We start from the raw sequence: 54,732 nt of genomic DNA on the forward strand, positions 1-54,732 counted from the left end.
TCCTTTTCTACTTTTCTATGAAGGAATCTGACACCATTTGTAACATGCATCTGTGTATTCCTTCTTTTGAACCTGTTTACTCAACAAAGAATTTCAAAGAAGGGCTTATGCTTGGAATTTTAACTTGGAGAGCATTCCTCAGATTCTTTAGGAAATTAATCATGAAGGACTGTTGGATCAGAGTATTTGCACTGCTATTTGTCTTAATTAGTATCCTAATGCTTTTTGCTATATTACACAAAATAAGACTTCTTAGTTGGTGGTAAACACCTGTAGGATTTGAAGAACTTGTTGATTTGTTTTCATATTGGTTATTTGTCCTGTGGACTAAATCTCTTACTTGTTAAATTACTCTATCCTGCCTGGAATTCATATACTAGGTGACTTATCTGGCTTTCTCCAAGTTCTTCTTACAATGGCCAGTGTTATTAAGAATAATTTTAGCCCCTGGGTTAATATTTTATTTTTCTCTTGTGTTTATTTTTCTTGTGACCCTCATTGCTGAGGTCAAGCCTTATCACACTCTTCTGTCCTTATCCTGCAAAAACTTTTTATTTCTATAAACCTGAGTGATTGTTGAATTTGTGCCAGAACAAATTATACCCAGCATGGAGCCTGCTTGGGATTCTCTCTCTCTCCCTCTCTCTCTCTCTCCTTCCTTGCTTGCTCTCTCTCTCTCTCAAAATAAATAAATTAAAAAAAATAAACTGATAAAAGAGTTTGAGCAAACGGACCCACTTACACTTTGTCCCTAGAAGGTTCTGGATTTTTGTGTGTGTGTGTGGCACAAGTATTTACTTCACTCTTCCTATTAAATGGAAAGGACATTACGGGGTTGTTGATTTTGCCTATGATGCCACCATTAGAAAGACTCTTCTCTCCACTGCTCTTGTACCAAATCTGAGATTCTTCTCATATCAATTAAAAAGACCATGGTGAAGCTGGGAAGGTTATATACAATAACTCAATTGTAGATAGAAAGGGTCTTGTTCATACCTTTTCCCAAGACTTTCTTTTCTTGGATTGGAATAATAGATTTGGAAAGGGCAGTATACAACTTATTCATAGTTATAGCCATCACCTTTAATGCTTCTGTTCAAGCATTTGAAATATCAACAAACTCAAGTTGATAGCAGGGCAAAAATTATCTTACAGAATATGAGGGCACTTGATATCTTAATGGAGCAACAGGAAGGTGCTCATGCCCTATTAGGAGAAAAACGTTGTTTCTATGTTAATTGATATGGTGAAGTAACATAAGAACTAAAATTTATAAAGGATAATATGGATCTATTAGCTGAAGTAGGACACAAGAAACTAGAGATTGGAGATTATTTTGATCTCTTTAGTTGTTTACCATCAGAAATAGGATTATGGTTAAGAATGATAAGAGAAACTCATTTATCACTCTCAATGTTAATTATATGTGTTACTATGTTAATCAAACACTTACTAAAAATTGAATCCTCTGCTGTAACTCACCCAAATGCAAAGCTTGTGTTTGCACAGATGACTATGTCAGATACTTTTCTTTTTATTATTATTATTATTATTATTTTTACAAATAGTTTATTGTCAAATTAGTTTCCACATAACACCCAGTGCTCATCCCCACGAGTGCCCTCCTCCATGCCCATCCCCCCCCCCCCCCCGCCATCCATCAGTCCTCAGTGTTTTTGTCAGCATTCAAGAGTCTCTCATGGTTTGCCTCTCTCCCTTTCCCCCACCATTTCCCCCCTTCTTCTCCCCCTTGTTCCTCAGTTAAGTTCCTCCTAATCCTTCTATATGTGCAAACATATGATATTTGTCCTTCTCTGCCTGACTTATTTCATCGGTATGAATTTTATAGACCAGAAAACTTGGAGGAATTAGTCACAGTACCTTCTCCCACATCCCACCTTTCTCCATCCCCCACTCTGCCCCTCTATCACAAAGGGATTAGATGGAAGAAGAAGAGGTAATGAAATTACTCAGGCCTTTTAGGGAGTAATATTACTCTCTTGATGTTTCTTCAGGAACCTAAGAGCAAAGGGGAAAAGATGTGAAAAGAGTTGACAGCGATGACTCCGTTTTTGTTCTTAGGATTTTATCTTGTTAAATACGAAATTGTACTGGTCTTGCTGATTTGCCAACAGTAAGGCTTTACTTCCTTAGATTTGTTCTTTAGATTTGTTCTATTGCACTAAGTATACTGAACCTTTAGGTACTTCCTAATTCAACATTCTTAACAATTTCCTAGATTAATGCCTGAGAAGTTTTTGGAATATTTTTATTGCTAATTACTCTTTTTATGCTTATCATCTTGCTAAGAAGTATCATCTAAAACCTCTATGGGCATCTCATTATGGTCACTGCATGGATTGATTCACTAGAAACTCCAAGTGGCTTACTAAAGCCGCAGATGAGGAAACTGCCTAGGAACCATTTTCTGACTGCCTTCATGTTTTCAATGTGGCCTGAGCCTAATGACAGTGTCCTTAAAGCATCCACCAAAGATTAAAAACTCCCCCCAACATGGGACATGATAGGTGTATCCAGCAATGTGGGCATAAGTAAATACATGATCGATTAGTGACGTTTTCAGAGATCTTAAACAAAAGAGGGAGATGTGAAGAGTGAAATGAGATGGAGTCATTTATATCAAGGTGGTTTTTTTGGAGTTTTTTTTTGCAATGAAACTGGGAGGCCATTAAGAAGGTGAACCTCTCCTCACCCTCACCCATGGAGCTATGTGCTTTTAAACTGGATCAAATCCCAAATATCCCAAGGGTTCAGCCCAAATACCTGCAATTTGCTACAATAATAGATTTTGCTTAGCAACCAATTATACTCAGTTACGTTTAGCTTTTTGCAACTAACACCAGTAAAAAGTTCTTTGCAAATAATGTATACAGGCATTCCTTTTTGCCTAGAGAAATGCTGACTTTTGCTGTCTAGTAGGATACTATTTGAATTACTTACCCAAGCTGTGTATGCTGAATTACAATTCTTTGATCCCAAATAAATGCTCTTAGTTATTGCCTCTGGACAACTTTAGATTGACAGTATAAGTTTGTAAAGCAGATCTCTGGAGCTTATTGATTTTATTTAGGTAATGCCTGTTGATTAACAATTCTTATTTTTCCCTCCCTTTGTTACTGATGACTACCGTTCTAATCTTCGACTTTATGAATTTGACTATTTTAGATATTTTATGTAAGTGGGATCATGGATTACTTGTTTTTCTGTGTCTAGCTTATTTCACTTAAAAGGAATCTTTAAGGTCCATCCATTTTGCTGTATGTTGCAGGTTGGATAGTATTCTACTATATATACCACATTGAGTTTATCCATTCATCAGCTGATGGACATTTAGTTTGATGGACATATGTTTCTACATATTAGTTATGAATAGCGCTGCAATGAATGTAAGAGGGCAGATATCTCTTTGAGATTCTGATTTCACTTTTTTAGGGAATATACCCAGACGTGGGATTACTGGACTAGAGGGTAGTTTTAGCTTACTTTTTTGAGAAACTGAGTAATTTTTAAATTTAAAATTGAAGGGAAGAAAGAGTAAGTGAGACAACAAAGAATGAGGAAAATATATTCTGACAGGGAAACAGCAGTTGGAAAAGACTAGACATGAACACAGAGGGGAAATGTCAGTTCAGATTCCTAAAGCATGGAGAGTAGTGGGATATGGAAAATAGTTGAAGCATATGACCTTTATGAAGTACTTTTTCAGGAAGAAATGTGGTAAACAGTTAATATCCTCCAATGTATATCTTTTTATCATAAATGATATAAAACCTTTATATATAGCTTTTCATATTCCGTTTGGAAACTTTTCTATGTTTCTAACATCATATATGTATCTAGCTGTTTTTATTACCTTGATTCCTTTCATGTCATTTTTGGCAAGGGTTTGTGTATTTTAGTGACATTTTATGTTGGCATTTCAATATATATGTCTACATATGGGAGGCTTTTTTTTTCTCTTTTACAATACCAAGATATTTGAAGTCTTCAAAATAGTTACCTATTTTTATCATCTTCCCTTTTATTTCATGTATTTTTTGAGAAAACCTTATATATAACATTTAAAGGTCTGGGTTATTATCAATTTGATAAAGTTATAAATCTTATAATATTTGTTTTCATATTTTAGGTATTTTTCCATAACTGTAAGGTTTATAACTTTCACAGAAAAATATTTATTTGAGTGCAAGTTAGGTATTTTGCTTTCTTTTAAATTGTTTCTATTTGACACTGAGGCTACATGAGAGTAAGTTTTTGCTGGTTTGTTCTCTCCTTTAATTTTCATGTTTAACATAGTACCTGACCTAAAGAAACTACCAAATTCATAATTGTGAAGTGAACCAAGCAATAATCCCTTGAAAGCTTTGGATTGGAAGAAGCAATGACAAGCATTATTAGTCTTTTGCTGAAAATGTAACGAATTTTCTCTTGATATTTTCTGGTGTGGAGACATACTTCTGTTTAATCTTTTGTGTTTTGTTTTTTGATTTTCCTAATTTGGAGGGAAAGCTAGGATTGAGATTTTTAAATGCTGCTAGCATGCCTGTTTGTGGAAGGATCTCAAAAGACGTTTGTGAGGAAGATGTTAGCTGAGCAGGATGAGTGTTTCGAATAAAATAACTTGACTAGAAAATTTGGGAAGTTCATTATATGTTTCTTTGGCTTCACATTCTGTTATTTCCTGGAAAATATCACAATTCTTTTGACTGAGTTATTGAAGGCTTGTTTGACTTGCTTGTTCCTCAGGGTATAAATAAAAGGGTTGAGAACTGGAGCTACAGAGGTAGTGAGCACTGTCACACCCTTGTTAATGGCCACTGATTCCTTTGCTGAAGGTTTGATGTAGATGAAGATGCAGCTGCCATAGGTGATGGAAACCACAATCATGTGGGAAGAACAGGTAGAAAAAGCTTTTTTCTTTTGGCGGGCAGAAGGCAATCCTAAAATTGTCTTGATGATATAAATGTAAGACAGAACTACACATATAAGTGTCATAAGAAAGGTCAGCACAGCACAGATTATAACAGTCTGTTCCATGAACCAAGTATTTGAACAAGAGATTTTCAGGAGGGGAGATGCATCACAGACAAAATGATCAATGATATTAGAATCACAAAATTCCAGATTTAGGCCTAGGCTAAGTGGGGGGATTATAATAAATAGACCAGCTACCCAACAACAACAAACAAGTCTTCTGCAGACTGTGCTACTCATGATGGTCGCATAATGCAGGGGTTTGCAGATGGCCACGTAGCGGTCATAGGACATGGCAGCCAAGAGAAAAAATTCGGTTACACCAAAGAGGTCGGTAAAAACCACCTGGCTGGCACAGGCATTGTACGTAATGACCCTGTCACCTGTTGCTATGTTATACAAGTACCTGGGAATACAAGCAGATGTGAATGCGATCTCCAAGAAGGAGAAATTTTGTAGGAAATAGTACATAGCTGTTTTAAGGTGGGAATCCAATAAGATGAGGGCGATGATAGTCAGGTTCCCAGTTACACTCAGCATATAGGTGAGAAAGAGAAAGATAAAAGTCAAAACCTGTAGCTGGGGGTCATCTGTCAGTCCCAGCAGAATGAATGTCATTACTGTGCTGTTTCTCATTGCTGATTCTTGACATCTGTTAAATCTGCAGGTAACATTGACACATTTTATTGTGGATTATTTTACCAATATGGGCTCTATCATATTCAGGCTTTTCTTATTTATTATCATTAAAAATATTTACAATTTAAAATACACTCTGTAAAGGACTACTTTTGACTCTATGGGTTTGTCATTTCATAGAAGAAAGATGTCTTTTGATTTTCAGAATTCTCTATTTGATGTATTTGCTTGACACATTGTTCCTTCATAACGTACTAATATATATCAGACAAGGTGGGTTTACTCTGTACGTTCTGTAGTCACTTAAAGTCTCTGTTCCAGCTCTATGGTTAAAGAATATTGCTTTCTGCTTTTGTTTATTGCATATATATTTTCTCCCATGAATATCTCTAAACTCTATCATGTGTGCATGTACACACACACACACACACACACTCACATGCATAATGTCTTCATTTCCTCCTGATACTTCCTCCTTGTAAGGTTTCTCAGTCCTTAAGTAATCACCTCTAATTTACAGTGGTGCAGAATATAGAATGTTGTAATGTGCAATGTACTTAGGCACAATATACATTTTTACTTTCATAAAATGCTCTGACTACAGATATGTTTTTCTGACTCTTATTTTTCAGTGTTTTCTTCATCTCTGTTCACTTTTTTCCATACTAATATTTCCTCTGTATTTTCATCAATTCTTATGTTTTGAAATATCTTTCAGGTGATCTTTACTAAATCTGTATCTTTATTTTGTGATAGTCCTTTCTGATTCTCAGATGCAACTTGCCATATCTATTTGGACATTTCACATGAACTTCAAATTCCTTATGTCACAAAAGAAACTTGTGATCTTTCTCTCTTCCCCTTCATCTTAATATGTTCTTTTCAGTAAGGATAATAGGCTACATTTGTTGAGCACAGTCCATGTGACAGGTATTTTGGTAAACATTTCTCATGAACCATCTGTTCTCTGTTTCAACTCACACAGTAACTTGTGTTTTTTCATTGGTTTTCAGAAGTTCATCGTTAGCCCTCTGGAGTTTCCTATAGGTCTGATGACCATGCTATCTTTATACCTCTTCACTGTATTCCGATGGAAAACTATGCTTGCAACTATTTTAACACTTAAGAGGAAAATACTAATTTGTGGCAATCATGACGTGTGTGTCTTTTTCATAATACAATTAACAAAGCCCCATATACATTGTCAACCAGCTAATAAACATTTCTAAATGAATTTATCTATAGCATGCTTTTCAGACATTTATGAAGCTATTTTCCTTTCTATTTGGACTTCTAATTCAAAACGCTTTAACATTAACCTTATTTAAACTTTGTTAGAAACTGTAGTTGAATTTTTTCTCTTTTTTATTTTTTACTTTTAAAGAGGATCAAATTTTTTTTATTATTACTTTCATAGCTGATAAAAGAGAAAGTGCCTTCTCCTCGCCCTATCTTCCAGTAAAATTCTTTTGATGTTTTTTTTTTTTTTTTTTTTTTTTGCCACTAAAAGCAAGATATTAAATCCAAGGGCATGAACTTTTTTGATTGAGGTTGAGTTAATGGCTCTTCCACAGATTGTTTTAAGGTAGTTCTTAAATCAGTAAGGGCTCAAATATTTTCATTTAAAAAAGTGTCCCTCAGCTTGAAATTTCCCAGCTACAGTGAATTATGAGAAGTTTCTCCTGGAGACTCCAATTTATTTGTATGTTGACTACTCGCTTTATTGTATAAACTAATGTATTGTTTTACTGATGTGAGACAGGGTCTGCTCTAAGGGGCAAAAGCAGTTAAGGCCTGAGGGTTATGGGACCCAACAAAAAGAAGAACTGAACTAGTCTTATGGGTGGCCTGAAGGAATACTCTAAGGGAACTGAGAGACATTCAACTATTATGTCAGATCAAATTGAAATATAGGTGAAATATTTCTGCTGCGCATCTCCTATCTTCCTCTACTTTCTAATTTCTCAGCAACTCATGCATCATGTTATTGAGAAAATGCACTCAGCCCTATCACCATTGGATATTATTCAATGCTCTAAAACAAGTGTGTGAGTTTTTTTTTCCTTCTAAGGTATCATAAGGTATAATAAAACAAGATTTAAACAGACTTAGTGAAATGTGTCTAACTGGTTCTTGTTTGCTTATTCTACTTTCAAAAGATAGTTTGACATGAGTTTAAAGATCTCTAGGAGTGCGTAGGTGGCTCCAGTTGATTAAGTGTCCCACTTCAGCTCCAGTCATGATCTAATGGTTTGTGAGTTCGACACCCATGTCAGGCTCTGTGCTGACAGCTCAGAGCCTGGAGCCTGCTTCAGATTCTGTGTCTCCTCTTTCTGCCCCTCCCCTGCTTGCATTCTGTCTCTCTCCCAAAAATAAATAAACATTAAAAAAATTAAAAAAAGATCTCTAATGAGGATGAAATTTAAGTTAATGTGTCATTCTTTGGGAGATTGAGGGTTATGCTATAATTATGCAAATATATATCTTCTAATTTTTGATATGAAGTTGATAATACAGGTAGCATTTCTGGATAGCTATCAAATTTTAATCATATTAAATGCCAGTATATTCTTGTGCATAAAAGTCTCTCATAAAATGACATTTATTTATTCAAAGAAACTACATTCTAAAAAAAAGTATGCTTTACTAAATACAGAAATTTATCACTCACATTTCCAATTTTTAAGAGATAAGTAAAACATGTTTTCTAGAGAATAAAAATCAAATGAAATAAAAGTAAGCATAATTAAAATGACCTTTTATCTCACTTACTATGATGACTGTGAATCGTAGTTTCTGTTGGCTGTTGAAACATGTGAAACTTTAAAACTTCTAAATGGAGGGGCGCCTGGGTGGCTCAGTCGGTTGAGCATCCTACTTCGGCTCAGGTCATGATCTCACAGTTTGTGGGTTCGAGTTCCGCGTCGGGCTCTGTGCTGACAGCTCAGAGCCTGGAGCCTGCTTCACGTTCTTTGTCTCTCTCTCTCTCTGACCCTCCCCTGCTCACACTGCCTCTCTCTCTCTCTCTCAGAAATAAATACATTAAAAAATTAAAAAAAAAACAAAAACAAAAACAAAAAAAACCAAACTTCTAAATGGAAAATGGTGTTTGGGATGAAGGTTTTTCTATGAACTTCTGGTCACTTTTGCTTATGAATCCACTGTCGTATTCACAACTCCAAGATGCAAAGGCCTCACTGAACTATCTATCTTCAACTAATTACATGGAATTCCTTGTTGTGCTATTATACCCATCCCCTCACAAAGGGGAAAAACAAACAAAAAATAATATAATACAAGGGCTGTGGAATGTCAGGAACCTTCTCCAGTATCAGGAAAGTTATAATTCTGATCTCTTAGGACTGTAAGCACATTTAGAGTATCTAGCATGACTTTTGCTTTATTTGATAAGAATGTAACTAAGTGAATAAACAATGAGTCCCTGATGACTGAAGAAGAGAGTTACTAATGAATCTTCTGAGTAATAAGATTGAAGTAAAAAAAGTACACTAACTGTGGGTTCTTCTGAGACAGTGTCCTCGGAGGCAGGAAGATCCAGCAGCAGATAAAGGCCAGTAGGACTCCAGAAAAATTTGGCTATAAAACACAACATTAGCTCCTTTTTATTGTCATGTCACATAAACTGAGAGATATCACATGGGCGGATCATTAAAAAAGCACATTTCTGATTTACTGGTCTGTTACATAAATTATATGTGGGAAATTATACTTAGATAAGAAAGTGGAAAATATATAAAATCATATAACCCATATTGTTTAAGTATAATATCAAAATTCCAGACTATCCCCACTGTATATATATCTATAGACATGTAGGTATCATTTAAAAATAAGCATTAATAATGTTATTTTTATATTTATATAAAATATATTTATATATTTATATAAATATTCTAAATTAATTACTATAATTAAGATACACATCCTTATAGTTGGATCATTTATTGTCATTAACTTATGTTCAATATCTCAATGTTCCATCACATCTTGAGATCAAATTACTATGAATCCACATACTTTAAAATTTGCCATGTTCTCATGGTCAATTATTTTATGACAAAGTAGGCAAGAGTATACAATAAGAAAAGGATATGTCTCTTCAATACATAGTGTTGGGAAAGCTGGACATAAAAGAATGCAACAAGATCCCATATCTTTTACCATAAACAAAAATCAACTTGTCATGGGCTACAGACTTGAATGTAAGTCCTGAAACCATAAAACTCCTAGAAGAACACATAGGAGCTATGCTCCTTGCTATTAGTTTTGGCAATGGTTTTTGGACTGAAAACAAAGCAAAGGCAACAAGGCAAAGGCAACAAAGAAAAATAAACAAGTAGGTTTATGTCAAATGAAAAAGCTTCTACACAGCATAGAAAACCACCAACAAAATGAAAAGGTAACCTACTGAATGGGAGAAAATATTTGGAAACCAAAAATCTGAGAAGGGGTTAGTATCCAATATATATAAAGGACTCATATAACTCAATAGCCAAAAAAAAAAAAAAAAAAAAGGAAACAAATTAAAAAAATGGGTGGAGTAGAATAGATATTTTTCTGAAGAAGATATACAAACGTCAGCAGGTACACGAAAAGATGTTCCTCACTAATAATCATGGAAATGCAAATCAAAACACAATGAGATATTACCTCACACCTGTTACAATGGGCCATTATCACAAAGACAGGAGATAACGACTGTAGCAAAATGTAGAGGAAAGGGAACCCTTGTGCACTGTTGGTGAGAATGTAACTTGGTGTAGCCAGTATGGAAATAGTATGGAGGTTCCTCAAGAATTTAAAATAGTACTTCCATAGGATCCAGCAATCCCAATTCAGGGTATGTATCCAAAGGAAATGAAACAGGATGTTGAAGAAATATGCAGTTGCATTTTCATTGCAGCATTATTCACAATAGTCAGGGTATGGAAAGAACCTATGTGGCTGTCAACGTATGAATGGATAAAGATGTGTATATATGTACAATGAAATATTATTTGTGGGATCCAGCCCTGTATCGAGCTCTGTGCTGATGGTGGAGCCTACTTCAAACTCTCTCTCTCTCTCTCTCTGCCTTTGCCTCTCTCCCCTGCTTGTATCCCTTTTCTCTCTAAAATTAAAAAAAAATAAATAAAATACTAATCACATTCTCCTAAACATTATTTGCTTTTACTATTAGTTTTGTCCCCTACAAAGTAGAAATAATAAGAGTGTCCTTTATATGCTATATAAAAAATGAAACCATATATATCTAAAACTTAGAAAAGTGCCTAGCTTATGATAACTATATGCTCCGTATTTCAGTGTCCTTGTTCACAGTAATTTCCTTTTGTTATTCACCCTCCATTATTCTTCACCACAGTGTAATCACATTTTTACCACCATTGAAACCATGAGTCTAATGAAACCATGTTTGCCAAAGTTTATCAAAGACCCCCGCTATTGAGATAAAACAGTAGAAGACTTCTCTGTAGAATGGAACCTAATGGAATTCTGATATGGGTGGGTGTCATTCAGAGAAATCAATTATTTCTCCTATTCCAGGACCACTCTGAAAATGCATATTGTTTTGATTAAAGTGGTGTTTCTTTTAATCTAGAACAGCATCTGTAAGTAACACGGTTCCCTATATATTCAATGCCTAAAATAATTTGGTGGCAAAAAACTCAAGTCAAATTTCCCACCTGAGGCTATATTATTCTTATTGTGGATAAAGATAAAACCTCCTGGGATATTGAATTTACTTATTTAATTTGCGATATTCTGAGTCTAACATTTTGAGTTTGTTTTGTTTTTGAAAAAGAAAATTTTTTTCTAGAGTTGTCTTATCATGAAAAGCACCATTCTGATTATATGCATTGTATTGACTTCTGAAAAAAGTGATAGTTGCCTTTTCCTTTTTGCCTTATCTGCCAATCAGAGGAACAGTAGTATGTTCCAGAGGAGTGCTGTATGTTCACTGATACTAGTTTGGCTTTTCTAATGCATCTCTTTAGTAGGGTGTTAAAACCAGAAGCCAGCGACTTTGAAATTCTAAATTTGTGGCATTATGTTGTCTAGATTTTTCACCCTCAACTAACACAAACTAAACACTATGCTAGCTTTTCAAATATTTTCAAAATTGAATCAGTGTTTCCCCAAATAAGTAGGTTTTCCTACAGTTTGTTTTGGCAGCTCTAATTTATTTAATGTGTGAAATGTTTTGCTAAGTTGCCTTATAATATATCTTCTATATTGTGATGGGGATAGTACCAGCTCTGATCATGTGCCTAAATTCCAGAGTTGAATCCCGGGAATGACTGTCACTATCATAGGCAAAGACCATGGACTTGCTCGTGGTTTGCTTGAGAGAGAGGATGCTCCAATAAATGTAGGTCTACTCCTGACATTTATAACACATCATCTTGAAATGCAGAGAGGCATCATTTCTACAGCCCACCCCTCTTCGTGAATCTTTTTCCCAATGTACAGACTTGTGCTTCTCTGGCAACCAATGCAGCCCAACTGACTTTGAGTTGTATTTAGTTATAGAATCATTCTACTTCCAGTCATTAAAACTCTACTGTCATAAGAACTCTGATATTACAATGCAAGTACCGAGTAATGAATTGATCTGAATTTTTTATTGACTGATTACTGTTTATTTTTAAACAGTTTTAAATTTTGATTTCTAATGAGATGATGCAATGTGAGTTGTCAAGTAATTTTTTCATTGAAGGGTGCTGCTCATGTCTCTTAAGTTATGCTTTTATATGACTTCCTATTTATTGATGCATAAAAATGATCACATCAATGAATATAAACTATGGCAAAATAATATATACTAAAATAACATTTAATTAATATCCATTTTAAGACTCACATCTCTCAGGTTTATAAGTCAGGGAAAATCCATTTCCCATAGACAAATATGACCAAATCTCACCAAAAGAGAATATAACTGAAAGGACTAAATTTATTATTATTATACATGTAGCAATCAATCATAGGCTTTCTTGGTGCTTATCTACATAGTTCTTACAGCTACAAATCTGAAAATTAATGTAATGTTGAAAACCTGCATGGGAGCTTCTGCTCACCACTTATTGAATCCATGCCCACAGTTCGATTCCTTGAATGACTTGAATTTTTATCTTCAACCAATTGCATAAACTTCCTCAAGATAGATGTACTGTAATAAGCCCAGGAAACATAGTTTTCTACTTTCCATTACTAAAACGAAATGTTAGTACAAAGGAACTTAAATTAGCTTTGGAAAAGCTGATGTTCTGAACTTTCTTTGCTACTGTATAGCAGTACCATTAACTTTTGTTATTGGTCTCGTATCCTGCAAACTTGCTGAACTTATTAGTTCCAGTAGTTTGTTGATTTTTTATATACAAGATCATGTCCTTTCTTCCTTTCCTGTCTTTTTTTCTTTTTTCTTTCTTCCTCTATGCCCTGGTAAAAACCTCTAGTACAATGTTGAATAGAAGTGGTGAAAGTAGACATCCTCTTATTGTTAGTGATCTTAGGGAGAATATATTCAATCTTTCCCCATTAAGTATGGGTTACCTCAATTTTTATCAAACTGAGGAAGTTCCCTTCTACTCCTAGTTTTTCGAGTGTCTTTATGGCGAAAGGGTGATGGATTTTGTCAAATGCTTTTACTGTGCCTCTTGAGATAATCATGTGATCTTTGTCCATTATTCTATGAATATAGTGTATTCATTGATTTTTGGATGTTAGATTAATTTTGTATTCTTGGGAGACATCTCTCTTTATCATACTTAGTGTATTATCTTTTAAAAGATGTTACTGAATTTGACTTGAAAGTATTTTGTGGAGGATATTCATGTCTATATTTATAATGAGTGTTTATTTATAAGTTGTATAGTTTTCTTTATATGTAATATGTATGTTTTGGGATCAGTATAGTACTGGCCTCATAGAATGAATTGGGAAGTGTTTTGTCTTTTGTTTTCTCTGGGAGTTTGTGAAACAGTCATGCTGATTATTCTTTAAACATTTGGTAAAATTCACCATGGAAGACATCCAGATCTCGGGTTTGCTTTATGGGAAATTATTTGATTACTAATTTAGTATCTTACTTATTGTAAATCTATTAAGATTTTCTATTTCTTCTTGAGTCAGATTTGATGGTTTGTGTCTTTTAAGAATTTGTCCATGTCATTGAAGTTACTTAACAGCAGTTAGTATTTTCTTATGTTTCTTTTTATTATAGTTCTTTTTAATATATTTATTATTTATTATCTACTTATTAAATTTACTGATATCCTGTATTTTCTTCCTGATTTTTATTTTGAGTCTTCTTTTTTTTTTATCTTGTTGAATGATATTTTCCAACACTGTTGATATTTGCAAATAACCAACTTTTGGTTTCATTGATTTTCTCTAATATATTTCTATTTTTCTATTCTTTACTTCATTTACTGCCTCTCTAATATTTTCTATTTCTTTCCTCTGCTTGTTGGGTTTAGAGAGTTTTTTTTTTTTTTTTTTTTTTACAGTTTCCTTTTTTTTATTATGGGTTTATTGAGATATGATCAACATATAGCACTGTATAAGTTTAAGGTGTACAGACTAATGACTTGACTCACACAATAAGTTTAGTTAACAGCTGATATCTCACATAGATACAAAAAAAAGAGAGAAAAAATGTTTTTTCCTTGTGATGAGAATTCTTAGGATTTACTCTCATAACAACTTTCAAATATACAGTACAGCAGTGTTAACTAAACTCATCATGTTCTACATTACATTCTAGTTACCATCTGTGTTATAACCAGATGTTTGTACATTTTGACCACCTTCATTTAATAGACCCTAACTATAAATCTGTCTGATCTATTGCACTTAGCATAAATATCCTTAAGCTCCATCCATGTTGCTTAATTTTTTTTATATATATTTTTTGTTTATTTCTAGGAGAGAGATACAGCGTGAGCAGGGGAGGGTCAGAGAGAGAGGGAGACACAGACTCTGAAACAGGCTCCAGGCTCTGAGCTGGCAGTCAGCACAGAGCCCGACGCGGGGCTCGAACCCACGAACTGCGAGATCATGACCTAAGCGAAAGTCGGACGCTTAACCGACTAAGCCACCCAGGCGCCCCACCCATGTTGTTTTCATGGCATGATTTCTTTCTATTTATGGCTGAATTATATTCCATTGTATACCGTGTAAAATTTGCACAAAGAGGTTTTCTTTTTTGCATTTTTAATTGAACTACAATTAAGGAAAAAAGTCTACAACTTAATTTATTCTTTGTTTGCCAATAGACATTGGATATTCTACCATTTCATAGATGAAGATCTATTTGGAAGAAATTTCTTTATTTACGGCAAAATAGACACATACCAAAACCTTCATATATAGTGGGATTATAGGGTAAATGATGTTTTTTGATTTTTTCCTTTGTCTCATTCTACCCATTCTTCTTTCTGATTGCTTTACTTAGTTTCTGCTTCAGATAACCTTCATTAAAATTTGTATTACTTTTAATATATTTCATGCTTTGTGATTATATAAAAATAAATTCATAAATATTTCTAGAATATGTAAATAATCTATAGATACACACAGACACAGGCATATATTTCCAACAGAGAATACTGACTGCCTTTTTATGGTTCTAATTATGTTTTATATTCTCTTAAGAGATTTAATGCTCTCTTTACATTTACACTGTACTTCTATGTTAAATTCATTCTATTGGAAATTATTTTTTTGACTGTTATGACCAAAATAATACTTGCTCATTGATTTCCTCTTGCTTATTGCTATTACAGTCTATTGATTTTTAAAATATTTTCCATTTATTTTTTCAACTAGAATACCAAGTTCCCTTACTAATTCCATTAGTTTCCTATGAGAGTTTCTTGAGTTTTCTGGATATGTAAGAATGTTCTCTGGATAAAAAACTGATATACCAAATTTCATCAATTTTAAGACATCATCAATTGTAAGACATTATATTATACTGTGTGTCACTATTGAAAAGAAAACTGTTGGCAATCAGCCTATGAACAATGGTAGATGCCATCCATTGTGTGAAATATCTCCATTTCAGAAAAGCAAATATGTGAAAAAGACTTTAAAATCAATCAAATGCAATAGTTATATTCATTCTTTCCCATCTTTATCATGATTATTTTGTTTTATTATATTATTGCAAGTCTAAGATCTCCTAAAATATATGGAGCATTTCTGAGTTTTACTCATCTCATTCGTTGGAGTTGGGTTATCAATGCTATTGGACTTTTCAAAGAACTGGCTTTTGAATTTTTTACACTTATTTAATTAATTTCATTTTCCACCCATAGCAAGTTACATTTTCCATTTAGTTAGTTTGTTTGTTTTTCAAATTCATTAGTATAAGTGTGAGTCTCTCACTTGGGGTTATTTATATATTTTTTAAAAATGGGTACATTTAAGATAACAGAATTGCTCCTAACAATAGCTTTTTCCATGCTCCAAATAGTTTGCAATGACATGTCTGCATGTCATTGCTTTTAGCTAGCAATTTATTAATTTGATGTAAATTCATTAATTTCCAAGGAATTTTATTTATGTGGATTTTCAATTATTTATATCTAAAAATGTTTATATTTCAGCTATTATGGCAGAACCTGGATTATAAAAACTTAATTAGATGTAAGCACAGTCTAATGGATACCCTGGGAAATGTTTTCCCCTTGACTCACAGTTCTATAAACAGTAGACAATATTTTTCAGAAGAAAAAAGTAATCTTACTGTGAAAATGGGCTTGGTTTTATAATTCAGACTTTCACTGAATGTGCAGCTATTGTGTCGTTCCAAGTGCTCTCATCACACCACACTAATCCTGAGATTTTAATCTGATGCCTTTGTGATCCATAATGAATGTCCTGCTGCCACCCTCCAGTCTGTGCTCACCTCACAAGTCATTTTGTAGGCTATTACTTTACTTTTGCTTGAATCTTCATTTCTGGCACCTTCTGTTTACAAATTTGCAATGATTTAAACTATAGATTCAAGAGAATAATTATTACATTGTATCCAGTATTTCTGAGTGCTCCATTTTATCACAGTATTTCTATGTTGGTCTGTTTTCTCAATATTAGAAGTGCTGTTATTCCTTTTCACATGTATTTTGAGTTCTGTGATTATTCATCCAGTTTATACATTTACATGTACATATACATTTACATGTGCCTAAAATTTACATGTGTTGAGATCGTATTACTTGATATATTGAAGACCCACAAAGAATTTTTTCTTATATTTTCCCAAGGAATACTTTTATTATGTATACTAATAACATTATCAAGTTATTTCCTTTTCAAAATGATAAAGAAATTGATAAGCAAAACTATCAAATATTTGTTTGAAAAATCAAAATACAAAAGTGGCATGAGCAGGGTTCAATGGAAAGGAAGTTAAAGAAGTGTTGAGAAAGTTAATGTAATTCAAGTATGCATTATTAAAAACATGCCTATAGACCTCAAAAAAATGTCTGTGGACATTTATTCTTGTTTTCGAGATGTTTTAATAATATTTTGTTTTACTTAGTTGAGAGCAAGGCAATTCTTTTGATTGAGTCCCTAAAGGCTTTCTTAACCTGGTCGTTTCTCAAGGTATAAATAAATGGGTTTAATGTAGGTGAAAAAGAAGAAATGAGCAGTGAAACCACTTTATTAATGGTTATTTCTTCCTTTGCTGTAGGATTCATATAGATGAAAATGCATGTGCCGTAGGTGATAGATACCACAATCATGTGGGAAGAACAGGTCGAAAAGGCCTTTTTCCTTTGTTGAACAGAAGGGAATCTAAAAATTGTCTTGATGATGTAAGCATATGACAGAACTACACAAGTAAGTGTCATATTCAAGGTCAGCACAGCACAGATGATAACTGTCCATTACACAAACCATGTATCTGAACATGAGATTTTCACTAAGGGAAATGCATCACAGGCAAAATGATCAATCATGTTAGAGTCACAAAATTTTAGATTTAAACCCAGACTAAGTGGTGGGATTATTACACATAAACCAGCCATCCAAGAACAGATGATGAGAATCCTGCAGACCTTGTTGCTCATGATGATCACATAATGCAACGGTTTGCATATGGCCACATAACGGTCATAGGACATGGCGGCCAGCAGAAAAAACTCTGATACTCCACAGAGGTCAGTAAAAAACACTTGGACGATACAAGCGTTATAGGTAATAACGTTGTCACCTGTCGCAATGCTATGCAAATACCTGGGAATAACAGCAGATGTGAATGAGGTCTCCAAGAAGGAGAAATTTTTTAAGAAGAAGTACATGGGTGTTTGAAGGTGGGGATCCACAAAAGTGAGTATGATGATTGTCAAATTTCCACTTACACTCAGTGTGTAGGTGAGAAATAGAAAGATAAAAATCAGAACTTGCAGCTTAGGGTCATCTGTCAGTCCTAGCAGAATGAATGTTGTTATTGTGCTGTTTCCCATCACTGGCTTCTGACTTGTCTCCAATCTGTATATGAGATTCAAATAAATTTTCTCATAGATTGTAGATTATTTTAACTGTTCTAAAATATAATATATTCACACTTTTATATTTATATCTCATTATGTTTATAATATAACTTAAACATGTAATGTCTATCCTGTGCTTAGGATTTTTCCATGTGACTAAGTAGATTACTGAGGGGTGTCATTTTATGTAACAAAAATGTCTTTTGGCTGTGCAGAATTCTTCCCTATTCAGAATCTAAGTGCCAGAATTTCACCCTCTATTGCACGTCTTTTCTTGACACTTTGGGTCTTTTTAAAAAAAAAACAAAAAACAATGCTAATCTGTACGGTAACTTGGGTTTACTATATAGACACTGCAGCAAAATTTGAGGGCCTTGTTCCAAAAGAGTTTTGGTTTTTGGTGGACTTTTAGGATAAGTGTGCTTAATTCTTATTAGCAGTCTTACACCATGCTGATCCATCCCCACTTCCTGCTACACAGCCAACCTATTTGTTTTTCTGAGTATGTGCATTACCTGTACTGAATTTGTGTTACTTTTACTACTGTAAAGTCATCACTTTTGTGATGACTGCCTTCTCTTCCTTCCCTCACCTTCCAGTCAATTAATTATTTTATCTTCATTGATGCTACACTACCAGGGACTCAAATGTTTCTAATATACAATCAGTATCTTAAACCTTGAGGTTTTCTGACATCGATTAATTGAAAACATTTTCCCCTTGCATATTGAGTTTATATGATTTATGAATGAATGCACTTTGCTGTTTAATTTACTATGTTCTCTTCTTACTGAAGTTGGAGCAGAATTGTTTGTGACAGAATGTTTCTGACAATTTACTTCATTCACAGTGATTCTAACATACAGAAACATCACTAACCAAGGATGATGGTTAACATAAAAGTTAGAATCCTTTTGGGAAATGTAGTCTCTCATTCAACAACTACCAAATATTTATGTCAAATGGAGATGCAGATGGAAAAGTTATATCTTTATATACTTGCAGCCCATCCACCTTCCTTTCATCTTTTCTCTGAATCTTTGAGATAATATGTACCACTGTGAAATCTTACTTGGCCCTCAAACTTTGAGCATTATTCAATTTTCAAAATATATCTGTTTCCCCAAGACATGACAATGTACTTTATGATAGAAGTTAATAAACAGATTCACACAAAGCATGACTAACTGATTTTGTTTATTCTAACTGATTTTGTTTATTCTCCCTTTCAAATAGGTGTTGAAAATGAGCACAGAACTCTACAATGAGTAGAGTGAATGAATTCACCGCCATGTCTGGGAGTGCATAAAAACTCCCTTTGCTTACTATCTTCAACAAGTTGGACAGACTTGGTACTGGGCTAAGTGCTGTTATAAGACTCCAAATATTTTCTTACTATCTCCATCACTGAAAAGAAAATAAATTAAGGGCTGAGGAACTCTCTCCACTGGTAGAGGAGATGAATTTTTAATCATCAGGGCAGAGAGAAATGCTTTTACCATGTCAAATGTGATTTCTCTTTTTAATTTGCAGAAAACGTTACCAAGTGAAAAAAAAGATGGTCCTTGGTGGCCTACAGTCAAGAGTCATTAATTTTCTGAGTAATGAAGTTTGGCAAAAGCACGAACACTGGCTTCAGTGGGGACTGTGTCCTGGGAGAGAGGAGACTGTTATGGCAGCATTTGACAAAGGTCAGGAGGACAACTGTATCGTTTAAATCACAGATACAGTTTAATCTTTCACATCCACTAAGGCATTTGGAAGGTTGTAACCCTTAATTACTTGAATGAAATCCTTTTTATATAAATGTTTTATTATCATTGGCTAATTTTAATCAGATAAGCCAAAGGAAACGTTTATACTTTACAATTATGTAAGGCTACTGCTTGCAGTATAGCTCTTATCCTTCCAGGGAATTTTTTCCAAATACCTTAACGGTATTATAAGTATTCTTTATGAACGCATAANGTCCTGGGAGAGAGGAGGCTGTTATGGCAGCATTTGACAAAGGTCAGGAGGACAACTGTATTGTTTAAATCACAGATACAGTTTAATCTTTCACATCCACTAAGGCATTTGGAAGGTTGTAACCCTTAATTACTTGAATGAAATCCTTTTTATATAAATGTTTTATTATCATTGGCTAATTTTAATCAGATAAGCCAAAGGAAACGTTTATACTTTACAATTATGTAAGGCTACTGCTTGCAGTATAGCTCTTATCCTTCCAGGGAATTTTTACCAAATACCTTAACGGTATTATAAGTATTCTTTATGAACGCATAAGGATTTTCCATCATATCTCATAATTGTATGCAAAATATATGCTTTTACGGTTGCACAGCCATTCAGAGGTACTTAATGCCACTGAATTTTACACTTCAAAAGACTCAAAATGGTAAATTTTATGTTATGTATATTTTACCACAATAAACAAATGCACCTTTACATATTTAAACATATATTAATTTATCACAGGATATGCATTTGTTTTTTCCAATTAGTCACTATTAATAATATTGCCTGTATGAATATTTTGGCAGTTTTAAACCACTGCCTGAATCATAGTACAGTGTTCTTTATTTTCCGTAGTTATCAACCACTCTGTCAAAACCATTTTGTACAAATACTTTTTCCATGTGTGAGAATGATTGGTAGAAGTGAAATTTCTAGATAAAAATTTTCCACTTTTAGAAAATTTGTATAATAAGTGCCATAAGATTAGTTCATATCAAACATATGCCAGCATGATTAGGTTTCAGTGGACATTATTTTTATTTTTATGCCTATTTGTATCTTGTTCTTCTAAATATCTTAAATATGAATTTTACAGTTATAATAAGTCTTTAAAAGTGTCATGCTAATGTTTGGCATATAGCTCATGGTTTTATACAATCAAATCTTTCAATTTTATTTGTTTTTAAAATTTTTTAACAGCAATACTGAGATATAATTGACATTGAGTAAACTGCATATATTTAAAGTGTACAGTCTGAGAAGTTTGGACATATGTATACTCTCAATAAAGTGCCACCATAGGGGCGCCTGGGTGGCTTAGTCGGTTAAGCGTCCGACTTTCGCTTAGGTCATGAGCTCTTGGTTCGTGGGTTCGAGCCCTGCGCCGGGCTCTGTGCTGACTGCCAGCTCGGAGCCTGGAGCCTGTTTCAGTCTGTGACTCCCTCTCACTCTGACCCTCCCCTGCTCACGCTGTCTCTCTCTCTCTCCTAGAAATAAATAAAAAAAAATATTTAAAAAAAATAAAGTGCCACCATAATCACAATAATAAAATTATCAATTTTCTCAAAGTTTCCTTTAGCCTCTTATATCCTTCAGTCCTGGCCCTCACCTGCCTCCCTGTCCCCGTCCCCTGCTGAATTTTACAGTGAACCATCTTTCATCTGGCTTATTTTACTCAGCATGATTTTTTGAGGTTCACCCACATTATTATTCGTTCCTTTTATTTCTGGCTAAAATCCCATCTGTGGCTATATCACAATTTGCTTACTATTCACCTGTTAAAAAAAGATACTTTGTTATATCAGTTTTAACGGACTTAAAAAGAAAGCTGCTATGAACATTAATGCACAAACCTCTCTTATGACATATACTTTCATTTCTGTTGGATAAACACCTAGGAGTGGAATGGCTGGGGCATGTGGAAGGGATATATTTAACTTTTTAAGAAACTTCCAACAGTTTTCCAAAGCAGTCACATATTTTGACAGTCCCACTAGTGGTGTAGGAATGTTTTATTGGTTTTCACTTTTTGGTATGATCAATTTTTATACTTTTAGACATTCTAGTAGGTGTAGTGGTATTCCACTGTGATTTTAAGTTTTGTATACCTAATAGCCAATGATGTTGAATATCTTTTGGTGCATTTAGTTGCCATCTGTGTACCTTCTTTGGTAAAGTATCTTTTTAAATCATTTACTCATTTTTTAAATTGGGCTGTGAGTTTTTTTATTATTGAATTTTGAGAGGTTTTTATTTAGTCTGGAAACACGTCCTTTATCAGATTAGTGATTCACAAATATTTTCTCCCAGTTTGTGGCTTATCTTAATGTCTTTTTAAGAGAAGAATTCTTAATTCTATTAAATGGTATTTCATTATTTCTTAAAATGTGTCATGCTTTACTATTTTATCTAAAAAATCTTTAACTAAACCAATAATAATGTCATTTTATGTTATTTTTTCTAAGAATATTATAGTTTGTTTTACATTTAGGTTTGTGATTCATTTTGAGTTAATTTTTATACATTTATTTGTAAATAGTACAACAGATATATCAAAATTTATTAAAAAATATATATGTTCTCCCAGTACCATTTATTGAAAAGGCCAACTTTTCTTTAATGAATTGTTTTTGCATTTCTCTTTTTTTTTAATTTTTAAAAATGATTTATCTATTTCTGAGAGAGAGAGAGACAGCATGAGCAGGGGAGGGTCAGAGAGAGAGGGAGACACAGAATCTGAAACAAGCTCCAGGCTCTGAGCTGGCTGTCAGCACAGAGGCCAACTCGGGGTTAGAACCCACGAACCGTGAGATCATGACCTGAGCCGAATTCGGAGGCTTAGCCGACTGAGCCACCCAGGTGCCCCTGTTTTTGCATTTCTATAAAAAAATCAGTTGACCATAAATGTAATGATTTACTTCTGACGTTGCAATTATTTTCCACTAGACTTTTTCTCTACCTTTCCACCAATATCTCCCTGTCTTGATTACTATAGATTTCTAATAAGTGTTAAATTAAGATTGGTCTATAAGTTTGTCCTTTTTCAGAGTTGAATTGATTATTCAAGGCCTTTTGAATTTTCATATGAATTTTATAACTGCTTGTCAATTTCTACAGGAAATTTTGCTTATATTTTAAGGTTGAATTAAATCTATAAATTAATTTAGAAATAGGTTAACTCTTAATAATATTCAGTTTTTGATTCATGAACGTAGCACATGTCTCCATTTATATGGTTCTTTTTAAACCTCTCAACAAATTCTTTGTTTTCAGTATACAGATCTTGCACATGATTTGGCCTAAATATTTTCTTAAAAAAATTTTTAATGTTTGTTTATTTTTGAGAGAGAGACAGAGTGAGAGGAGGAGAGGAGCAGAAAGGGAGGGAGACACAGAATCAGAATCAGGCTCCAAGCTCTGAGCTGTCAACACAGAGCCTGATGCGGGGCTCGGACTCATGGACCATGACATCATGACCTGAGCCGAAATCCCACACTCAACACACTGAGCCACCCAGGTGCCCCAATATTTCCTAGTTTTGGTGCCACTTTTTAGTGTTCAATTTCTGATTGTGGCTAGTATATAAAAATATATTTGAATTCTGTGTATGGATTTTTTTCTGGCAACATTTATAAGTTCACTTATCAGTTCTAACAACTTAGAATCCATAGACTTTTCTACATAGAAGATCAAGTTGCAGGGAAATAAAGGCAATTATTTTCTTCCTTTCAAACCTAGATTTTCTTTTCATTTTTGGAATTACTGCACTGATTATAACCTTTGTATAGTATTGAGTAGAAATAATAATGGTGGGCATTCCTGTCTTGTTCTTGATCTTAGGAGGGAAGCATTCAGTATTTCATTATTAAATGTGATATTGTAGTGTTTGTAGATGTCTTTTATCAAGTTGATAAACTTTCTTTTCTAGTTTGCAAAGAATTTTTAAAATTAGGAATGGATATTGAACTATTTCAAATGTATTCTGCATTGGTTGAGGTGGTCATATATATGTATGCATTTTATTTTTTAGTATCGTTACATCGTTGGTTATATTGATTGATTTTCAAAGGCTGAGTCAATCTTACATCCCTAGAATAAAATCCTTTGGAGTTTATATAAATCTATCTTATCTATATATCTATAGATAGATTCTAACTGCAAACATTTTATTTTACCATCTATGTGAAAGGAAAATATTGATTAGTCAGTTTCTTTACTTGTGATATATTTGTCTGGTTTTGTTATCAGGCTATTGTTGACTTCATAAAATAAGTTTGAAAATGTCCTCTACTTATTAATTTTCTGGAATAATTTGTGTAGAATTTGATTTATTTCTTCCTTAAATATTTGATACAGTTCACCAGTGAACTCATTTGGCTTGGATTTTATTTATAGAATGTTTTAAACCACCTTTTAAATTTCTACAATACATAGATGCCTCTTAGTCTTTTTTTTTTGGAGTGAATTTTATTTTTATCTGTTGTTTGTAAGTTAATTACAGCAAACCTGGAGTTGGTCTGAGCTATTTTTGCTAAATTTCCAGCATAGCACTGCCGCCTGGTTAATGCACAAAATATGTTGATCAATAATGTTTCTTTTTGACCATGGGTCTGAGGAGTTTTAGGACAAGTGTACCAACTTATTACCATTGTTTATTGGCCATAGTGACATTGATCATTGGCACTTGGTGTAGGTGAGACCACTACAGGGTTCTCGTTTTGAACTATTTATTAGCAGGAATAATCCTACATAGTTAGTAAAATAAAAAAATTCCCAGCTTGGACTGTATTTGGGTGTCTGGGATTGAGGTGTTTCTCTGCACACGTCAATGATTTCTGGCCTGAGAGAGAAAGTATGTGCAGCAATATTCCCTGCAGAAGGAGAACAGTAAGAGGTGTGCACTTTGCCTCTTCTGATCCCTTAATGTGAGGCAGCCTTTGTCACTGAGGCATATCCTTATTTTAATGCTCTTCATATAGTGTATTCTTTTCTTGGAATAAACTTTAGCTATGAATATTGTCACAGTGGTTTCTGCAAATCATCTCTAATAATCAAACACTAGGTCAGTGCCACCATTGTGCCCCAGTGCAACACGCTCTAAGGAATTTGTCCATTTCGTCTGAGTTGTCAACTTATGGTTATGCACTTTTAATAATATTCCTTTGTTGTCCTTTTAATGTCTGTAAAATCTGTAGTTACATCACCTCCCTCATACCTTATATTTGTAGTATGTGATTTCTTCTTTATTCTTTGATTTTCTGTAAGAACCAACTCTATCTGCTGTTCTTCTGTGTCACTTGGTTCTACAATGATTTTTATTATTTTTTTTCTATTTGCTTTGGCTTTGATTGACTTTCCCTCCCCGCCCCCCCCCCCACCGGCCTCCAATTATAGGGGAAAATTAAAAACATTTATTAGAGGTTTTCTGCTATTTTTATAGCATTTTAGTGCTATAAAGTTTCAACCAAATATGATTTTAGTTGCATCCAACCTAGTTTGACATGTGCCTTCTCACTCATTTCAAAATCCTTTAAATATCTCTTTTGATATCTTCATTGATTTGATTTCTTCATTCTTGATTTTAATTGACTCCAGGTATTTTATAGTTTAATATAATTGTATTAATTGTATTTCTTTAGATATTTTTATCTGCTTTAGGAGTTCACCATATTCTTATTTCACTTTAAACTTTTTAGAAGCAATTACTGATTTTTATCTAGTGATAGTTTATTTATTAATCAAAACTCATAAAATGTCCTTTCTTATATAAAATGTCCTTTCTTTAATCTCTTGGTACAGTAAATCAGGCTATTTTTCATATATATATTTTTATATTTGTATACATTTATCATCTATCATCTTTTTATCATCTATCATCTATCTACCATCTCTCTACTTATCGATTATCATCATAATCTATTTTTATCTATATTTATCATCTATACCTTTGTATAATTGGAATAAATCTTGGTTGATCATAGTATCATTTTTATCTATTTGGTTGGATTCTGACTGAAATAGTCTAGCTATATTCATCAGTTAATTATTAAACAATAATTGAAACAAAAATTAAACAGTTTGCCTTAATGTTTTAATCAGATGTTTGTCAGTTATTAGGATGTCTTCATAAATTTCATTAGGGAGAGTTTTTATTGTTATTTTTTATTTAGGTAATTGAAATCTTAATGAGATTATCTATTGCTTTACCATGGTTGGTTGTATCTGGTTCTTTTGTCTCTTTAATGATAAATCGTATTTGCCTTATCAAATATTATGTAGAGATTAATACATTTAAGTATTCCACATCCTTGAATTAAGTTTCACGCTTGTTTTGCTAAAATCTTGTTTGTAGCTCTAAATCTTCACATTTTGTTGTTGTTGTGGAATTGTGTTAGTATATCCATGAAGTTATTCTAAGTATTGCTTTAGTGTTTATATCTTACTGCTGATTTTTAACCTTCCATATTTTTCTCTTTATTTTGTATTAATTCATGCTTCTGGCAAATTATCAATTTGCTTGAATTTTTTAAAAAATCAATTTTTAGTTTTCCTTATCTTTTGAAATTTATTTTTCTTAAATTAGTGAAATCATGTTCTACATACTTTTAATTAATTTTATAGTTTTAAAATGCTATAATGAGTAGGAGTTACTTTATTTTTTGTTCCATTTATTTCTGAAAGTAATGAATATATTTATGGATGAATAATTCTTTGATTTCTTCTGAGTATAGCTTTTTATGAATTGTCACGAAGTGTGTCTATTTCAATGAATATGTATTTCTTTAGTTCCAAAGAGTTATATTTGGATTCACTGTTTAATTCTTTATATGTGTTCTTAATAATTTATTAGTAGAGTATTTTTATAGAATTTGGACCATAAATGCTGTTAGTTAGACAGAAGACATGATAATGGTTCCCAACTCCTCCTCCATAGCTCATAACTCAAGAGAGAGAGAAAGGTTTCTTAGAGAAAATTGTAGTCTTTTAGTCAAAGTGGGCATTTTTCTTCTAACTCGCACTTTTAAAATCTTGCCTTTATGCTGTTTTGTCAGTCTCATGAATTTTCACCACATGGATCCAGACACTTCATCTCTCTTTTCCACATGGACATTTAATCCAACGCCCTGTAACCCATAACTCTCACTTTGCCACTCATTATCCTCCTTTCTTTGCTTTCCTGGGAATCCACAAATCATAGGTGGGGTTATTTATCTTCATTTTGAATTATCTGTATCTCTGATTCCTTGTGACTGCCTATATTTTAATCTTTACTCTTAATTATAAATTCAAAGGAATATTTGTGAGATTTTATCCAAGTTTAAATTTTTATATATATTTTCCTATAGTATAGAAATGCTATTGTCTTGTGTCTCAGTTGATCCTTGCACTATTATCATGCCCTCACTTATTTTATTCACTATTTCAACATTAAATTTCAATCTTACTTGAGGTTTTGTAGTGTTTTATGCACACTGGAGTACAGTAGTTAGCAGCATTATGCTATTAGTTTTATGGAAGACTAAAGAATAGATTTTTATAGCATAAGATTTATTATATTAATGTATATATTTGTATAAAAATTTATGAAAAGTACACTTTCATTTTCTTTACTGAGATGTCTCCCACAAGAAGTTGAGTAACAATCAAGGAAAGAAATAAGCTCATTAAGATGCAATGTAAGTAAATTGAAAAAGGATCTGAGACATTTAACATTAGTGAAATATTAAAAGATAAATAAAATTATAAGCATTCACAGAAATGATTAGCAGCCACACCTTTTATTTAATTTCATTTATTGACTGCTATTTTATTTTACTTCTTTAAGAATGCTGCAATTCTTTTGATCGAGTCACTGAAGGCTTTTTTTACTTGCTTATTTCTCAGTGTATAAATAAATGGATTTAACATAGGTGAAACGGAAGAAATGAGTAGTGAAACGGCTTTATTAATAGTCACTTCTTCTTTTGCTGTAGGATTCATATAAATGAACATACATGTGCCATAGGTGATAGAAACTACAATCATGTGAGAAGAACAGGTGGAAAAGGCTTTTTTTCTTTGCTGGACAGATGGAAATCCTAAAATTGTTTTGATAATAGAAGTATAAGATAGAACTACACATATAAGGGTCAAAATAAGGGTCAGCACAGCACAGATTAAGACAGTTTGTTCCATGAGCCATGTGTCTGAACATGATATCTTCAGGAGGGGAGAAGCATCACAGAGAAAATGGTCAATAACATTTGAGTCACAGAATTTCAGATTCAGCCCCAAACTAAGTGGGGAGGTTATGACCAAGAGTCCAGCCAACCAGCAGGAGAACATAAGACTCCTGCAGACTCTGCTGCTCATGATGGTTACATAATGCAAGGGTTTACAGATGGCCACATAGCGGTCATAGGACATGATGGCCAGCAGAAAAAATTCTGTTACTGCAAAGAGGTCAGTAAAAAACACTTGGATGACACAAGCATTATAGGTAATGACCTTGTCACCTGTTGCTATGTTATACAAGTACCTGGGAATACAGGCAGTGGTGAATGAGACCTCCAAGAAGGAGAAATTTTGTAAGAAAAAGTACATGGGTGTTTGAAGGCGGGGATCCACAAAAGTGAGTGTGATGATGGTCAGATTTCCAGTTGCACTCAGCATGTAGGTACAAAATAGAAAGATAAAAATCAGAACTTGCAGTTCAGGGTCATCTGTCAGTCCCAGAAGAATGAATGTTGTTACTGTAGAGTTTTTCATCACTGATGTCTTCTATCCAACCTGCATGCCTGGTAATTCAGAGAGATTATTGAATAGATCCTAATAACAAAATCTAGTTTAATCAGCTATGTACCTTCATTACATTTTCATATTATATTTTAATGATTTAGTTTTTTGTTTTATGTTTTTTTAAATTCTCGTTAGTTAACATAGAGTGTAATATTAGTTTCCAGAGTAGAATTTAGTGATTCATCACCTACATATGCTTATTCGTCACTTACATCACCTAGCGCTTACCACCAGAAGTGCCCTCCTTAATACCCATCACTCATCTAGCCCATCCCCCCATAAACCTCCCCTCCAGCAACCCTCAGTTTGCTCTCTGTAGTTAAGAGTCTATTTTATGGTTTGTCTCTCTCTCTCTTTTTCTCTTTACCCCATGTTCATCTGTTTGGTTTCTTAAATTCCACGTATGAGGAAATCATATGGTATTTGACTTTCTCTGATTTATTTCACTAGGATAATACACCCTAGCTCCATCCACGTCACTGCAAATGTAAAGATTTCATTCTTTTTGATGGCTGAGGAGTATTCTAGTGTGTGTGTGTAATACATTGCATCTTCTTTATCCATTCATCAGTCGATGGATATTTGGACTCTTTCCATGATTTGGCTATTATTGAATTGCTGCTGCGAATATCAGGATGCATTTGCCCCTTCGAATCAGTCGTTTTGTATTCCTTAGGTAAATACATAGTAGTGCAATTGCTGGAGTGGTTTTTCTATTGGTACTGTTGTTCTATTTTTAACTCTATGAGGAAACTCCATACTGTTTTGCAGAGCAGTTGTGCCAGTGTGCGTATACTTTAAATCACAATATGGATGTGATTAGATATATGCTGATGTGTGATTTAGTGGATGGCAAAAACATAATTTGGCTCCCCCAAATTCCTTCCTGTTTGGAACTAAATTTAAAAAACCTACATCATTAAAATTATGCCTTTATTTAACAGTTTGGTCCTTATTCAAATGATAATACATGATATATAATTGAAATTCATTCTAGGGTCTTGACCATAACTTGTAGTCTCTACTTGGTTTTTTAAAAAGATTTTTTTCTTTGTTTTTGTTTTTGCATAAATGTATTTTCTCCAATGAGCAATGCTAAATCTTCCTTATACATATCTCTATCATTTTTGTTTTCTTTCTATATTTCTCAATATGCAAGCTATTATGCAGAGCATAGGATTTTAAACAGAATTTTCTTGTATTTATGTTATTGAGATGCTTTAACAAATTAACTTAAAAATTATACACATGAGGGGCGCCTGGGTGGCTCCATCGGTTAAGCGTCTAACTTTGCTCAGGTCATGATCTCATGGTTTGTGGTTCCAAGCCCTACATCGAGCTCTGTGCTGACAGCTAGCTCAGAGCCTGGAGCCTGCTTCAGATTCTCTGTCTCCCTCTCTCTCTGACCCTCTCCTGCTCATGCTGTCTCTCTCTCAGAAATAAATAAAACATTAAAAAATGTTTAAAAAGTATACACATGATTTTTTATGTTATCTTTTTACCTGTTTTGATTCCTTGGACCTATTCATTCCTCTTCACCTCTGACCATATATATATATATATATATATACTCTGTATATATATATACTCTGTCATTGTTTTCTCCACAATTCCAACAATTTTATGTCACATCTGTCACTTAATGAATACTACATTTCTGTTTTTGATAATGGATTTTTTTTCTGACTAACCTATTGAATTTACTATCAGATATATCTACTTTTTTATTGAAGCCCTTACCAAAAATCTCTGTATAAGTCACATGCATTTCCATTTCAATGTGACTAAAACAGAAGTCATGATTTTTCACATGGGTGCACCATCCCCTCTTTTCCTGTGTGCTAACAAGTTCCATTTGTCAACGAGCATTCAGTGCCAGGTATTAAGTAAGCACTTCTTTTGTAGACTTTGTCCCACGTTCCCCAACTTAACTGGATACACCTAATTATCATTGATTTCCGGTTGAAGTAATACTAACCCTGGCAAACAATTCTTATGGCTATCTTAGCCTACACACCCACTCTTGAGCTCATATTACAAGCAAAGCTTGCCACTAGGTTAATGTCCTGTGGGAGAATATATTTGTTGGGATTGTCTTTCTTACTGTGATGGCAGTGACATCTAGCACAGTTCCGCATATCTTGTCAATGTCCGAAGAATGTTTTCTGAATACATTTACTTATCCCAAATTTACTAGTACATACCGACAAAACTATTTCTTTCATACTTGGACTTTAATTGATATTGCTCTAGCGATTAATATGCTTATTAAGTTTTCTATATCTCTGACTCTAACTAGAAATCTTTTTTCTTTTATTTTTAAGGAAGACTATTTGTATTAAGTCACATTTTGAGGTGATCTTTAGAATTGTGACAAAAGTAATAACTGCCTTCTCTTCCTCCCTTGGCTTTTCAAAAAAAGCAAATGTATTTTTATTGATAATATATTTCCATCATCATTGTTATCCATTAATGCAATGTTAAATCTAGAGACCATGATTTTCTTGTTGCTGAGTTTTGGTCAAAAGCTGCTACACAGTAATTTTCTCAAGCATCGAGAAATCATGAGAAAAGTGGAGGCTTAAATGTTTTCAATTTTTAATGCTTATAATCTCACATCAGTAAATGAAAGCAATTCCATTTGGGAGCACAATTTATTTCTTTGTAAACAATTTTTCTTCACTTTTTAATAGAATCACGTCATTAAAGTTATACTTTTGCTTTTATTTTACAGTATGTTTGATTGTATAGCTACTGTTATTTCTGGATATTTTATTTATACTGAGAAAGGAGAAAAGCCCCATCTGGAGGTTTGCCATTCCATACTGTTACATCCACAGGATGCTGGTCACCAATCCAAGAAAGAAATGCTGACTTAGGCTCATGGGTTTGCCTGAAGACTAGAACCCTTCCAGAGAATCTGGGGACAGAGTCAGCAAATGTATAAGATTACACTCAGAAGTAGTGGAGAATGATGGCTGCAGTCTACCTACTTGTCTCTCATCCTTTCTCCTTATCTCTCAGGCTACATATAGATCACTATATACTCTTACTCAGTTCAACATGCTATGGGAAGTAATGCTCAAAACATTTTTTTTTCTTGTACGATATTACATAATATTATAAGGTGGAATTCAGTAAACTGAGAGTGATATATATAACCAATTGATTTCAGTTTATCTTTAATAAATATTTGAAAAGAGGCAGAGATTTCTATGCAGTGATATTTCTGCAGTCAGATTTAGAATGATGAAGGGAGAAATACACACACACACACACACACACAAAGAGCAGACAAGCCTCACACACTGGGTGTTTTTATTTTACAATGTGAAGATGATGGTATAGCTGATGTTACTTCTGGATAGTTCTTATATCAGGAATTTATATATATCCACCAATTTACTATTGAAATATCTCATATATATTTTTGGAGTCTTTATAAAATATGTTATAACTCACATTTCTGATCTTAATACAGGCTGGTGAAATATTTCTTCTCAGAGCAATATATGGCCACATTTTCACAAAGGGAAATATTACTAATGTTGCAAAATTTATCATACTTACTTTTCTGTCAGACAATAATAATTACTTTAAGTTGTTTGAATATAGTAATTCTTAAAGGCTAGATGAAATGGTAGGTTTGATGAAGATTTTCTTGTGAACTTCTTTTCAGTTTTGCTAATGCATCCACATTCACTCTCAAGGGTTCTCCGAACATGTAGGAAAATCTCTGAGGTTGCTCTGTCCAACAAATTGGAATGATTTTCCCATGAAAGACCTAAGAAATAATGTCTTGTAATTTTAACATTTAAAAGTTTAAAAATTTAACATTTAAAAGGGGGAAATGATTCTAATGATAGTGCAATGCAAAAAACTCTCACCTCTTGTGAAAGAGTTGGTATTTCAATATCTCTGGACAGGGACAGATACCTTCTTGACCTTTTTTTTTTTTTTTTTTTTTTTGGTTTGCCCTACCTGCAAATAAATGAATAAACAAAACGTCCTTGGTGATTTACTGTGAAAAGTCCCTGATGAAAATTTGGAGTAATTTTATTTGGCAAAAACAAATAAGTAGCAAGGAGTGCTCTGGCTCCAGCGTCCTTGGAGACAAGCTTCCTTAGTTCAATTTCTCATCTTCCTTAGTAGCTTTGCTGAAGAAAACTAAGCAAATACTAGATTGCACATATTTGCAGTGTACACTGTGGTAAGTTTTGTGAAAACATGAACCCCACCAAAACAATGAACATGCCCATCACCCCTAAAAGTGTTCTTGCTTGTCTATGAAATCCCTTGTGCTGTCTCCTTCTGTTCCTCCAGGTCTCAGGCAACCACTGATAAGTTGTCTGTCACTGCAGATTAGTCAGATTTCTTGGAGAAGTTTAAATAAATGTAATAATGCGAGATTGTCTCTCTCTGAGAGAATGAATATACTGAGAGTGAATTTAAGGATAATCCCTGGTTTTATGTGTGTTAATTGTTCATCTCTTTTTATTTCTGAGCAGTAATTCAATGTTGTTGGATCTATCAGGTCGTTCAGTTTGTGTTTGTTACCAATAAAGCTACTAGGAATAATTGTGTAATAGTAGATTAGTAGTATGGACATATACTTTCGTATCTCTTGGGGAAATTCCTTGGAATTACGTGGGATGGTTGGTTAGTTTATAAGATAAGCATGCATTTAACTTTTAAGGAATCTGTCAAACTTTTCTAACATTCCTTTAGCATTTTACATTCCCTTTATCTATTTGAGAGTTCCAGTTGCTTCACATTAATGCCAACCCTTAGTATGATGGGTCTTTAAAAATTTTTTTTTAATGTTTATTATTATTTTTGAGAGAGAGAGACCAGTATGAGTGTAGAGGGGGCAGAGAGAGAAGGAGACACAGCATCAGAGGCAGGCTCCAGGCTCTGAGCTGTCAGCACAGAGCATGATGCGTGTCTTGAATCCATAAACTGTGAGATCATGACCTGAACTGAAGTCAGACGCTTAACTGATTGAGCCACCCAGGTGCCCCAATGAGTCTTTAATTTTAGCCATTCTAGTAGGTGTGTAGTAACATCTCACTGTTGTTTTGATTTACAATTCCTTAATTACATAAGAGGTTATGCATTTTTTAATATGCTTTTTGACATTTGCATATCTTCTTTGCTAGGATATCTGTGTAGATCCTTTGCCCATTCTTAGATTGGGTTTTTTCCTGTTATGGAGTTGTAACAGTTCTTTATATATTCTGGATATATTCTCCTATCAAATATATGATTTTTAATATATTTTTCCATTGAATGAGTTTTCCAGTTACTGAATGATGTCCTTTGAACAACAAAAAATTAAATTTAGGTGTTGTCAAATTGATTCATGCTTATATCAGTTGTGCTTTTGGTGTCATATCTAAGAAACCATTTTAAGACAAGGTCAGAAGGATTAACTTCTATGTTTTCTTCTAAGAGTTTACAATTTTAGCTTTATTCATTTGTTTGTTTGTTTGTTTGTTTACTTGAGAGAGAGACACCACAAGAATGGGAGAAAGTTACAGGGAGAGAGAGAGAGAGAGAGAGAGAGAGAGAGAGACTCCCAAGCAGGCTCCATGCTGAGTGTGCAGCCCAATATGGGGTTGATCCCACAACCCTGGGGTCATGAACTGAGCCAAAATCAGGAGGCAGACACTCGACTGAGTCACCCAGGTGCCCCTAGAATTTTAGAATTTTTACATTTAATTCTATGGTTCATTTTGAGTAAATTTTATATATACATGAGAAAGATGTCTGAATTCATTTTTTGGGGCATATGGATATCCAATTGTCTAGTATCATTGGTTGAAAATACATTTTTTTAAATGAATTGTCATGGCACCTTGTGATAAATCAGTTGACCATTATAGTGGGCTAAAAGTGCCCCTGAAAAAGATGTGTCCAAGTTCTAGCTTGCAGAACCTGCAATTGTGACCTTCTTTGAAGTAGGCTCTTTGCAGATGCTATTAAGCTAGTAATTTTGAGAAGACTCTAGTTCCAATAATTCCAATAATAAGAAAAGAAGAATATACAAAGATACATAGAGAAGAAAGCCATGTGAAGATGGAGGCAGAAATTAAAAAGTATGTTGCTGTAAGTCAAAGAATTCCATGGGCTACTGGAAGCTGAAGGTAGAATGGAAGTGTTCTCTCCTTCTTTTTCTTCCTTGGGACACAGTCTTTGCATGGGGAGGCTTTTTTAGTTATTCGACAGTATTTTAGAATAAGTTAAAATTTGCATAAAGATACATTAGGGGCAGAGCATGAAGGAGGTAGTGCAAGAACACATAGGAAAGATATGGTAGCCAGGATTCCTGCAGGATGTGCGGGCGGCGGGGGAGGGTATTGAAGATATTTATGCAGTGTATTTTACTTGCTGTGCTTAGAGGACAATCCTTTCTTATTTGTTCTGGATCCCTGTTTTTACCTTAACTTTTATATAATTTTGTATTATTGTGGGAAAAAATGGAAGCAAAGAAGGGCCAAGAACTCCTGGGAGGGAGAAATGGGCCATAGAACACTCATTACTGCCAATTACAGTAGGACTAAAGGAAGGACATTTGCCAAATACCTGACATTTAGGAGTCACTTTTATTTGACTTATAGACATTGGGAGGTTAACATGATCTGAATAATCACTTTAAATGTTAATGGTCTAATAAATCAATCAAAGACAGAGATTGTAAAAGTGGATGAAAAAACAGAACCCTTGTGAGAAACTTCTAAGTCTTCTTCTGTTCCATTCTGTCTTCCCCTTCATGTATTTCTGTATGTTGTTTACAAGGAACCAACTGTTTGTATAGATTCATATTAAAAGTAAGGGGACAAAGAAAGCTATATCATGCTAACACCAATCAAAATTTAGCAGGAATGGCTATATTAATTTCTGCCCTAGTGATTATTATTTCCTTCCATTTGCTAGCTTTGGTTTTGTTTCTTAAAGTGGAAGTTTAGGTTGTTTATGAGTCTTTCTTATTTATTAATATAGGTATTTGTTGCTATAAATTTCTCTTCAAGCCTGCTTGAACTGTGTTCTGTACATTTTGATATGTTGTATTTTTGCTTTCATTCATTTCAAAAAGTATTTTCTCATTTCTCATGTGATTTAATCTTTATTGGCTATTTAGGAATATGTTTACTAATTGTAATTTTTTCAAATTTTCTTTGTTGATTTATGATTTTATTGCGTTGTAGTTGGAGAATGTAATTTGTGTCATTTAAATCCTTTTTTAATACAGTGATTCTTGTGTTATGGCCTAGTATATGACCTGTCCTAGAGACTTTCCGTGTGTGTTTGAGAAGATAGTCACCCCAACCATAAGCAACCACCACCCCTATTAGTTAGCAGTTATGAATATCAAGGTGAGAACCTCCATTAGCAAAAAGATTATGACTTGCTCAAAGCTTAGATGATTGTTAGCTTTTCTTAAAAGTGATAATGTATTTTTATTTATTATTAAATTTTTTATTAAAACTATTTTATGTAAGTATAGTTGACATACAATATTACATCAGTTTTAGGTGTACAACATAGTTATTCAATTATTCAAAATACTTTGGGTCAATAAGTATTATATATTTGGGGCTTTCTCTGTTATGATTCCTTACATAGCAGCTAACTCAAATATTTCCTATCTTTGATCACTGCATACTTTGTCATTTTCCAACATTGTTGAATTAAGAGGTAGTTTGCTTTAGAGGTACCAATTATATGGTTACATGGAATTTTACCTGGTTCCTTTAAACAGTTTCTTTCTTCATAATTAGGAAAGGCAGATATCAGTTCCCACTTTGTACCTAGTCCTCTAACTTAGTGTAAAGAATTATAGAAAAGCAAAATGAGAGAAAGAACAGGTCACAGTTTGTCTAAAAGTTAACCTTGGCACTTCAAAGCCAGGTTAAGGGACATGGGGACAACACGGCATTTCCAATGGTGGTATAGAAAGGAATTGTCTCTGTACCCTAGAAATATTCCCTCAGTTCCTGTCACCACAATTCCAAATAACTCCTTCCAAGTCACCTCGTTCAGCCTGCAGGTACTGAGGATGGTACCCTTTCTTAAAAAAAAAAAAAAAAAAAAATACCACCATTTTCTCCCAGATGTTCATATTTCACAATGTGAAGAACATTTTCACGATTTTGACACCGATATTAAAGTACAGAGATTAAAAATTGAGTTTACATGAAAATGTGAATTAGAGGGCAAGGTCACCTGCTGATAAAACATCAGCAAAGAAGTCTTCAATGGAGACAAAATTTAGGCATAGTTTTTGTTTAAAATGAGGGTGAAATTGTGGTAGAAGATTCATAGGAGGGTTGCCCCAAATCTATGAACTGTAGACAATGTCATTGTATTGGTACATAAAAATAGGTTGTCAGTGACTGCCATATATTTGTCACTCAGGTTGAAAGGCACACTTCATAAATGGTTGTTGAAACCTTTCATAAAATATTAAAATAGTATATCATATCTATTTTTTTAATAGACAGTTTCCTCAGAGAAAAGCATCATTTAGAGTTTAAGAAAGGAAAATAAAATGATATAAAAAATACTTTTCTTCTAGTTGTGACCTCAGATGTTTACTGAACCCCAAAGTTGCAAAGGGTAAAAAAGTCATCCAGGAATGACTGATAGTGGAGAAAGGTGGGTGGGCTCTGATCATTCTGTGAATACAGACTCACACACAGAGCTTGTTAAGTGTTTCCCCATCCACAGAATAGGAACACTTTTTCAGCAGAAAGTCTGCCTACTCATGATGAGGAGGAAATATTTCCTTATCCTGTTAACTACAAAGCTTATAATAGTTTAAATGGGTAGATAGTGATCTCGGTTTTGGAAAAATTGATATTCCTAGCAGAGGGAACTTTTTCTAAATTGACAAAATTGACCCAGTTTTCAGTTAAATGAAAGAAACAAACATATCCTTGATAATTCTGCCTTAAACATTATTAATAAATCTCTTACAGAAGACTGAGAATATAGAGGGGGTAAAAACAGAACTGGGGAAAATGTCCTGAAAGACACACATACAAATGATGTTAACATCAGAGGTAGACCAGGTCTACACTAATAAGTACCAGATTGGAAGGCAAAAGGCAACTTTCTTTTCTTTTATTTCAACATCATGTTAAGTATTTGTAAGATGATAAGGATAGTTTTTCTGATTTATTAATCTTGCAAAATGTGTAATTAATACTTGGTGTAAGTATATTCAGATAATAAGAAAGAAAATCTTTTAACGAAAGGAAAGGCAAAGTGATAATTATGTTGATAGTTTTCAGACATACTTCCCAGATTTTTATGGGGTTTTTTTGCTTTTAATATCTCATGGTCTTTTCTATTACTATTGTTATAATTAATTAATTGATTAAATATATTTTGTATACATGTGTCTGATTTTTTCCTGATTTATTAGGAATAATTGGCAGTAAAGTTGTACATATTTAAAGTGCATAATTTGATGATTTAATGTACATATATGTTGTGGATGGTCACCACGGTAAAGTTAATTAACACATCCATCCCCTTATATAGTTAATTTTTTGTGTGTGTGGTGAGAATGCTTAAGATCTACTCTCAGCCCAATTTAAGCATATAATACAGTATTATTAACTATTATCTATATTATGGTCTTAGTTACTGGAAAATTACTATGCTCCCTTGATGGTGTCCTATTTCTTTGCCTTTTCATGTTTCTACTGGCTTTACACTGATATCTACAAATCGAAGGGAGCAGCTGCCTCTTGGGACCTTTTCAAACTGGCTTTGGTGGGAAAAGACTTGCTCCTCCAAATGACCATGAGGGTGCCATATAGGTGGGTGCAGTGATTCCACATCCAAGGAGGGTGTAGCAGTGCCTCAGAGAAGTGACAGTCTAGTCATAGCTGAATCTAACCCCAGGGTGTGGGGTGCAGAGCAGTGACAGTCTGGCCTTAGTGGTGTTGGGTCAAGCTGTGAGCTAGGACTCAGGGGGCAGAGTATGTGGTAGCAGGAAGAAGGCATGACATATGAAATCGTTTTAAAAGGGATTAAAGGCAGACTTTCAGAGGAATATGTTTTTTAAGAGAAAGATGAAAAAGAGATCAATTATTAGGATGTCCCTAAAGAATTAAAGACGAAATATCAATTGTAATGTGTGCAAAAACTACTTTAGCTCCACATGCACATCTTAAAATGCTCATTCAGATTTATTTAACTTCTCCTAGCTTGTAAGTGTTTCAAATGTAGTGAGGATTGTGATTTAGAATGGTAAATTTTTGTATAGGGGGCAAAATTTACTCCCTCAGTAAAGCTTATGGTCTCTGCAAGTGACTGAAGGACCAACATCTACTTGCACAGTACCTTCTATGGTGTCTTGAATATATTTCTTCTGATACAGTTACATTACTTCTACCAACATACATAAAAGGTCAAAAAAACAAAATATTACATAGACATATTGTATTCCATAATGCCCTCAATGCAATAGACTCCTTGAAAATGGGAAAAGGCAAGTTAAACACTGGTCATTCAAAAAAAGTGCTTGACAAACATTGAAAGGCTAGAATTTTGTTTAAATGATTGCCCCCTCACAGTAAGTATGAGAGAAAGTAATATAGGCACTTTGCTGGAAAGGTTTATAGGACCAGGAGGTATGAAAGAGGGATAGGTAGTATAAAAACTTCACAACTATGTGTATATTATTATTATTATTTTTTTAATGTTTTTATTTATTTCTAGGAGAGAGAGAGAGAGACAGCGTGAGCAGGGGAGGGTCAGAGAGACAGGGAGACACAGAATCTGAAACAGGCTCCAGGCTGCGCTGGCTGTCAGCACAGAGCCCGATGCGGGGCTCGAACCCACGAACCGCGAGATCATGACCCAAGCGAAAGTCGGACGCTTAACCGACTAAGCCACCCAGGCGCCCCTATTATTTTTAATACTATTTTCCTCATACGGTTGTTTTGGGGTAGATTTGAGTTTAAGAGTGTCCGAGGAGGCCAATAGTCAAGACAATATCCATACCATTAAATTTAGCAGTACATACTTCTAATGATAATTTAAGTTGAGTCATAATTTCACTCATTTAACCAAAATAGACCTCGCTGTGCATATGGTTCCCCTTACTAAGTACTGGGGATACTTCTGTGATACTTTACCTGTCAAATCTGGTGACAACTGAGTGGAGATGGGGCAGAGGAAAAGCTTTATCAAGCTTGCTGTGACTGCCTGTGCTTTGGATGAAGACTTAAAGCAGAGGTGGAAAATCAACCTCACTCATCACCAATGTGAAGCTTACAAAGTCATTTAAACATGGGCATCTGTCTGACAGGTGGGGAAAAGGGATGGATGGGGAATCACATACAGTATGTTTTATAGGCCAGGTCTAGAAATGGTGCACATCACTTCCACAGCCATTATATTAACTATAACACAGGCTACCTAGTCACATCTAAGAGTGTAGAAGTATGGCAGAAAAATGTGGTCTACTGTGTTTCTAAGGATAACAACCAGCATGTTTGACAAACATCACTTTCTTCCAGACAGTAAGAATAAATAACCTCAGAGTTTGGTTTTATTGGAGAGTAAAAAATGGAATAGGGCTCACAGTCAGCAAGTTTAAAAAGAAAGTGAAAGAGTCAGTGTGACTGGAGAATAAATGATACAGAGACAAATAGTATTAGAAGCTTCAGGTTTTATGCATATTCACCCTCCCTTTCAGTTGTATTCATTGACTCATTTCTCCTTTACATCTTTGAGAGGAATGCAATTTTCTTAATTGAGTCATGAAAAGCTTGCTTCACTTACTTGTTTCTCAGTGTGTAAATAAAGGGATTCAACATTGGTGAAATAGAAGTAGTAAGGAGTGAAATCCCTTTATTAATAGTCACCTCATCCTTGGCTGAAGGTTTGACATAAATGAAGATGCAGCTACCATAAGTAATGGAAACAACAATCATGTGGGAAGAACAAGTAGAAAAGGCCTTTTTCCTTTGCTGGGCAGAGGAAAACTGTAGAATGGTCCTGATGATATACATGTAGGAAAAAACTACACACAAGAGAGTGATGAAAAATGTCAACACAGCACACACTATAAACATCTGCTCTATCAACCATGTGTCAGAGCAAGAGATCTTCAAGATAGGAGATGCATCACAACAAAAATGATCGATGATGTTTGAATCACAGAACTCCAGGCCCAAACCTAGACTAAGTGGTGGGAGAAGGATGATCAGTGCTGCTACCCAACAGAAGAGGATGAAGTTCTTGCAGACTCTGCTGTTCATGATGGTCATGTAATGCAGTGGATTGCAGATGGCCACATAGCGATCATAGGACATGGTGGCCAGGAGAAAAAACTCTGTCGCCCCAAAGAGATCTATAAACACGAGTTGACTAGCACAAGCATTGTAGGTAATGGACTTGTCACCAGATGATATGCTATACAAGAATCTGGGGATACAAGCAGATGTGAATGAAATTTCTAAGAAGGAGAAGTTTTGGAGGAAAAGATACATTGGAGTTTTAAGGTGGGAATCAATCAGAGTGAGGGTGATGATGGTTAGGTTTCCAGATGCACTCAATATGTAGGAAAGAAATAGAAAGATAAAAAGCAAAATTTTCAGTCGAGTGTCCTCTGTCAGTCCCAGCAAGATGAAAGTCGTAAGCGTGGTTTGGTTTCTCATCTTTAATTATTTATTGTCTCTTGCCCAATCTGCTTGAAACAATAAAGAAGATTATATGAAGAACTCCAAAGTGCTGGCTGACTTCTAACCTGAGAAGTAAATCTGAGAGCGATTCCTATAGAATTGGTTAGTGGAGAAGTAAGCACATAACACAAGGTGATGTTTGAATGCCTCTTTGTGTCACACAAGTAACTATTCATATTTAAATTACATATTTCCTACTACTGCTTCTGATAAATCTACAACTTACCTAGACCTGGTGTCAGTTGAACATATCATCTTATAAACTTCTTTGAAAAAAAATCCTTTCTTCATAAGTTGCTTTTGGATCAACAATTCTGCTGTCCCCCAATTTTCTATCTGCAGACATGCTTCTAGGAGAGAAGACTTTAAAAAAACTAACAATGGTCATTGGTCAGATAACCCCAGTACCAAAGTTTACATGTGTATTAGTTATTAAACTGACAATGAATATTTATCATATAGTTTATCCTGTGTCAGCTTATTTAGTTCATTCTCTTGGAAGTGTGTTTTTCTTGGATATATTTTCTTAAAGATTCATAAGTGTGTTAACAGTCCAATTTTTTGAGGTTTTCCCTATAGAAATTTTCCTTTAATGTTCATTTTAATATTTGCCTTTGGCTATAGTTTCTTTCTATATTTAGAATAGATTATCTACTTAATATATATTCTAGGATATCTTTTTTCTCCAAAGAATTTCTCCTCCACTTACAAGCTGAAGTCTGGACTTATGTCATCTCATTCATTACTTTTAGATTTCTTCAACAGTGAAGGCCCTAAAGCACTATAATTAGCGGCTACAGTTTCTTATTCTCTAGATCTTGAGAGCTTTTATTTCTCTTTCCCCATTAATGGGTTCTCATTAAGAGCAGATTCTTGATATTAAAATTCTAAACTGAATTTCCATTGTTTCTAAACACATTTGACAATGACAAATCACTCCTTGTATGTATGCGTAGTAATGTGTTTGATTCAACATTTATTACAGAGAAGTAAGGGAATGTTAGGAGTATGTTTGTCCTTCCTGAGTGTTCTTGAGCAATTTGTTTAACTTCTTTATCTTTTTTTTTTCATGTGCAAAATTCAGGTAAAAATATTTACAGTTTAGGGTTATATTGATAAATATAGATACTATAGATAAAATATCTATAGCTGCACTTGGAATATGGCAAACAGTCATTACTATTAACTATACTGAGCATTTTTACTTTGTTATCTTATTGTGTCTCCTTGAGAACCCTGTAGAAGTACACATTTCAAGATTTTAAATGTGCCTCTCACTATTGCATTTCCTTCCCTGTCAATCCTAAGCCTCATCCAGGGACAATCTTTATTGTTCCTTTTTTCTTTATTCCCATTTTTGGTTTATTCGGTCTTGCCACTTTGGTTATCTTCTGAACTTCTTTCATTCTTTTTTTTTTTATTTTTTTTTATTTTTTTATTACTGAGAGAGAGAGACAGCATGAGCAGGGGATGGTCAGAGAGAGATGGAGACACAGAATCTAAAACAGGCTCCAGGCTCTGAGCTGGCAGTCAGCACAGAGCCCAACATGGCTCTGTGAGATATGACCTGTGAGATCATGACCTGAACCTAAGTCAGATGCTTAACCGACTGAGCCACCTAGGCTCCCCTTGAATTTCTTTCTTTTATTCTCTCAGTCACAATAGTAATTTTACTCTGGGTGTTTTTTATCTCTAGATGCAACATTGCAAAAGCATATTAATATATTCTTAACATATATCTTTGCATTCAATATTTAAAAAACTATGTAATTAGAATCAGTTTTTACAAAGTCCAGATATGATTAATTCTCCTTTATGTGTTGTAGAAAAATGTTTCTGAAATATTATTAATGGATATTCATGCTATACTAGATATTTCCTTAAAACTCTTGATCCATCTTTTAGTTATATGAAAGTTAATTTATTTTGGCTTTAGGTAAGAATTATGAAGAGTAGAATAAGGAATATATTTATGGATTTTAAATTTCAAATGCATCAAGCATTTAGACTAATGGAATATTTTCAGGCAATAAAGATTTTATTCCACGTAATGAGTAAGAACAAGGCTTCTCATACTTAAAAAATTTAGGAAATTTGTTTAGTAGGGGATAAATGAGTTGGGAGATAGTTTAGAAAATTTGATGGTTCTGAATAAAATGTCTATGTTTTTGCCTCTCTGCTATCTTCCAACTGATATGGAGCCAGAAGAAAAAAAAAATGAGATAGACTTTGGCAAAGTTTTTTCTTTGTAGCCATCTAAGGAGGAAAATAATAGGAACTAAGTAGGTGCTCCTTGAACACAGGCTAAAAGGGCTTTCGAAAGTCACATGGTATTTTCATTCACAAGACTGTTATATAATTAGAAGGGTGTTCCTATGCTTAATAGTGGCAGGAAACTAAAAAAGAATGTTCAGTACTTCATACATTTTCCTGTATTGCATTCTGCTGAAGAAATATAAAAGTATCTTAAGGCTTATACAGAGAACCACTGAACCATAAAAGTACTATGGGAAGAGGGACAAGAAGCCCCATTGGAGGAAAGCACAGAATCAGTATTTGAGGACATGAAGAGATGATGAATATTATGATAATGACAACTCTGATGGATACTGACATTTCTTTCTCTCTTAATACGCTGAAAGTGCACAAATGTACCAGAATTATGGCTAAGGTGCGTTGAGGGTGACAGCACAGAGATATGGTAATGATTCACTAAAATGAAGTGGCAGAGTTAGGTAGGGAGGAAAGACACTGAAACTAAATTGAATTAAAAAAATAATTTTTTCTTTAGTTTTTCAGAGTTTGCAAGTAGAATTTTTGTCACCTCAAATAATTAAAATTACTCAGGCAGTAATTTTAATTCTATCACTCCATTATATGTTCGTCATAAAATTTAAGCTTCTCAGTGAGCATATAGAGATCTTTCTAATATTTCCAGTATTTCTTAATACAAGTTACCTACTTCTATTCTTCTAGTGTACTTGCACTGCATGCCATTTTACTACCCATAGTATACATATACCTCTATGATGTGCAATGGAATATTACTTAGGCATAAAAAAGAATGAAATCGTGCCATTTGCAGCAACACAGATGGACTTACAGGGCATAATGCTAAATGAAATAAGTGAGTCACAGGAAGATAAATTACCTTATGATTTCATTCATATGTGGAATTTAAAGAAAAGCAAATGAACAAAGAGAAAAAGAGACAAACAAAGAAACAAAGACTCTTAAATACAGAGACCAAACTGGTGGTTGCCAGAGGGTACGTGGGTGGGGCCTGGGTGACATAGGTAACAGGGATTAAGTGTACCTTTATCTTGATGGGCACGAGAAATGTATAAAATTGTGAAATCATTATATCGTACAACTGAAGCTAACATTGCACTGCTAATTATACTTTAATGAAAAAAGGGAAAAAAAGGATAGTACATCATAGTGATTAAAGGGTACAGTCTATAGAGTAAGGCCACTGCTTTCACATCTCCTGATTCAATTTGCTTCACTTATTTACTAGCAGTTCCCATAAAAGCCCATGCTTAAACTTATATGTGTAAATTTCCATATGCTGATCCTTTTCTCTTTAGTGATCTCTACACTTGCAGTCTCTAACCTTCCTATCCTTCTTTGAAGTTTTGGATTAGGTATAACTTTCTGTGTTTTAAAATTATCTGTGTAAATTTCCATATACTATCCTTTTCTCTTTAGTGATTTCTACACTTGTAGTCTCTATCCTTCCTATCCTTCTTTCAAGTTTTGATTTAGGTATAACTTTCACTAGGAATCTATCTATAATCCTTTAGGTATAAGTGGATGTTCTTCTTAATATTCCCACTGTGGTGTATGACTATTCTTAGGATAGGTCTACTGACTGACTTGTCAAATAAGGTTGACAAATTTTATTTTGAACATTATTGGGTCTCGAGCAGTAAGCTTATCTCCAGGGGCATAGTAAGTGTTCTTTAAAAGTTTGTAGAAGTAAACAAAGAATGACTATCGTATTTGCCTTAAACAACAAAAACAAGGTATTTTTTATATTGACTGATCAGGTTTTAAAACGATTTTATATATAAGATCATTAACATATAAGCTGATTGGGGTAAAAATTAAGTGATCTTTTTTGAGACTGCCTTTAATATTATGCAGGCGTGACTCTGATTCTGTTGTCTTCCTGTGGGCTGATGTCTAGTAAGAGGAAGTTTGCTTCCTGTGCTTTCTACACTGTCTTTGAAATAAAGGTATGCTGTTCCCTCTTCCCTTTCCTTTTTAGCTTTAGTTTCCTCCATCATTTCTACTTCATGGAATTATTGTGAGTCTTGATTGAGATAATTCAGGCAGAGTGCCTTGAAGATAATAAGTTAAAGCCACTACCTCTTTTCTCTCCTTCATTTTCTTCCTCCTCCTCTTCGTTTTGCTTCATAACTTACTGGAATACTTATGCTAATGTGTGTGGGCACTAATTGATGGTATTACAAGTATTGTGTTTTCTCTTCTGAATTCTTTATAAAATTTGTGAATTGGGGTGCCTCTGATAACCTGTTCAATGCTTTTTAAAGAAATACTAAGGGCAGAGTTCAGAAACTCTGCAATTTTGGACATGAGGCAATAGTATTTCACATTTCTTTCTCAGCTATCATTAGGTAATTAATTAAGTGAGCAGTTATTTCCTTTTGTCAATAAAGAGTCTATATCTTTTGTTTTCCCTCCATTCCAAGTATGAAAAGGATTTCCTGTGTAAAAATTATTTAGTTTGTTATATGAATGTTTTTACTTATTCTACAATCTGTACCCAGTGATAAACCTAGAGGTGTGCTTTCTAAGGTCTGATGAATTGAAGCATGGTATTGCTGTTAAGACAGTAATGAATGACAGCATCAGACTCCTACAGATAGGAAATTACCCTGGATTATAGGCATCTCTGCAGAAAAGGAGCACTACTCAATGCTCAGGGGGAGAAATAACTAATAATCAAGTATGTTTTTAGACAGGATCATATAGGAATTGACCCTTCTGAACCAAACTGAGAATATTCTTAAAGCTCTCAGTGCTCCATTGTGGCATTCTAACACAGAGCATTGTCCCAGATTCCCAAACTCTCCTTTCTTTCTCATCACCAATTTATCTTCTGTGATCTTGGAAAATTAAGTGAGTGTTCTAGTAAATCACTTTAATTTAGGTGTGTTTTCAATTTGGTGTACTTCAAGAAATATTGGTATTTATAATTAGCTCATTGATCACTATAGACAACATTGCTAATAATTTGGCACTGTAATGAAGGCACAGTTACAACCTGGTATAAACATATATTTGTAGGTAAGTGCAATGTTGTGGGGAAGACCACTTCTGTTTGGTCCTTCTGTTTCTATGACGACTTATGAATTATTCAAAACACATGTATTGAGAACCTATGATATGATCGGTATTATAAGTACCAAGGCTGAAAAGAGTGGAAGGGTACTGACTTATCTCTACTGATGTGTGTATTAAATATTTCCAACAAATCCAATCCCTTAAAATTTAAGTTTTCTCAAACAAAAACACATTCTAAATAATTACTTGTACCAATTTAAATAACTCTTTGGTTTTTTTCAGAGATATCCAAATTAATTTATTTCCATCTCATATTTAAATAGAGAAGTCTGATATTTTTGCTGAGATCAAAGAGAATGTTAAATGAAGAAACTGAAATAACCAAATAAGAATATACTTACTCTTGGGGAAGGTAATCATACTTTAGGTGACTGTATGATCCTGATGGTTCCAAAGATGAAACTCAAAGCAAAAGTGGAGTCAAATATGTGCACAAATGGTCCTTTCCTGGAGACATACACATTCACAGACAAGTTTTTATTGCAGCTAGTGTTCTCTGAATTGCCAAGGAACTCCTCTTAAAAGTTTTATTCCACTTTAGTGGCCCCTGGGTGGCTCAGTCTGTTGAGCGTCCCACTTTGGCTTGGCTCATGATCTCAGGATTAGTGAGTTCAAGCCCCATAAGGGGCTTGCTACTGTCAGCGCAGAGCCTACTTCAGATCTCTGTCCACTTCTTTCTTCTCCTGCCTCACTTGGACTCTCTTAAAAAGAAATAAAAACACTTAAAAAAAGAAAAGAAAATATTCTATTCCAGTTTAAACCTAGGAAAAAATTTCTTAGATAGAAAACCTGAAAGAAAAGTTATGTATTTTAAATGATGAGAAATCTAAGGTGATTTTTAGAAGATTTTGACAGATGCTTTCTGATTTCTCTGGGCAAAGACAGACTTTTACACAGTGATGTAACATGGATGTTTTATTACCTAAGACTCTTAGGGAGGTGCAGGAGCTCTCTATGTGGGTAAATAAAGGGCCCTTGTAACCAAAGTTCAAACATGACTAATGATTATAATTTATGCAGAATTTTGGCAAAATACCTAATAGAGGCAGCAGTGGGAATCCTGTCCTTTGAGAAAATAAGATGAGACAATTTTATTAGATGCATTCTGAGTGCAAAACAAAATTTTTGTGATGAAAAGATATATCTGGCTACTCTTCAACCCATAGATAACAACAGGTTAACAAGAGACAACAAAATTGCTTTAGGTCTGTACTTTCAGTGGAAAAATGTATAAGTATACTTCAACGTAGTATATATACAATCAATTTCTGCATCAATATAGTGTTAATACTTTTCCATGATAAAAATATAGATTTGCATCACTATTTTTTCTGTGTTATACACTATTTATGGACAAATCTTTATTTGAAAAGCTTCCTGTATTTAACTATTATAAAGTTATTTGTTTAAAATCTTATTTTATACATAATACATATCATCTATTTCTTTAATTATCATCATTATTATCAGAACAGGATTTCTGAGGCAAAGGCCATTTGTATTTTAGAATTTTGAGAGACACCAGGTGGCTCAGTTGGTTAAACATCCGACCTTGGCTCAGGTCATGATCTCACGGTTTGTGGGTTCCAGCCTTGCCTCTGGGTCTGTGCTAACAGCTCAGAGCCTGGATACTGCTACAGATTCTGTGTCTTCCTCTCTCTCTCTCTGCCTCTATCCCACTCACTCACTGTCTCTCAAACATGAATAAACATTAAACAAAATTAGAATTTTGAAGTGTATTGCCATACCTTGTTTCCAGTGTGTAACGCCACATAATATTCACAAAAGTGTTTGGGTTCCTCGCCATTGTTGGGATTGTGAGGGAATCCCATCCTTATCATGGTTGATTGCTGAGTCAGTTAGAGAAAGTAGGCAATGAAGTGGATGTTAAAGATTCAGTTTTGTTATAGATAGAGGTGTTAAAAATATGGCTTTGGACATTCCAGTGAGACTGATCCAAATCTACCCCACCAAACAGGTTGGGTAACTTTTATTGAATGACTTCAGCAGTCTAAAACCTAGCTGTAGAAAAGACAACACAAGAGAGGAATGGGAATAGGATAGATGTAGCATACCCAGATCTTTTTTCAAGATCTACCTGTCAGATAAGTCTTGTCAACAACAGGGGAAGGGTAGGTAGGAGACAGGCCAAGATAATTGCACTCATGAATTGTTGAAAAAATCTTCAAACTTTAGAAATAAGGCAGGAAAATGACTGTCTGTCTTTACAATGTCATTATCTCATAGGCTCAAAAATTATTTAATTGTTCCTGAAAATACACTTTATTATTTACTCTTTGCTTAAAGTCCACATACCTTGAAATGACACATTAACTGTAGATTTCTGTTCTGTGGAAAAGCTACCCTACAGATTATAGTTTTATGACACTATAGGATATTAATCAATCCAGTATCTAGTAGATACTTAACAGTAGTCTTTTGATTATAGTGTTTATTCCTTGATTCTGCTTTATTTATTTTCAGGGAGATAGAGACAAAGTGCAAGCACGGAGGGGCAGAGAGAGAGGGAGACACAGAATTTGAAGCAGGTTCCAGGTTCTAAGCTGTCAGCACAGAGCCCAACACAGGGCTCGAACTCAAGGAACGTGAGATCATGACCTGAGCGGAATATGGACACTTAACTGACTGAGCCACCCTGGCACCCCTTGAATTCTCCTTTTCAACAAACTTACTATCTTACTGGTTTAACTAGTTGAATAAAATATTTAGCAAGTGTTCATTGAAAAATTGCATGACTCCTGTATCTTTTAACTCTTTGAAAATTATTCTTAAAAGAATGCACCTCCACATGGAGATAATTCTGAAGAGTAGGTATTTCTTCCTAATATTTACCATGTTCACTATATTTCTAAGATTTTCTCTTAACCAATTGACTCACATTAACAAAGCATGTAGTTATACTGCTTAAGAGAGAAATTAGCTCTCTTTAAGATGGAACAGTCCACCTTCCCAGTTACACTTTCCCATTGCCAGTTCCTATGAATATCTTTCTGGGCCTATGTTGAACATTTTGGAATTGACTCCAAGTCAGAATACCAAATAAATATATAGTAAGGCCACTCTAAACCTGTAATTGAAAATTTACCTTCTAACATTTCCCCAATATGAAGTACTTAGATATGTTATCTTTTTTCTTTTTAATTAATTAAATGTAAGACAGGAAATCATCAAATCATTGTAGTCAAGAGTCATTCAATTATTTTAGATTCACGTTTGTTAACATATATTGCAATATTGGTATCAGCAGTAGAATTTAGTGATTCATCATTACATATAACACCCAGTGTGTGTCACAATTGCCCTCTTTAATGCCCATTACCCATTTAGCCCATCCCCCCACCTAACTTCCCTCTAGCAACCCTCATTTTGCTCTTTGTATTTAAGATGCTCTTAAGGTTTGCCTCTCTCTCTGTTTTTGTCTTATTTTTGCATTCGTCTTCATCAAGGATATTGGCCTGTAGTTCTCTTTTTTTTATGGACTCTTTATTTGGTTTTAGGATCACGGTAATGCTGGCCTCATGGAATGAGTTTTAGGAAGTTTTCCTTCTCTTTCTATTTTTTGGAATAGTTTGAGAAGAATAGGCATTAATTCTTCTTTAAATATTTGGTAGAATTTGCCTGTGAAGCCATCTGGCCCTGGACTTTTAAGGTAGTGAGTTTTCTGATTACCAATTCAGTTTCTTTCCTGGTTACCCATCTGCTCAAGTTTTCTATTTCTTCTTTTTTAGTTATGGTCGTTTATATGTGTCTAAGAGTTTGTGCATTTCTTCCAGGTTGTTCCAATTTGTTGACATGTAGTTTTTCCATTATATTCCTTTATAATTGTATTTCTGTAGTGTTGGTTGTTATTTCTCCTCTCTCACATGTGGTTTTATTTTTCTGGATCCTTTCTCTTTAATTTCTGATGAGTCTGGCTGGAGGTTTTTCAATTTTATTCATTTTTTTCAAAGAACCAGCTCCTGGTTGCATTGATCTGTTCTATTTGTGTGTGTGTGTGTGTGTGTGTGTGTGTGCATGTGTGTGTGTTTTAGTTTCTAGACCATATATTTCGGCTCTCATTTTTATTATTTCCTTTCTTCTGCTGGATTTCAACTTCATTTGTTGCTTGTCTTCTAGCTCCTTTAAGTGTAGAGTTAGGTTGTTTATTTGAGATTTTTCTTGCTTCCTGAGGTAGGCATGTATTGCTATGTACTTCCCTCTTAGGACTACTTTTGCTGCTCTCAAAATTGTTGTGGACTGTTGTGTTTTCATTTTCATTTTTTTGCATGTATTTTTAAGTTCTTTCTTTGGCTTCCTGGTTGACCAATTCACTGTTTAGTAGCAGGTATTTACCCTGCAATATACTTGTGGTCTTTCCAAATATCTTCCTGTGGTTAACTTCTAGTTTCATTGTATTATGGTTAGAAAAGGTACATAGTATGAGTCAATATTTTTGTATTTGTTAAGGCCTGTTTTGTGACCTAATATGTGATCCATTCTGGAGAATGTTCCATGTATACTTAAAAGAATGTATTTCCCCTTTTAGAATAGAATGGAATGGGATTTTAGAATTCCATGGAATGGAATGTTTTAGACTTTAGAATGGAATGTTCTGAATGTAATACATATCAGTAGAGATGGGTCATTACCTGTTCACTCTTTTTGGCCTTAACACTTATAGCAATATTGGTCACATCATAAGTTCTCAATACAAGTGATTTGAATTAATTAATGAGTAGTCATAGAAGAAGGAGGAATACAGAAGTGACCTTCTCCACGACATCAGGCTTACCTACAAGTATATATTTATACAAGGTTGTTACTGTTCCTTCATCAGAGTGCCAAATTATTAGCTTTTTCATAAGTCCATCTGGTCTAGTGTGTCATTCAAAGCCATTGTTTCCATGTTGATTTTCTGCTGAGATGAAATGTCCATTGACGTAAGTGTGTCGTAGAATCTAAGTTTAAAGTCTTTCTTGTCCAGCAAGAAAGTGGTTGCAGGATTAAAATAAGAGAGATGGCTAATGTCAGGGAAAAGTCAAGAACCCTGAATATTTATTTATGTATTTATTTATTTATATATTTATTTATTTATAGTTTATGTTTAAATTCGTTAATTATCATATAATGGATAAATAGTTTCATATATATAAATTAGTGATCCAATATTTATAGTCTTTAATTATTAACATGATCTTCTTATACTAAATTCTACTTTAATTTGCATAAATCATGGCTATTTTCCCTCATATTCAAAGAGAATATCAGATTAATTTCCATACTAGAGAACAGGACATCATCTGTAACCAGTGCAAATTTTGCATTAAATAGATCCAATTGTTGTTCCTCACTCATTAATCATCGAAAGTTCCAGGATACCTACCTATTTTTTTAAAAAGGCAAAGGGGCACCTGGGGGCTCAGTCAGTTAGGCATCTGACTTCAGCTCAGATCATGGTGAAGGTCTGTGGGTTTGAGCCTCATATCTGGCTCTGTGCTCACAGCTCAGAGCTTGGAGCTTGCTTCAGCTTCTGTGTCTCCCTCTCTCTCTCTCTGCTCCTCTCTTTCTCATGCTCTGTCTTTCTATTACTAAAAAATAAATAAAAATAAATACATTTTTTAAAAAGGAAAAAAAACCCATATATAATAAATTTAATTGTTCAATTTGTATCCTCCAATCTGAATCTTTTTGATTAACAGTTTCCAAATAGATGTTATGAAGAGATTAGTTGTTTCTTCCCTTCTTACCCACAGTTTTATGCTCATACCATAAAATAGCTACTTTAAGCTAATAAATAGAAGGCCAGTATATATAACAAATATGTGATATTATCTAATTTGCTTTGTAAAGTATAAAATCAGAATTGTTAATATTTTGTTAAGGAGGGAAAACTTAATGTCAGCTTTAAGTAATCTTAATTTTCTGATTTTGATGTTTTTAATATTGAAGTGTATTTTAATTTTGAAACAGAGAGTTCCAGTATCTACTTTAAATACCAACGATAAAAGAGATTTTTTTCACATGAAACAAGACATAATTTAAGGATTAGTGAATGCACTCACTTTAAAATATAGCTAAAATTTCTCATAGTATTTAGTAAGAATTGGTCTCACATAATTTTCATCTTGGATAGTCTCTTCAGTTAAGGTGGCTTAGGCTAAAAATGATAGGCTACTTTTATATGGGTGCATGGCAAGCTACACTAAGGATGACTCAGCCAAACAGCACTTGAAAGGCACTATCCAAACTTTAAGGACATTGCCTTACAGTTTTGGCACATACTTAGGTTGAATGATGAACAGATCATGCAGATGGCCTTCCTTGAATTTAATAGCCGTAGGATAGGGAATATACTAGTGTGGCTTGATTTTGAATTTCACATATAGAACTTGGGGAGTTGTGAATAAGTATCATTTTTCAAGGAAAGTTAAGTTGCGATTGAAGATTTATAGGAATGGATGGGCTCAACAAAATTTTCTATTCAATGGCAAATAAGTAAATTTCCCTTGTGTTATATAACATTGACGTGGTTGTAATTTGAGTTGTTAGTGTGAGATATAGGTGGACAGAATACATAGGCTTCTTCACATTTCATCCTTTCAAATACAGTCATGGACAAAGGGGGAGATTGTAGAGGGATGGACTAATTCAGTTTTCGTGGCTGGCCAACAAGTTTAAAAGTTACCTTCTAGAGACATCTGGGTAGATGAAGACAAATATCGCTGCATTGCAACCTGCCTCTCATTATTTCTTCTCAAATGATACAAAAAAATAGAAAAGTAAATTCTACACCAGAGGTGGGCAAACATTTTTTGTAAAAGGATAGATAGTAAATATCTTTGGCTTTTGAGGCCATGAGGTCTGTTAAGCTACTCAACTCTGCCATTAAAAGCAGCCATAGACAATATGCAGATGACTGGGAGTGGACATGTTTCAATAAAACATTATTTACTAGAACCAGTGGTGGATAGATTTCTCCCTAGTTCTTAATTTTCTCACTCTTGCTCTGTACTGTGGTCTTTACTCCTAATATACTCCTAAGTGGCTTTCCTGGTGTTCAGCAAGAAGTCTGAGGTTTGAAGAGATATTAATAAGGTCTTTTCACTTTCTTAGCCCAAACTGCAAGCCCACAGACTCCTCAGCACTAGGTGTCTTTGTTGGACTCTTAGGCTTATTACTCATGTGCAATCATGGGCTATACTTGTTCCTCAGCCAAGGCATAAATGGGGACCTTCTGCCCAGATTCCAGTTCAATGTAGTCTTGACCCGAGGATACTAACCACTTCAGCTGATTTGATCTTTGCTAACTCTCTTCAGAGAGACAGTCATGTTGAGCTTGGTCTCCGTCTCACACTTTAGCTGAGCTAGTGTTAATTGTGGTCACATTTATTGAAATCTCTCTTTCTAAAAAGATACGGTTTTGAGTTTCTTGTTGTCAAGTTTCTTCATTAAATTGATTTAGTTTCATGATGACTTAAGCAGAGAACATGGGCTCAAATTAGTTACTCTGATAGAGCTGGAAGTAAAAGTCCTCTTATTATTTTTAATCTTGTTTTATTTTGTGCACATGTGCATGTGGGTATGAGTCTTGCATGTTATCGTCCAGCAGTTGTGGTCGAAAATTTTCCTCTCTTTCTTGAAGAAAATCTAAATATTCTAGGTTGCTTATGTCTTTAGTATATCATATTTGTTTCCAGATTTCTAGTATTTATTTTCTTACTTTAGTTACAATGTTTTAATTTTGCTTGATAATATACCCATTTTGAGTTCTTTTATTTTAAAGTTTATATGATTAATACCTTAAAACAAAGATGAAGTATTTTATAATTCAAATGTTTCTATTGGCATATTTACATATGTGAATTGAAGAAGTTTAGAAAAACTATTGACCCCAAAATTTCTCAGGACTCATAGACACTATATTTCACATGTTATACAATCTCTTTTTGGATAATATTAGAGAAGCTTAGTGAGAGAAG

General features: G+C 34.1%; 3 protein-coding genes and 1 pseudogene across 3 annotated transcripts; all 4 read right to left on the reverse strand.

The window, feature by feature from the left end:
- Positions 1-4,671: 4,671 nt before the first annotated feature.
- LOC120227009 (olfactory receptor 6C2-like) lies at positions 4,672-5,631 on the reverse strand. Its single transcript, XM_039225161.1, has one exon. The coding sequence runs from the start codon at positions 5,629-5,631 to the stop codon at positions 4,696-4,698; it is 936 nt and encodes a 311-aa protein (XP_039081092.1). The 3' UTR covers positions 4,672-4,695.
- Positions 5,632-16,289: 10,658 nt separating this feature from the next.
- LOC120227006 lies at positions 16,290-18,205 on the reverse strand (annotated as a pseudogene).
- A 9,505-nt stretch (positions 18,206-27,710) lies between these two features.
- LOC120227008 (olfactory receptor 6C2-like) lies at positions 27,711-28,669 on the reverse strand. Its single transcript, XM_039225160.1, has one exon. It carries the CDS (start codon positions 28,644-28,646, stop codon positions 27,711-27,713), a length of 936 nt encoding a protein of 311 aa, XP_039081091.1. The 5' UTR covers positions 28,647-28,669.
- Positions 28,670-40,474: 11,805 nt separating this feature from the next.
- On the reverse strand, positions 40,475-41,356 carry LOC120227010 (olfactory receptor 6C2-like). Its single transcript, XM_039225162.1, has one exon. The coding sequence runs from the start codon at positions 41,354-41,356 to the stop codon at positions 40,475-40,477; it is 882 nt and encodes a 293-aa protein (XP_039081093.1).
- Between the last annotated feature and the right edge of the window lie 13,376 nt (positions 41,357-54,732).

This window comes from Hyaena hyaena, unplaced genomic scaffold (genome assembly GCF_003009895.1).
Source record: "Hyaena hyaena isolate Hyena2069 unplaced genomic scaffold, ASM300989v1 scaffold_1968, whole genome shotgun sequence".
Classification (NCBI taxonomy): domain Eukaryota; kingdom Metazoa; phylum Chordata; class Mammalia; order Carnivora; family Hyaenidae; genus Hyaena; species Hyaena hyaena.

What these genes read in the sequence shown, in the direction of transcription:
- LOC120227008 (XM_039225160.1), bottom strand. Translation starts at nt 28,646, where the DNA reads ATGAAAAACTCTACAGTAACAACATTCATTCTTCTGGGACTGACAGAT.
- LOC120227010 (XM_039225162.1), bottom strand. Translation starts at nt 41,356, where the DNA reads ATGAGAAACCAAACCACGCTTACGACTTTCATCTTGCTGGGACTGACA.
- LOC120227009 (XM_039225161.1), bottom strand. Translation starts at nt 5,631, where the DNA reads ATGAGAAACAGCACAGTAATGACATTCATTCTGCTGGGACTGACAGAT.